Source organism: Oncorhynchus kisutch, linkage group LG3 (assembly GCF_002021735.2).
Source record: "Oncorhynchus kisutch isolate 150728-3 linkage group LG3, Okis_V2, whole genome shotgun sequence".
NCBI classification, from domain to species: Eukaryota; Metazoa; Chordata; class Actinopteri; order Salmoniformes; family Salmonidae; genus Oncorhynchus; species Oncorhynchus kisutch.
In genome coordinates, this window is record NC_034176.2 from 36,989,214 (window position 1) to 37,061,302 (window position 72,089).

The following is a 72,089-nucleotide window of genomic DNA, read 5'->3' on the forward strand; positions in this document are numbered from 1 at the left end:
CCGGTAGTTGTATCACAAAAACTGTTTCGTTGAATAGCAAATTTGCCTATTCTGGTCTTGGCACGTGTGCACTAGACAAGAGCTCACCAATACAGTGAAGGTACGCTATGCTGGTAGACTAGTCTACATGATGAGATTATTATAGATAAGAGAATATTTTTATTTGTCAAATTGCAGTCAAGCATCGATCATCATGTCACCAGAAAAGGACCCTTGATACCAGGCAGTGTCAGAGGAAGGCCCTAAAATTTGTCAAAGACCCCAGCCACCCTAGTCATAGACTGTTCTCTCTGCTACCGCACGGCAAGCGGTACCGGAGCGCCAAGTCTAGGTCCAAGAGGCTTCTAAACAGCTTCTACCTCGAAGCTATAAGACTCCTGAACATCTAGTCAAATGGTTACCCAGACTATTTGTATTGCCCCCCTCCCCTCTCCACACCACTGCCACTCTCTGTTGTAATCTATGCATAGTCACTTTAATAACTCTACCTACATGTACAGTTGAAGTCGGAAGTTTACATACACTTAGGTTGGAGTCATTAAAACTCGTTTTTCAACCACTCCAAAAATGTACTTTGTGCATGACAAGTTATTTTTCCAGCAATTGTTTACAGACAGATTATTTCACTTAGAATTCACTGTATCACAATTCCAGTGGGTCAGAAGTTTACATACACTAAGTTGTGACTGTGCCTTTAAACAAGCTTGGAAAATTCCAGAAAAGTATGTCAAAGCTTTAGAAGCTTCTGATAGGCTAATTGGCATCATTTGAGTCAATTGGAGGTGTACCTGTGGATGTATTTCAAGGCCTACCTTCAAACTCAGTGCCTCTTTGCTTGACATCATGGGAAAATCAAAAGAAATCAGCCAAGACATCAGAAAATAATTGTAGACTTCCACAAGTCTGGTTCATCCTTGGGAGACATTTCCAAACACCTGAAGGTACCACGTTCATCTGTACAAACAACAGTACGCAAGTATAAACACCATGGGACCACGCAGCCGTCATACCGCTCAGGAAGGATACGTGTTCTGTCTCCTAGAGATGAACATACTTTGGTGCGAAAAGTGCAATCAATCCCAGAACAACAGCAAAGGACCTTGTGAAAATGCTGGAGGAAACAGGTACAAAAGTTTTATATCCACAGTGAAACGAGTCCTATATCTACATAACCTGAAAGGCCGCTCAGCAAGGAAGAAGCCACTGCTCCAAAACTGCCATAAAAAAGCCAGACTACGGTTTGCAACTGGGGACAAAGATCGTACTTTTTGAAGAAATGTCCTCTGGTCTGATGAAACAAAAATAGAACTGTTTGGCCATAATGACCATTGTATGTTTGGAGGAAAGGGGGGGGGCTTGGAAGCCGAAGAACACCATCCAAACCGTGAAGCACGGGGGTGGCAGCATTATGTTGTGGGGGTGCTTTGCTGCAAGACGGACTGGTGCACTTCACAAAATAGACGGCATCACGACTAAAGAAAATTATGTTTATATATTGAAGCAACTTCTCAAGACATCAGTCAGGAAATTAAAGCTTGGTCGCAAATGGGTCTTCCAAATGGATAATGACCCCAAGTATACTTCCACAGTTGTGGCAAAATGGCTTAAGGGCAACAAAGTCAAGGTTTTGGAGTGGCCATTAGAAAGCCCTGACCTCAATCCTATAGGAAATTTATGGGTAGAACTGAAAAAGCGTGTGCAAGCAGGGAGGCCTACAAACCTGACTCAGTCACACCAGCTCTGTCAGGAGGAATGGGCCAAAATTCACCCCACTTATTGTGGGAAGCTTGCGGAAGGCTACCTGAAACGTTTGACCCAAGTTAAACAATTTAAAGGCAATGCTACCAAATACTAATTGAGTGTATGTAAACTTCTGACCCACTGGGAATGTGACGAATGAAATAAAAGCTGAAATAAATTATTCTCTCAACTATTATTCTGACATTTCACATTCTTAAAGTAAAGTGGTGAACCTAACTTTCCTAAGACAGGGGCTTTTTACTAGGATTAAATGTCAGGAATTGTGAAAAAGTGAGTTTAAATGTACTTGGCTAAGGTGTATGTAAACTTCTGACTTCAACTGTACATACTACCTCAACTAACCGGTGCTCAACTAAGATCCCACCATGTCGAACGAACAAATGATCTGTCGGCATTTACAAAATTGTACTGAAACTACCCGTTTCTATCACAGCTTTCGTGATTTTTTATATATTTTTTACGGTATGACTTTATTTGCATAAAAACTGTTGATGGAAACGTGGTTATTAATGCTATTTTAATGTTGTTTGACTTGGTTTGCGTATTACCAAATTTGCTTGAGATGATTTTAATGCAACACCGCATCCAAGTTACTTGACATAAACATTTCAAAAAGCTGTCAGTCAAGGCGAAGCCATGAGTATAAGCTCCCCGCCCACTCAGCCTGTCTTTTCAAACTTACTGGTAGTTAGCCACGAGAGAAAAAGTACCTAAATAACAATATATATATATATAGCATTTCCATCCAAACACATATTGTGGGTGATATTTTAGACACTCAAAAGGCTATTTTACATGGGAATCAGAATGACTGTTTGGGACATTTAGTGTATTTGAATTATATTACCAATATTACAGGTGCAGAAGAGGTTTGGCGCATGTACACTTGGTCAAAAACAATACTTAGGTTTTTTCCAGACAATAAAACAAAGATATATATATATATATTTCACCTTTAACTTTCCAGACAATGCATTTTAAATCAGTTGCATATGTGACTTTTTATTTAGACCTTTTTAGGAAGTACATAGGCCTACTGGCTGTAACGGCAGTAATGACGATAGTTGTTCAGCGAAACGACATCCTTTTCTAATTACCGAATGTATTATGACAGTATTCAGCTTGAAAAGCTGGTGAATCTTCACATTCAATGTCTCCTGAGTCCAGTGGAGGCTGCTGAGGGGAGAACGGCTAATACTAATGGCTGGAACTGAGTAAATGGAATGGCATCAAACACATGGAAACATCAAACACATGGAAACCATGTGTTTGATACCATTCCAGTTATTCCACTCCAGCCATTACCACGAGCCAGTCCTCCCAAATTAATGTGCCACCAACCTCCTGTGCTGTAAACCCAGATCCTGGTTCAAGCTTACCGATGCATGGAATAATGCCATATAAAGAACAGCGCATCAAATAAAAGTAGGCACGCGATAACCTCCCCAATGAGCAGGCTGCATGATGGCGCGAGTTCGGGAAATCTTGGAATCCTAACTCTTTGATAAAGCGCGGTGGCTGGGAGAACAGTTGTCAGGTATTTCATAAAAATCCTCCAACAGCAGCCAACCCATCGCTGCAAACACAACAGCAACGGTTCAGCGGTCCTCGAGATCCTGTAGAGATTTATCCGTGGCCAGAAACATCCCAGCGCTTCAAAGGCTAGAAAAGGTGCGCAGAGGAGAAGGTGGATGAGGAAAGCGAAGCATGCGGGCAGGAAAGGTGACGTGAGGAACTCCCGTTGTGCTCGCAGATCATCCCACAGCGGCTGGAGCAACAGTCCATCTGTGTTCCCATGTTTTAGAAAATTACTAATATTCATAATACCAGCATACGAAGGGTTATTTTTTAATCAAACAAAAAATGACCATCATGAAGTGTTCTCCGCATTTATCCAAGTGTGTTGGCTACTACTTTGTAATAACGTAGTCCATGATGTAGTTTCTTCAATTCACTCTCTCCAGCTGACAGTACGCATTTAGTTTATGCTCGAGTGTCTAATTAAATACTTATTTTCTCTTCCACAATGGTTGACAGAACACGATTGGCTGTCGTTTGGTGGGAGGGTAAAATAGAGCCACAGAAGCAGTAAATGTTTTAAAAAAATCACATTCCAATTTCCAAGTCATTCCAAGTCAACAGCACAGCCTGGTCTCATAGACTATAGGTAACATAGTAAATGTAAATCTGTACCCTCCATTTAGTATGATACAGTATGTTACATTTCATATGGCATGCATTAATTTGTGGATCTCCATCATCCATTTTGTATGATAGTTAGGGGTAGGTAACATAGTAAATCTACCTCCCTCCATTTAGTGTGATATGTTACGAATTCCATTTTTTATGGCTAACGTTAGCTAGGTGGCTAACATTAGCTAGGCTAGGGGTTAAGGTTAGCTAACATGCTAAGTAGTTGCAAAGTAGCTAAACGGTAGTAAGTCATTGCTAATTAATAAAAATGCTAATGTGGTCCGTGATTCAAACATGCAACTGTTGGTTTGATGGACGTTCAGGTTACATGCCTATTCATCTCCCTTGACCAACTACCCTCCTTTAGTTTTTGCCTTATTAAGTAACCTTCTGTTTTATGTAACCATACCAAACGTAGCATATACTCATTTCAGTGTCCTGTATTTTCATTTACTATGTTACGTCTAGTGTATGATACCATGCTGGAGTCAGATGGTTTCACATAAGCATCTTGCGTGGGGCCCCTCTCTGGAACAGGGAAATCTGAGTCTAGTCAATGCGTTCCATTCAAACTCAAAGCCAGTGATAATTTTATGGGAGTAAAGCAATTCATGTCATAGACCTGACTTCAGATAAAGATTTTTAGCTTGTCATTATATTGTTTATTTTAAAATCATCTTATTTTATAATTTTATATGACCACATGGAGGGCCAGAGATAATTACAGACACCTGTGATAATCTGATGTACCCAATAAGTCCACTAGATTTCATGTGATAATTTTTTTTTTTACTTGAAAGTTACCAAGTTCTGGTAGTTTACCAGTAGCTTCAGAAGTTACCAGTAATATACCCTCCCTTTGCAATCCTAGACATGTCTCATGCTTGAAATGACCTCTACAAGCCTGAATCTGAAGCAGGGATATTGGCACCTTGGGTCCTGCCTACGCAGTCGCAGACTTCTGATTGCACATCCGGCATACCTGTTTGGGAATCTAGGGGGTTTCTCACAGGGGATAACAGGTGATTGAACTTTCAGCACTTGACAGTGTACACCAGGTTATCAAGTCATCTTGAGGCTGCAGGTAGACTAGTGGTTAGCGCCTTGGGCCAGTCGTTCTGCCTCTGAACAAGGCAGTTAATCCACTGTTCCTAGACTGTCATTGTAAATAAGAATGTGTTTTTACTGACTTGCCTAGCTGATTTTTTTTTTTTTAAATCATAGTGCTACATTATGAAATACTATACTTTCTATAAGATGTTACTGACTTCTTCTCCTGGACTTCATTCCCTTCATAATTTCCTCCCCTTTATGTAACTCCCTTATGTTTTCTCACCAGGTGGTATTGTTCTTGTTTACCGGTGTGTAGCCTTAAGGAATTGTCTCGTTACTGGTTTTGTTGTTTTATTAAACATTTCACCTGCACCTGAAATTGGGTAACTTCTCTTCTCCATAACGTCTGAAATCCAGTCCACATGGTGTGCAATAGTCTGAATGTCAGTCAAGATGTGAATCTATCATAGTTGAAATAACATAAGCAGATAAATATAATTTTTTAATAGACTGTGTGGTATGTAACTGTCTACCCCTACTAAATTGCAAAATCAAGATTCAGTCTCTTGTTTGAGAGATGTGAAAAGGGCAATGTAAGAAAAAGGCAATAAAAACAGACTACATTTCAAGACAAAGTACCTCGTTATCAAAGAAAAACATTTAATCGTGTAAATCACAAAATGATGGATTTCTGATTCACAATTTAACATCAGTGAGCGAGTGCAAAAGAGTCTCCTTCAAGTCATAATCAGTCAAGTCAACCTGAGAGAGTCTAACAAACAGTTTACACAGCCAGAACAAACCAGTGTTACTTTGAGAGAACAGTTGGATGGATACAACCCAAGTGCCTCTCAAACAAGTCATTGCTTTAGTCAAAGCGTTGGGGAAAAACATACAAATGATTCACCCCAAATGAACTCAGTCCAACACTACACCGAGGGCACCAGTGTGTGAAATAGTCAAAAAGCTGCAGTTGCATCTTTCATGAAAACCCCATTACATGTTTATACCATTGACTCATCCTTCCAATATGAATGACTAAGACAAGTCAGCTTTTGTTTGCTTTTATGTTAATACATCACTTTAATAAGAAAAAAAAACACTATTGTTTTTTTCTTTCCACCATTCCTGTCCATGTAAGATGACACAGAGATTTTATTTGGAAAATAACAAGAGGCCTGGTCCAATATTCAGTGAACATGCGTCACAATGACGAATATATATGGACATGATCTGTCATGAACCGCAGACGAGACGCAGGCGATAAAATGTACTGTTAAAACACACACCTGTAATGCTCTTAGTATCCAATGTCAGGAAAAAAAAGTTTCCATGTAGAGCCTGTATGAAATGCCTAGCAGATAACGACAAAAGTTGCTTTTTTTTTTCATTTTTTTCTCGAATACTGAACTGGGAGTGGTTGGACAGGGCATCAGACTGTTAAATAGCGCTCTCTGGCCGGCTTCCACCCGGTTACTCAACCCTGCACCTTACGGGGCTGCTGCCCTATGTACATAGACATGGAGTCACTGGTCACTTATAATGTTTACATACTGCTTTACTAATTTCATATGTATATACTGTATTCTATTTAGTCAATGTCACTCCGACATTGGTCATCCTAATATTTATTTATTTATTAATTCCATTCTTTTAGATGTGTGTATTGTTGTGAATTGTTAAGATACTACTACACTGTTGGAGCTAGGAACACAAGCATTTCACTACACCCGCAATAACATCTGCTAAATGTGTATGTTACCAATAAAATTGGATTTGGTTGGCATCACCCCTTCACCAAATCATGGAGATAGGCAATAGCAGAGGGTTAAGATGGTTCGTCAATGAGTGTGAGGCTTGTATTGCATGTAGAACTTTTTGTATAATGTACAATTAGATAAATGTCACAAATCCAAATTCCCAGGAAGATTTGATGCTGAAGATAATTTATAATACTTTTATAGTGAGTCCCGAACCCTTTTCTAATGTCACCCCTCTTCCCTTTCCTTCCCAAGCAAAACCAGGAGAGTTTCAGCCCAAAATCTGCCTCGGTTTCAGAAAAGGTATCCATCTGTGTAGTTAATAACATTCCTACAACATTTGTAGTCAATACCAGAAAATAAAATGTGATGGTTTAAAACGAGTGGCAAAGCACGAGACCAACCGTCAAACACCACTAGTAGAACATGCTTTGAGTGTAGTGTGGTTTGTCAAGTTGTCGTTATCAGAGTTGTTCATCTGTATCCCTCATACTATGACTACTACTGACAGAGAAGCCATTGCTCTCTCTGTTCCAGCATGGGACACTGTTCCCACTCAAGGAGAAGCTGGTTTCTCAACATCTCAATTCTAACAGATACTCTCTGTTGTGTCTAGGACACTCTCTCAAGAGCAGACATGAATATAATGGCCTTTTGCCCAGCATAATTACAGATAATTGAGAGAAAACAAGTCAACCTGGACTTTTCTTGAGTCAAAAAAACAATTGAACATCAATGCTCACTCTCTGAAACGGAGGTAAAGTCATGTTCATTCAGTGGGCTAGTTAAGATCTGTTACATCTGCTATTGTGAGACGATCCGGGTGAGATAAGGTGAAGACACTCAGCCAATTCATATGGGAGAGGGATCTGTATGAAGAAACAAGGTATTCCAAACAATGTATTGTGTATGATTAAGTAAATGAATCATTAATAATGTAGTTAATCATACACAACTATATATCTGCACACATCTCTCACACACTTACTGTATTATGAGCTATGCAACACATAGAAAAGACATGAAAGTGCTACCTATTAAATGAAGTTACAAAACATACATCATACACTTGAAAAAGTTCAATTAATGTTTCAAATGTCCCAAACCACACTGTTGCATTCAATAGATCATTGTTTCGCCTACGGTCTGTTGTAGGGCTAGTAAAACCTCCGGTCCAGGGTAGTATCCCAAAAGGCACCCTATTCCCTATATAGTGTACTATTTTTGACCAGAGCCTTATGGGTAGTAGTGCACTTATGGGTAGGGGTTCTACTAAGCTGACCTGGAATTGGTCAAACCATGGATCAGTTAGCTATTTGAGTTCGAATTTTAGGCCCCTGTAGGTATCAAAAAAATATATAAAAAAATTTGATTAAATATTTAATTTGGGCTTTAGAAATGCCATGAATAACACATCCATAAATGGAGAAAAAAGACGGGAAATCATAAGGAATAAGGGTTTGAAGTGTCTGTCCTATATCTAGGAAATATAAGAAAGTTCAGGAAATATTTAGTTTTTTTTGGACACATATTTAACCCCTTTTTTTGTAGGCACAAAACCACCTCCATACTTCCATTCATTTTTTAAACCGGTCCCGGGTTACCTGCTAATGGGCAGGTATGTCTCACTGTCTGGGTGTTCTGCAGTAGGATTGGATAGAGGCAATCACCGCAGCTGTAACCCTGTGTTAGTGGCCAAGTGAGCATTGTTGAAATCAAAACCCAATCCTCAAGTAAGTCATGAAGAACTCACTAAACTCAGTTTTGGACAAGACTGACTTTATGAACAAAATTATCCTATTTACACTTTGTAGTACATTTTGACACTAGAATAAATGTTTGACTAATATAGATGCCACATATGCCATTTTCTAATCCGAGAAGTTGTTTGCCTTCAGTTGCGCTTTAAAAAGGCAATCAGCGGTATAATTCTTTTTTGTTATGTTTGGTAAAAAGATGAGGGATGGGGCTGGAAGAATGTAACCACTAAAATGAATAAACAGAGCTATGGGTCATGTTGAGGCTATATAGTGTTTGTTTACATTTACTTTGTTAACAAACACTGGAGTAAAACAAGCATATATTTGGGGTTCTGATGGGGTACGGCAGCTGACCTAAGCTCATGAGGCATTTATAAGTTATATTCTTCAATAAGGTACATATCATTAATGTATAACTCCAAAAATGAATGTATCAACTGCTGATTGCCTCTTTAAAGTATCTGTGGACCAGACTTCTATGAAATATGACCTATAATTAATAACGCGAGTGAAATAGTTTTCCTTCCCAAAAAATGGCAATTAAGTAGGTTAGAAAGCAGCTTTCCTGTGTTTGAATGGTGTGGGCATAACCCAACAGAATGGTGTGGCCGTATACTGGTCATAAAAAATATTCACGCTAGTAGACCGCTCATTGGCCAGCTCAGCCAATAAGCCAACATGACATCATGTTTTGAGGAAATAGCAAGCATTTTTTTTTTTTAAACAGACTGTTTGAGGTGGGGTTTTTGAAGTGTTTTTTTACATTTTTAAATGTATAAAGGTCTTCGGCCACAAATATGAATAAGACAAGTCAAAAACATTTTGGTATGAGTTAACAGAATATTAACTTTTAAAACTAAGATTTTCACTGGCCAGATACTTCAAAAATAGTAGTGCACTATATAGGGAAAAGGGTGCCATTTGGGACACATAACCCAAGGCTCATCTTTCACCCCACCTTGTGGCTAGCATGGGCCCAGCTCCATAGCTCCAGCCCTGGGATGGGTCTCTTCTCTTCTCCTTTCCATCAGTCTAGGTCCAGGATCTGTTCAGTTAGGTCGTCCATGGCATCAGAGGCCTTAGTGGAGGAGGGGCCAGAGTCAACAAACATCTGGGGGATCTTACTCCCAAAGTAGATCTTACTGTTAGCTGCTATGGCCTGGAACTTCATAAGCTGCAGATACTCTGGCGTCAGCTTCAACTGGGAGTGGAGAGAGAGAGGGGGGAGAGAAAGGAAGGTGGGAGTGGAGATAGAAATGGAGGGAGAGAGGAGAGAGAGAGAAGGCAGAAGCTAGTGATGAATGCCTGGATGTCCTGTGATACTGTTAGATTGTAGCCTGAGGAGGGAGTGTGTTCTCTCTCACTCTTCCAGCCAGTCTGAATTCACTCCCTACCACCTCGCCTTGGCTCTAACCCTTGGATATTTGTAGATCTGCATGGAGGAAGCAACATGGAGGGAGCTGAGAGATCTTTCACCACCCTGATTATACAGATCTTTCAGATCTGCAAACGTGGAAGGGTTAGGGCCAAGGAGGACCGGCGGTTCCTCTCAGTATGGTCCTCTCACCTTATTGGCCTCGGCCGCTCTCTCTGCTGTGTAGAACTCTGCATCGGCCCTGGCCTTCATCTTAGCCAAGAATGCTCCGTCTGCAACCCAGGGGTAAGACGTCAAATTGTGTTGACGTCATCTAAAATATTATCAGCTGGCGGGTAGAATGAAAACATTATTTCAACCGGTGGGTTAGTTCACGGTTCAGAATTACATTTGTGGGTCGGAAACATTTTAAAATCAAGATAATACTTTTAAAAACCCAGGAGCTTGTTGTGATACGAATTCCATTCTGTGAGTGGAGAGGCAGACACAAGGCTACCAGCCATGCATTGAGAGTGTGTCGAACCGGGAACTGTCCCTTATTTGTGTTGTGCTAAAACATTCCAATTTGTCTACGCCAGAGCTTATGTTCCCTCTCCCCACGTGAGAATACGACAACTTTACTTTCCATGGATAGCCTAGCACATGCCGAAAATGTCTAACGTAGGCCTAGACGGAGAAACAAAAACATGTTTTTAGGCTACAACACCATCGTGGTCTGAAGACAGGAGGGAGCAGTGACGGGGTATGTCTAAATGTATAGCTTTGAGCTCCCATAGTCAATCCTCAGGAGACTACTCTTTCTACCATCATGACCCACAGGGAAAAGGACAAAAATGTAGAGCATCTTAAAAGCCCCGTTATGCCAGCATGCCATTTCACTGACCAGTGGCCTAATGACAATTATAAACTGGGTGGTTGGAGCCATGAATGCTGATTGGCTGAAAGCCGTGATATATCATACCGTATACCATGGGTATGACAAAATCATGTATTTTTACTGCTCTAATTACATTGGTAACCAGTTTATAATAGCAATAAGGCACCCCTGGGGTTTGCGGTATATTGCCAATATACCACAGCTCTGTATCCAGGCACAGGCACTCCGTGTTGCAAAGAACAGCCCTTAGCCGTGGTATATTGGCCATATATCATACCCCCTCTGGCCTTATTGCTTAAGTATACAGTCTTATTGTTTTGCCAAACACACATACACACCTTCAATTTCAGAGATCCTTTTCTCTGTTTCTTTCTCCATGACTTTCTGGCTAAACTTGATTTCAGCCACTTGAGCTAACTTCTCTGCCTCTGTAGAGCAGCACAGGGAGGAGACAGGAAATGAGCCTTACATTCTGGGATTTAATGAGAAAACGGGCAGAATTCCTCTTAAAAATTTATTCAAGAAAACAGACTTACAGTTATTTGTTTATAAATGTCATGTATTATTATAAAATGTCAGTTTAATATTTTTTCTGTGAAAATGTAAAGGTCATAGTGCGTTAGTGTCTGACCAATCACATGACTGACCGATCACAGCCCTCTTCCGCTCTGTCTCCGCTTCCTTCTCCACCACCTTCTGAGTCTGAGCAGAAATCAGAAGCTTTGTCTTCTCAGCCTCCCTAAACACACACACACACACATTAAAGGTGCGTGCTAAAAGTTGGTTAATATCTTTCTCCAGTCCCACAGCATGTGTCCCATCCCTCACGAGAACATCCTAAAACAACAGCCAGCATGTTAACATGGAAAAAAATACCATCATCAGTCCATTACTAAAGCCCTCCAGATGGAAGTGGTGAGTGTCCCAAATAGCATACTATTCCCTATGTAGTGCACTTGTCAAAGATCATGCACTATAGAGGGAATAGGGTGCCATTTGGATACAACCGGGTTTGAGGAGAATGAATACAGGACGGAAGGGGGTTGGGGGTTTTGGGAATATGGAGCATTGCAGTGTTCTAGAATGTTTCAGTGTTACACAGCCAACTGTTCTACTCACATCATCTCGTAGTTCCTCCGAATGCTCTCAGGAATGTTGGGCTTTGTGACTCGGACTGCCTATGGTCAAGATTGCCAAACCACAGCCATGAAAAAGAAGGGTGACGGAGAGATGACCGAGATCATATTGAACATTTGTTTTACTGTGGAACTGCAAGTCATTACATGGCAATAAAAGGCATTCCATCACCAGGGAATCATCTAGGCTAAATGCCAAACGACACACTATTCCCTTTGTAGTGCACTACCTCTGATCCAGCCCCATAGGGCTCTGGTCATGGGAATAGGGTGCCTTTTGAGCACAAAAGAACCAACGCAATCTTACTCCTCCCCAAACTCTTTCTGAAGTGAACTGTAGTGTTATTCGTTCCTGGCAGAACCCACAGCTGTTATTGTAGTTTCTTCTAGAGGATTAATGAGGACAAAAAGCTAAGTGTTTAAACCTAGAGGGGCCTTAAAACTGTAGAGGAATGAGCGGGGGTGGGGTCGGGGAGGAAATTATTATTATTATTTGAGTCTGACAGAATCTGTCATCGTTTTCCAGTCCAGATATTGCAACATGGGATCTGTTCTGTCTTTCATTAAGTTTTAGCTAGTAACTGAAGTCCATCCAGGACAGCTTAGCAGCCCACTCATCGCCTGGCATTCATTATCACAATATGGAGCCTCATAAAGTTGAGGAACAGTATTCTACTTTAACCTTACACATTACTTTAAATTTAACCCCGTTTCCTGTCTGCCATTCAACCCCCTGTGTGTGTGTGGCTCTACCTGGATCACACAAGGATAAGTGGATTATCAACCCGAATCAGAAATCAATACGAGGTAATCCTTGTATATAAATAAACAGTTATGAAACAGTACTCACATAACATGGGCAGTTTCAATATTCAAACTGCTCATGATATTGTTAAATGAGTATTCACCATCAATAATATATTTATATGCAAGGATTCTCTACAATTCCATCCTCTCATCGCTCTTCCTCTCCCAGTCACACAAGGATAAGTGGAGTATCAAGTAAATCAAATCAAATCATCGGAATTCCTTGCCTATAAACCTTTAATAAACATTTATACTGGTATGCAAGGATTCTCTAAGATTGGTTTGTTGTCTCTTCCTCCTTCCATGTCTCCTTCCCAGTACCTGTATGATGAGTCCAGGAGCCATGCAGGTCAGATCCTCCTGTAAGGTCAGCTTCAGGTTTTCATCTATCTGGTCTGAGGAGGGAAACCAACACGCGCACGCGCGCACACCACACACACACACACACACACACACACACACAATGGAGACAGAGGCTGCATCCCACACACCACCCTATTCACTATACAGTATAGTACTTTTGCAGTTGTAGTGCACTATGTAGGGAATTGGATGCCATTTGGGACCACCCAGAGACAACACTAGGCCTTTAAAACCCTTTGAATATTGATTAGTTACCGAACAAGCCGATGTAGACCTCCTGTAGAGAGTGGACGCTGCAGAACTGGTTGAGCTCATGGTGAACCTTGTTGAATATCAGGGCCTTGTCATAATCCGCTGTGAAGTTCCTCACTATATCATACACTGTAGAAGAGAGGCGAAAGAGTTGCTGTGAAGTTGCTCACTATACCATACACTGTAGAAGAGAGGAGACAGAGTTGCTGTGAAGTTCCTCACTATACCATACACTGTAGAAGAGAGGAGACAGAGTTGCTGTGAAGTTCCTCACTATACCATACACTGTAGAAGAGAGGAGACAGAGTTGCTATGAAGTTCCTCACTATACCATACACTGTAGAAGAGAGGAGACAGTGTTGCTGTGAAGTTCCTCACTATACCATACACTGTAGAAGAGAGGAGACAGAATTGCTGTGAAGTTCCTCACTATACCATACACTGTAGAAGAGAGGAGACAGAATTGCTGTGAAGTTCCTCACTATACCATACACTGTAGAAGAGAGGAGACAGAGTTGCTGTGAAGTTCCTCACTATACCATACACTGTAGAAGAGAGGAGACAGAGTTGCTGTGAAGTTCCTCACTATACCATACACTGTAGAAGAGAGGCGAAAGAGTTGCTGTGAAGTTGCTCACTATACCATACACTGTAGAAGAGAGGAGACAGAGTTGCTGTGAAGTTCCTCACTATACCATACACTGTAGAAGAGAGGAGACAGAGTTGCTGTGAAGTTCCTCACTATACCATACACTGTAGAAGAGAGGAGACAGAGTTGCTGTGAAGTTCCTCACTATACCATACACTGTAGAAGAGAGGAGACAGTGTTGCTGTGAAGTTCCTCACTATACCATACACTGTAGAAGAGAGGAGACAGAATTGCTGTGAAGTTCCTCACTATACCATACACTGTAGAAGAGAGGAGACAGAATTGCTGTGAAGTTCCTCACTATACCATACACTGTAGAAGAGAGGAGACAGAGTTGCTGTGAAGTTCCTCACTATACCATACACTGTAGAAGAGAGGAGACAGAGTTGCTGTGAAGTTCCTCACTATACCATACACTGTAGAAGAGAGGAGACAGAGTTGCTGTGAAGTTCCTCACTATACCATACACTGTAGAAGAGAGGAGACAGAGTTGCTGTGAAGTTCCTCACTATACCATACACTGTAGAAGAGAGGAGACAGAGTTGCTGTGAAGTTCCTCACTATACCATACACTGTAGAAGAGAGGAGACAGAGTTGCTGTGAAGTTCCTCACTATATCATACAGAGAAAGGACAAAGAAGAATGGCTACAGCACAGGAGGTTGGTGGCACCTTAATTGGGGAGAACGGGTTCGTGGCAATGACTGGAGCGGAATTGGTGGAATGGTATCAAATACATCAAACACATGGTTTCCAGGTGTTTGATGCCATTCCATTTGCGCCGCTCCGGACATTATTACAAGCCGTTCTCCCCTCCTGTGGGCTACAGTAATATCCCTTTCACACAAAAACGTTTTTCCGCCAACTTTACCATACCTCCAATTTTTTCCCTATCTTTTCTTTATATCTGAAAGTTAATCAATATTACATTTGCTTTTTGATATAGTACCGTAAATCCTATGTGAAAGCAGCATAAAGTAAGTAAGTAGTAGTGGCTACAGTAAATACGGAGCTTGGTCCGAGCCTGAACGGTCCATAAGGCAGAAGCCTCCTGTCTCCTGTTTCTTAGCATCGGGCAGCTTGATGTAACACCCCTTGGAGCGGAAGCTAGTCTATCGCAGGGTTACAGTAAGCTGTGTTCAAAATGGTTGCCGAGTACTAGTGTTGTGTTCTAGACCACCTGAAGCGAGACTGATTCAAGACCGGAACAAATAGAGTCAAGATCAAGACTGGAGGGGGATTATAATTGTGTCAAATTGGCAGCATAAGAGTTCAAAGTGTTCAGTATTTCTGTGTTCATATTTTACAACAATATATCAATTCTTTAGAAATTCAGAATGGTGAGAAGAAAAAAAAAGACCGGTCTCACTTACTACAACACTGTTAAGTACACAACCATCCCACACCAGGCTGCCCCCCCCCACCCCTTACATCTGTCATAACAAAAGAGACTTGGAGCACACTTTGAGAGTTAACACAGTATTTAAAATGTGTCCAGACGCCTTTCACTAACAGAACCGGGAACTTACTAAACAGTTGTTTTATTTTTACTCAAAACACAGGTTGGAAAATGAGTCTCCCCATGAAATGATGGTGCAGAGGACAACACACTGTTACAATACATGTGTTACACTGGTTTTGAAACAATATAGCATATATACTAAGGAAGGATTTGAACATCAGGCATGTTATGTCACAAGTAAGATCAGTTTTTAGTTTTGTGTTGAGAGATAAAACTCGAGCACCTTGTCAAAATTGCTCCAACGTTTGATGTTTTGGCTTATGACTTTACCTGCTGAGGGCACCAGGTAGTTCACCACTTCTATCCGGTCAAAGTAAATCATCACTCCCCCACTGAACAAATAAAACAGAATGGAACTAGACATACATGCAATACATCCTCAAGAATGGAGATAAAAGTAGCTGGTAAGCTTTCCATCCATGAAGTTTATTTCGGGCATTGACGACATACAACCCTACCTTGTGCCACATGGTACATTCTTCACTTCATCTGTTTGTAGAGTGGTCTACAAAGAACAGAAAGAGAAGGCGTTAAACACTCGATAAATCCATCATTTCTGCAGGGCTCAATTCAATAAAACCTACATTGTAGTATTTACACAGTAGTTATTTTCCCTCATGGTCCAAAAACTCTTCTGACAGGTCTTTGGGCGGCAGGTAGCCGAGCGGTTAGAGCGTTGGGCCAGTAACCGAAAGATAGCTGGTTTAAATACCCGAGTCGACGAGGTGAAAAATCGTAGCTAGGCACATAACCCTAATCTACCCCAGGGGTGCCTTACTACTATGGCTGACCCTGTAAAACAACACATTTCACTGTATGAAAACCTGCAAACCTACCAGGGGTGTATTCATTAGTAGCACACTCGTAGCTAAATGTTCTGTAACAGAAACCGTAACCTAGATTTACTATTAGACAAATATAGGCAGGTTCCTCCCCGTTTGGTTCCTAGTGAATAGACTCCCATCATAGATTTGCTGTCACTTTTCAGAATAAGAAGTGTGCGGGCACAGGGTGACTTTAAAAAAAAAGGAAACTGCAGTTTGATTGAAGTCCAGCCTCAGCCTTTGCCCTACTACATTTCACCTCAGACACCTCTGAGACCAGTCAGGTTTCAGTTCCTCTCATTGTTCAACTACATTTCAGCCTAAACCCCAGCCAGACCAGTCATGCCCAGGGCCTAAGACATCATTCTTACCTGCACAGACTTGAAGTTAGTGATGAAAGGCATCATGAGGTGGAACCCAGGGTTACTGGTGGTGGTCAGGAGAGCTCCTCCCCTGTGGAACACACAAGTCAAGGACACATTTAGGTGGGAGCAACATAACAAATGTTGCAGATAGATCTGCCACAAATAGAGATGATATGATTCCTTACTCTGCATGCATGTTGAAGGGACATGTCTGTGCTACATAATAATAGATACATTTACATGAAGACATAACATAAATCTGACCTGTAGTAAACTCCAGTGTGTCCCTCCTCAATCTTGTGAACAGAGGCGAAGAGAGCAGCGCCACCAATCGCACAGATTATTGAGGCAATGGCACCCAACTGTGCCATCCTGGGAAGAAGAGGAAGAATAAACCATTTGTTTTTAAAGGATTGGCATGCACAATGTTGGACATAGAGGATGGATGAATTAAATAAGCAAGCTTACAGTGCATTCGGAAAGTATTCAGACCCCTTGACTTTTTCCACATTTGGCTATGTTATAGCCTTATTCTAAAATGCATTAAATCGTTTTTTTCCCCCTCATCCATTTACTGAACAACACCCCATAATAACAAAGCAAAAACATGTATTTCTTTGCAAATGTATAAAAAATATATTAAAAAAATATATCAAATTTAAGTATTCAGACCCTTCACTCAGTACTTTGTTGAAGCACCATTAGCAGCGATTACAGCCTCGAGTCTTCTTGGGTATGATGCTATAAGCTTGGCACACCTGTGTATGGGGAGTTTCTCCCATTCTTCTCTGCAGATCCTCTCAAGCTCTGTCAGGTTGGATTGGGAGCATTGCTGCACAGCTATTTTCAGGTTCAAGTCCGGGCTCAGGTTCGATCGGGTTCAAGTCCGGGCTCTGGCTGGGCCACTCAAGGACATTCAGAGACCTTCGACCCAGTCTGAGGTCCTGAGCAGGATTTCATCAAGGATCTCTTTGTACTTTACACCGATCATCTTCCCCTCAATCCTAACTTGTCTCTCAGTCCATGCCACTGAAAAACATCCCCGCAGAATGATGCTGCCACCACCATGTGTCACCATAGGGATGGTGCCAGGTTTCCTCCAGAATTGCCGCTTGGCATTCAGGCCAGAGTTCAATCTTGGTTTCATCAGACCAGAGAATCTTGTTTCTCATGGTCTGAGAGTTCTTTAGGTGCCTTTTGGCAAACTCCAAGCGGGCTGTTGTGTGCCTTTTACTAAGGAGTGGCTTCCGTCTGGCCACTCTACTATGAAGACCTGATTGGTGGAGTGCTGCAGAGATTGTTGTCCTTCTGGAAGGTTCTCCCATCTCCACAGAGGAACTCTGGAGCTCTCTCAGAGTGACCATTGGGTTCTTGGTCACCTCCCTGACCAAGGCCCTTCTCCCCCGATTCCTCAGTTTGAGGAATCAAATGATGATCAAATTAAAATAGGATGCACCTGAGCTCAATTACAGATTCTCATAGCAAAGGGTCTTAACACTTAAGGTATTTCTGTTTTTAAATTTTTAATAGATTTGCAGACATTTATATTTTTTTACTTTGTCATTATGGGGTACTGTGTGTAGATTGATGAGATTATTTTATTTAATGCATTTTAGAATAAGGCTATAACGTAACAAAATGTGGAAAAGCGAAGGGGTCTGAATACTTTCCGAATGCACTGTTGATACCTTTCACTGAAGAGTTGAAGTCTAATCTAATACATAACCTTACAAATATTCTACCGCTTTTACAAAAATGTTGTTTTAGTGTAGCAAATAGTAATCTTGGAAGTTCTGGATGTTAGGACAGTTGATTAGAATATAATCAGCTGCATGTAGTTTAAAACAACATCTGAGCAGAGCATTCTATTTGTAAATAGAAGGCTCTGGATGTGAGATCATTCAGCTGGTAAAAAACACAATGTTGTAAAACATTACTAAAACGTTCTGTGCCAGCTAGGCATGCTGCCGTCAAGGGTAACTCCTATTAGTCAGGAAGAAGAAGCTTAGCTGAGACATCAGCAGGGACTGACCTTACAACATTATAAGAGGATTGACCAAGAAAGGCATGGAAACTTCTCGCCTGCCTCACCTCACTCCGAAAACATCAACAACTGAAGCCTGCCACAAGTTTAGTCTGTGCACAGCTACAACAAGAATCATATTAAGATACTATAGTGATCTTGTCTAGACAACTACAAGTCAGTCAATCAATCAATGACAGCATGCAGTCTTTTCATACCAGGTCGTGAAACTTGAGCTCGCACGTGAAGGTTCAGTCATCTTTGGTTCAGTATCTTTGGTTCCACTTTCTAAGTCTAACATGGAGAAGTTGTTTCACTTTCAGTTGACAGAATGCTGACAGCTAAACATGAATTACCTAGCTAAGCGCCCAGTGTTGGATTTACTCATACACCCCTCCCAGTAACGCAAAACAAGATAAGCCAACTACGTAACAGGCATTGTGCAACAGTTTAACGTTAGTTTGTTAAGCTATCTTTAGTTCCTACAGAGGATGGTATCTAACCTACATTGACTAAATATTTCACAAACATTGTTGTTGCATGTAACGTTAGATACTTGAAAGGCCATTGATAAATGTGTACTCGAAACCCGTATTATTACCTGTATTATTACACGAGGTGCCTCCTCCACGGTAAAAAAATAAATAAATACAAAACATATACGCTAACAACATTTGCTAACACCTACTGCAAAGTTCACTTCCTCATTTTGCGTCATGCGTCATCAGTTGGGCGTTCTTCAGTGCCTTTAGAGGAAATATCCTTCAAAACCGGTAGAGGGCAACAAAGACTATATCAAAGAAAGCTAAATATTCTGACTGTTATGTAGAAGTTGTTTCTGTGATAAAAAAAAAAATCATATATCTAGGTTTATGAGTTTTCTATTAATTGTGGCATTTATATTATGCATTAATACAAGTGTACTGATAAGTAAATTGCTACACTGTTTGCTGTGATACAATAGGGCAGAGTTGCTTTTATATTACTGTAACAAGGTAGGAACCATAGTTTTGATCAGTGCTTCACAGAGGATCATAATTAGTGGGGAACATGTAATGGTATAAAACCACCCCTGGTAATATAGACTGTCCAGTGAGGGGATTTGAGTAATGCACCGGGCCAGTGTTGATTGTATTCGTTTTGGAACCGGGCTGCCTCCCAGGCATGAGCTCTGTGCCCCGTTTTGTCCGAAGTGATGTAAAAGTGATGTAGATTAAGCACGTGGGGTAATGAGTAGGATTCTGTGCTTCATATGCAAAAGTGATTGTTTTTGATTAAAAAAAAGGCTTTTATCTGCCTTCCCAAAATAACTATTTTGAAAATTCAAATAGACACTACCATTCAAAAGTTTGAGGTCACTTAGAAATGTCCTTGTTTTTGAAAGAAAAGCAATTTTTTTGTCCATTAAAATACATAAAATTGATGAAAAGCGTTATCTCTGTCCAGTGTCTGTGTTCTTTTGCCCATCTTAATCTTTTCTTTTTATTGGACAGTCTTGAGATGTGGCTTTTTCTTTGCAACTCTGCCTAGAAGGCCAGCATCCGGGAGTCGCCTCTTCACTGTTGACGTTGAGACTTTCAAAAACAAGGACATTTCCAAGTGATCCCAAACTTTTGAACAGCAGTGTATATTTTATGAAAAAGAGATGTGTGTATCTAAACGAAGCATCATGCTGCCTTGTTGGCAACATGACCGAGCGGCGCAGATCATCGTTCAATTTGAGAAGGGTGATCCTCCCTCACCACTTTTGCCCATTCACATCATAGGCCATAGCCCGGTTCACTTGATCAAACTCCCTCATTGCCATTTGTTTGAGAGCCATTTGAGGACCAATGTTGTCTTGAACATTTTGGGAATGTCCAAATATTTATATAAAGTTATGCCACGGTAGCCTAATATTTTCAAATAGTTTCAGTTGATTATAAGGAGTTCCGAGCCAACTTGGCTATTATGTGATTCTTCTGGCGTTTATCTTTATCGCGACAGTACCTCTTCCCCCTACGGAGGTTGAAAAGATTTGGCATGGACCCTCAAAAGTCCTCAAATGTTCTACAGCTACACCATGTACTGACTGCGTCAATGCTTGGTATGGCAACTGCACCGCTCTTGATGAGAGGGCGCTACAGAGGGTGATGCGAATAGCCCAGTACATCACTGGGCCTGAGCTCCCTGCCATCCAGGACTTCTATATCAGGCAGTGTGAAAGGAAGGCCCGGAAAATTGTGAAAGACTCCAGCCACCCAAGCAATATACTGTTGTCTCTGCTTCCGCATGGCAAGCGGTACCGGAGCATCAACTCTGACACCAACATGCTCCTGAACAGCTTCTATCCCCAAGCCATAAGTCTGCTAAATAGCTATCCAAAAGGTTACACGGACTATCTGCATTGACCCTTCTATTTTATTTATATTTTTGGACTCTATGCACATTCTACACACTGACACTCCAACACACACAAACACACACTATTTGCTCACACACGCATACCACGCACACACATTCATACTGACTCTTGACACACGCACACACAAACTCACATACAATCACCATATACGCTGCTGCTACTCTGTTTATCACACATCCTGGTGCCTAGTCACCTTACCCCTATACATATCTAACCCTACCACTCCAGTGTCCCTGCACATTGTAAATATGGTATTGGCACTGACCCTGGAACTGACCCTGGAATGAACTGACCCTGTATATAGCTTACTTATCTTCTTGTGTTCTATTTATTTATATTTCTTGTGTTTTTGCTCGACTTAAATATATATATATTTTTACATTTTATTTATTTATTTATATGTATTTTTTTAATAGTACTACTGCATTGTTGGGAAAGAGCTAGAATGTGACAATAAAAACTTGAAAACTGATTCCATGTGCTGGACTGCCTAAATTAGCTGATGATGGTGCTCCGGTCCTGCTCCCTGTGGAAGCAGAGAGAACAGGCGGCAGCGTAGCCTAGTGGTTTGAGTGTTGGACTAGTAACTGAAAGGTTGCAGGGTCAAATCCCTGAGCTGACAAGGTACAAATCTGTCGTTCTGCCTCTGAACCCACTGTTCCTAGGCTGTCATTGAAAATAAGAATTTGTTCTTAACTGACTTGCCTAGTTAAATAAAGGTAAAACCTAAAAAAATGTAATGGTGAGACTAGTGGTGGACTGCAGCAACGGCAGAACTCACAGTGAGTACAAACCATTATTTAAGATGATCTAGCTACATTATAGTTAGGATACATTTGACTATTTATTGTGCAGCTCACAAGGTAGAGCGATAACACCTCATCAAGCTTGAAAGGCATCTGCTTCCTCACTTCCTAAACGAGCCTTTTATAACCCTCTGCCTGTTTTTTTTAGACATAGGAAAAGCCAGCCCTAACCCCTAGGTGCCGCAGTGCATGGCAGATCTGTGCTGTGCATTTTAAATGGGGGAAAGAAAAAAAAGGAACAACAGAGCGAGGGGAAAATAAGTTTGTCAGAGTTCATTAAGTATCAAGGGAACATTGCTGGAACTGGCAATGTAAGCCGCACCGGGGCCCTACCATTAATCACGACTGACAAGGAACCAGGGGCCAGGGGAGGAGGGGGGAGGGAAGGAGGGAAGCGCACGGGTGCTGCTGCCAGAGACTCTGGTAGTGATTATAGCATGGGGTCTACACACAGAGCGAAGGTGTTGAAGGTAGAACAGACGAGACCACTGAGCTAAAACTCATAGTTCAGGTATGTTTCCACCGTCTGAACAACAAGGAGCCCACCATAGTGATATTATCACCGTTTCTTCCTGTACTGTTTCCTTAACGTTACTCTTTTTTAGAAGATTATGTAAATCACACCACGCCCGTGTAACATGAATAATATACAGTGTGTAGCAGCAGTAAAGGGTGGCATGGTGCTCAGAGTTTTTCTTGCGGCTGTTGTGTGAAGTCCGACTTAATAGTGTGCGTGAGGTAGTGAAGAGTGTAAATGAAAGAGAGCATCCTCCGTATATCTCTGTCTGCTTTGCCCTGCCTTTTTCTCTCAGTACCCCAGCAGGGCTCTCATGGCTGCTAGCCCTCTCCATACTGCCACTCCAGAAGAGAAAATACATGGGAGAGAGAGGAGAAGGACCCTGTGACTCGTGAAGATGGAGGCCTCTGTTAAGTGCTGTTCTTGAAAGCACGTCTGGCCTCATTAGCTGTCAGTTGTAACAATACTGAACTGGCAGCGAAGACTGCTCTGAATCTAGCAACCATAAATCACAGCCTGACAGCCCTCTGACAGGCTGGGAACCAGCACACATGCAAGCCTTGCTCCTGCTCCTGCACACACACAAACGTACACCGCACAGCACATCTACAGACAGCCCAACCCACACACTCCAACACACACCCTCACTAACTAACACACATGCCCACTGCAGCACTGTCTTACCTTCCAGAACAGGAGAGGTTGAGAAGCGAAGTTTGGACTGAATTATCCCTGGAGCTTTGTATCTTGTGTGTGTGTGTGTCTGTGTGTGTGTGTGTGTATGTGTGTGTGTGTGAGCACACGCACATACATGTGTGTATGTCCATGTGTAGTACCTAGTAACCTCCAGTCTATTGCTGTGGCCTAGTGGGGGTTGCTCGAGTATCAATCTGCCGGCGTCCATTAGGTTGACGCGTGACGGTGAGTGTGACATGGCTGGAAAGAAAGGAAGCAGCAGAAACAAGGCCTGTGGGTCATTAATCATAGGGCCCTGACACACACATACCAGGAGGCCAGGGGCACTGTCGGTGAGCTCACAGCTGGGACAAACTCAACAAATACAGGCTCTCTCAGACACACACATAGGTATACAGGCACACACATAGGTATACAGGCACACATATACACTCTCAGACAGCCAAGGAGGACATGGCACCATGAGTGAGCTTACAGCTGGGCAAGACACCACTCAACTCACAAGACATGCTGGCCAACTACTCATACTCATACCCTGCATTCCCCCTCTCCCTCCCTCTCTCCCTGCCTTTCTCCCTCCCAGATTCCAAGCTCTCTCCACCCCCCCCCCCCCCCCACCCCCCCTTTAGGATAAATCACCATAGCCTCACAATGGCTAAGACACCTGACACAAAGTTAAGCAGGAAGGAAATAAGTCAAGATATTACTTTTAGCTTTGGGAAACTGATGTTCTGCTACCTTTCCTCTCTACTCCATTTCGGTGCCATTTAATATCATTACTGTTTGTGCTCCATGTCTTGGATGTCCTCCTCTCCTCTCTGCTGCCAGAAGTGGTCCCAGTGCAGAGTAACACAAGCTTGACCTATCTCTCTCTCTCTTTCTCTCCTTCTCCCCCCCTATGTCCCTCTCTATACCCCCCCCCTCTCTCTCTCTCTCTCTCTCTCTCTCTCTCTCTCTCTCTCTCTCTCTCTCTCTCTCTCTCTCTCTCCAGCAACACATTAATCTTCTCCTCGTTGCTGAGATCTCCATTTAACACCTTCCTCTTCATCTGAAGAGTTATGAGAGGGCTCAGTGTATGTGTACAGTGTGTGTGCATGGGCGGGGTAAAATGGTCCTGTGAATGTGCCTAAGTATATTTCTGGTACATAGAGACACAGTGTGTGCGGTGCTGTGGGGGTGTGGGAAAGGCTCTCCGAAGGCTTCAGCGGGGCATTGGAAGAATGAGAACATTCCTGATAGACATCCCCTGCATCTGCTGGAGGAACTAGATAGAGGCTGTAAGGCTAACAGCTGCTAGTCATCTATCTGGCCTCGCTGGAAGGAAAAGGGTGGTCTGCAGGGACTCATCAATAGGCAATGGGGAGTTTGTAGGGTAAACCAGTGGCCCACAGGACTGGTCAAAAGTATTACACTATTATAGGGAATAGGGTGCCATTTGGGATTGGGACATGTTCTAGAACCTTTGGATAAACCAGTTGGTGGTTTTGATGAATGCATTGTTGGATTTTTATTATGGTCTTAGTCATGTTGGCAGGGTAGCCTAGTGGTTAGAGTGGTGGACTAGTAACTGGAAGGTTACAAGTTCAAATCCCTGAGCTGACAAATCTGTCATTCTGCACCTGAACAGGCAGTTAACCCTCTGTTCCTAGGCCATCATTGAAAATAAGAATTTGTTCTTAACTGACTTTCCTAGTTAAATAAAATGTCCATTGAGACTTGTACTGTTGAGGTATTACACTTTTGACAGTGCATATCCCATGTCTTAGGAAACATGTTGTACATGTATGCACAGTTATTACATGAAGTCTCAACCTGATTAATGGAAAAAGAAATGGTTTTGTGTCCCTTTCTCACTTAAAGGGGAGTTATAGTATAATCCATTGCTTTGAGTGCAGGTCTATTAATTCATTCATTCAAAACAAGGCAGCTTGACAGGTTTGTTGATTTATTGCTTTTGGGTGATTTATTGAGATTGAAAATGTGACAGCATTTTTCTTTAACACCAAAAATATGAAAGTCGAACTGGAAATCCTACTCTTGACATGTTGCGTTCTAAAACCAAGGGGCCAAAGTTTGTCAGAGTCACAGTATTTACTTGGCTGTTTCTGCCTCCCACCCCTCCACCCCTCCCTTCCTCTCCTTTATCCCTCCCTAACTCTCTACCTCCTGTGCCCTAATGCTCCCTCACCACAAATCCCTTTCCTCGCTCCTCACCATCCTGCCTCTCCCCTCCTCCCCCTCCCTCCCCCAGCGCTCCCCTAACCCCACTATGGCCTCACACACCAGGCCTGCCATAAATCAATGGGTAGGATCGTGTCTGCCAGTTAGACTAAACAAGAGCATTTGTGAGGATTTTGCTCTACCCCATTAATCATCTTGACAGTTTGAAAAACACATTTCCCCTTTAATGACTGTATTTGGATAATCAGCTCTGTTTCCCCTCCTGGCTTTTCCAGCCCCTCCCCTCTTATCCCCTCCCTCTTTTTCTTTCCGCCCCAAGCAACATCACAGGCAGCTGGGTTGACTTATTACAGGACAGAGGGTGCGTCCCAAATGGCACCCTATTCCCTGTGAAGTGCATGACTTTTTCCCAGGGCCCATAGGGCTCTGTGCACTATATAGTAACTAGGGTGCCATTTGGGATGCACATGGAGAGGAGGGGTGAAGAAGGAGTGAGGGGAGTGGTCTCTCTCAGGCTTCTAAAAGGGGCTCGAGTAAAATAGTGAAAATAATTACAGCTAGGGCCTCTGGAGGGAATTCGTTTTTTTCACCCTCACTCAAGAAACCGCTATGACTCTTCTAATGTAAAGTCCCATATGTGAACACAATCTCACAGTCCTGCTGAATTAAAATACACACAACACATGGATGGGCATGAGATGTCAACACCAGACAACTCTGTAATGTAGTGCTATAGGGGCAACAAGAGCTATGGAGACTCGTGGGACAATATATCTATCCACTAGCTAAATACAAGGGCTCATTAGAGTCACTGTGATGGAATCAGGCCATAGTGTCAGTTTGGACCAACTGTGTTCACTGTGTCTTACTCAGAGCTGTCACTGCCTAAGGGAGACATGCAAGCTGAAGCTTAGGTATGGGAGTGAGAAGGGGAACTCTCGCTGTGTGTGTGTGTGTGTGTGTGTGTGTGTGTGTGTGTGTGTGTGTGTGTGTGTGTGTGTGTGTGTGTGTGTGTGTGTGTGTGTGTGTGTGTGTGTGTGTGTGTGTGTGTGTGTGTGTGCTTGCGTACATTTGTGTGTGGTGAGGTGGGGGGGCACCGGCAGTGTGTTGACACCTGGAATTATGTCTCTGTTTGAACAGTTGCGAGACGACAATACCATCCCCTGAATACACTCTCTACAGATGAGTGAACATGGCACACAGAGACACACAACACTGTTTGCTCTAGAGGCAGCGCTCATACAATACAGTCAACCAATCATTCATTCTCGTTACCTACAGTCTGAAGAAGTTCAGTCCTCACATATTGGTATTCCTATAGAGACTGACTGTGTAATTGATGAATAGATGGTTACTCATCAAGAGGGTTCACATCCTTTTATTTCAACATGTGGTTTCAATCTCACATGTCAGATAAGTTCACCCTAGGCCCAAATATAAGTGTATAAGATAACCTTGATTTTGCCTCTGATAAGAATACGAATTTGGGATTGATTAGACTTTGAAGTTCATGACTTTGCGAAATTCAGACCAGCTGCATTGAAAGTATGATCTAAATAACTTCTCTCTAGCTAGACATTTTGACTGAAGAGTGCATCTGGTTTTAGACAGACTCTTTGATTTGAGACAGACAGCAGAGGCAGAAACCATAAGGGTTTTCCCACCAATTTGTAACCTTTTGAGAAGTGTAACTTGGTCAAAAAAAAACATTTGATTTCACCTCATTTTAACATTCTGTCATAAAGAGCACATGTTCAATTTATTTAAAAAAAACACGTCTTCCCATCTCAAGAAGTTAAATAAAAAAATGACATGAATCATTAATCACATGAAAGAAATAATAATCTTCAGAAATGACTAAAGCAGCAACATAACTAGGGCTTTACAATAATGGGGAAACCTGGAGATGATGGGGAAACCTGGAGATGATGGGGAAACTTGGAGATGATGGGGGAACTTGGAGATGATGGGGAAACCTGGAGATGATGGGGAAACCTGGAGATGATGGGGGAACTTGGAGATGATGGGGAAACCTGGAGATGATGGGGAAACCTGGAGATGATGGGGAAACCTGGAGATGATGGGGAAACTTGGAGATGATGGGGAAACCTGGAGATGATGGGGAAACCTGGAGATGATGGGGAAAGCTGGAGATGATGGGGAAACCTGGAGATGATGGGGAAACCTGGAGATGATGGGGAAACCTAGAGATGATGGGGAAACCTGGAGATGATGGGGAAACCTGGAGATGATGGGGAAACTTGGAGATGATGGGGAAACCTGGAGATGGTGGGGAAACTTGGAGATGATGGGGGAACTTGGAGATGATGGGGAAACCTGGAGATGATGTGGAAACTTGGAGATGATGGGGAAACCTGGAGAAGATGGGGAAACTTGGAGATGATGGGGAAACCTGGAGATGATGGGGAAACCTGGAGATGATGGGGAAACCTGGAGATGATGGGGGAACTTGGAGATGATGGGGAAACCTGGAGATGATGGGGAAACCTGGAGATGATGGGGGAACTTGGAGATGATGGGGAAACCTGGAGATGATGGGGAAACTTGGAGATGATGGGGAAACCTGGAGATGATGGGGAAACTTGGAGATGATGGGGAAACTTGGAGATGATGGGGAAACCTGGAGATGATGGGGAAACTTGGAGATGATGGGGAAACTTGAATACTATTTTTGATTAAGTGGGTTGAAATCTTCCTAGAAGTGACACAGGGTTGACATAGGGACATGCTGAATTTTGCCACTTTAGCAATCCTATATAAAAAAAATCTGAATAATGGAATTTTCCATGTGTTCTACAAAATACCACTTCACTCAATATAACAGGCATTTAAAATCCAAAATTGGTGCACAACTTCTACTTAAAATATCAAAGGGACGCAAAAGGACTATTTTTTAAGTGAAGGGGGAAACATTTGCATACAAGGCCAATAATGACAAGTAGCAGGGCCAACGCTCATTCCTTGCCAAGGCACCTTCTCCTGTGCAACACCGTGATTGTGACATCCCTACCAAGCTCTCCCAGCGCACAAACAAATGGAAACCAGCTGCAATAGCGGTATGCGCGTTATTAGCGGTGCGACATAATTGCGATGTACTTTTCTGCTCCGGGGTTACCGGGTGTATGTTAATTAACCGCGCACACGCATGCAATAGGACAAACGAGTTTGGCCTCCCCTGGGGCGCCATGTGCTTTATATCTTTGTTATTGTTTTAAAGACTGGCATTATGCTGTGCTTAAATTCCGGTGTGAATGAGATGAGAGGTTGATTTGAAGCATGTAGAGAGAGGCATTCCTCGTGTTTTTATTTGGAAATAAAGCAGGAGTTGTGTGATTGGCCCAGATGAAGGATGTGTTTTACCATCTGGTTTGCTTTACAGTGTGGTCACTGTTGGAAAGAGTAGAGCTCTGCATTGTGTCCTGTTCTGAATGAAGCTCAACATTTTTTTTTTTTTTAACTAGGCAAGTCAGTTAAGAACAAATTCTTATTTTTCAATGATGGCCTAGGAACAGTGGGTTAACTGCCTTGTTCAGGGGCAGATTTCTACCTTGTCAGCTTGGAGATTTGAACTTTCAACCTTTCGGTGGCTAGTTCAACGCTCTAACCACTAGGCTATGCTGCCGCCCCGTAGAGGTCAGAGTCATGGAAGTTGAAGTTAACATTTGGTTATGTTTGACTGTTTGTTTGTGTTTATGAGAGAAGAGTGTGTAAGTGAGAGAAAGAGAGAAATAGACTCTCCCCCCCCCCCCCCCTCTCTCTCTCTCTCTCATCCCTGTGTCTCCTAGGACAACATCTTGAATGGTAAGCCAGTGTGGACTTGGCGTCTAATTGAGGAGCAGCTCCACACCCTGTCATTAATCACTGGGGCTGTCTGCCCAGGACCCCACAGTGACATGCAGGCAGGCAGGCAAGCAGGCAGGCAGGCAACACAGCTCTCTTTCAGCCTGAGAGAGAGGCTACAATCTCCCTTGCTGTGTCCCAAATGGCACTCGACTCCCTTTCTAGAGCACTACTTTTGACCAGGGTCCAAACCCAGGAAGTAGGGACAGGACAGGGAGATCAATCTATCTCAGGTGTGGGCCCTCCTGGGAGGACAGCAGCTGGAGACTTTATGAACTGCCCTCCTCACCCCTCACCCCTCCTCCTCACCCAGCCAGCCTGCAGAGCAGAGGCGACAGAAATGGAGAATCTGGGTGTTGACTCAGCTGGAGCAGTGAGAGAGGAGAAAGATAGATGGAGAGTGAGATTGATGAGAGTACTTGGATAGAAAGAATAGTGAGGCATTTGATGAACGAGTGTAAATAGCGACAGCGGAATTAATTCCTCCCCGTGGACAAGATTGAAAGTTTTGCCCTCAGTTTGACCTCTGGTTCTAGGCCCCTCTCTAATACACTAGCGTGAGGCTGATCTGTCACAAGTATTTTAAGGGCCAGTGCCAGCCTCACCCAGGACATTAACTTCATATTTAAACTCTTACTACTACATTTACACAGGGACCCAGATATACAAAGTCAATAGCCATGTACAGCATGGCAAAGAGTAATACATAGTACAGTACTCAGTCAAATATATAATCCTTACTTCTACAACAGACCCATAGGTGGCAACACAAACCAGGATATGACCAAATACAGTGGACCGCTTTTAACAGTTTAACATATCTTCAATATAAAAGTTATTCTTATTTACAGTACAACCTCAAAATAACAATTCCTCTGTCCTAGTTTTGATTCCAACCTCTGATCCAACCCTGAAAACAGGTAGAGAACCCAGATAAACCATATGTGTGGCAGACACTCCCCATCCCCGTCTGCTGTGGGCCTTAGCTTGTTCCTGGGGATGAAAAATGTGTCCGCTGGGCATCCCTCCTGATGACTTCCTGTGCTCAGCTCTCAGGGCAGAGTGATCTTGCTGGTCTGGAGCTGGCCAGCCCGCCATGGTTTGGGAGGGTGATCTATTTTGTTAATGGCCCTGTCAAGTGACACCTGTGCTCGCCTCTCTCTCTCTCTCTCTCTCCCTTGTCTGGAGTGCTAATGAACCGAGAGTGCTTCTCTTGCTAGGGGAGTCTGGGTCAATAGCCGCCCCTGAGACAGACTCCTATCCCCTTTACTCCTGGATAAACCTCCTGTACGATACAATGTCAGACAGTTAAAGGCTGGAGAAATAAACCATTATTTAACCAAGATCCAAAAAACTGGAATTGCTGAACTGTGGTGTTGTTGTTACCTAGGCTTGCTAGGTCTTTCCTGAATATTAGTATCTAACAAATACTAAAAACAGAGAAATCTGACCTCAGATTATACACAACACAGTATTGTATTTATTAACCTACAAAATGCTTTCCTCCACCAGGAGAAAGACATAGAATGCATCCCAAATGGCACCCTATTCCCATAGAGCTCTGTAGTAGTGTCCTAGAATAGGGTGCTATTTGGGACGCACATGGCCTTTTTGTTTGCGCTGCCTGGTTTAAAGGCTGTACTCCTCTCTGGGGAGGACAAAATGTCAAGAGCTTTGATTAATATTTCTCTATTTACCGCTTGCATTGTCAGTCCTGGCCTTTGTGCAGCAGGGCCATCCATCAGACAGGGAGGGGAGCCAGTGTTGGCATCCCTCTCTCTAGTCATTATTGAAATCCCACTGACCCAGCAGCCATTCAGAGACAGCTAGCAAGCCACAGTGCTGCTGAGACGGCAATTCTGGCACGCTAACAAACAAGCATCAGCAATTAAACCCTGCACTCCCAACAGCCAACATTATGGTGGCGGTAGAGGGAGAAGGGGAGGAACGAGGGATAGTTGTCTTTAGAAAGAAGCTAACTGGCTAAATGTGAGTTGACCTGATCTGCCTTCTCTGAGACACTAAAATCCTGTCAACTGCTATTATTTATTCTGAATTATAAACTGGGTAGTTTGGGTCCTAGATGATGATTGTCTGAAAGCCGTGGTATATCAGACAATATACCACGGGTATAGGCTGTCCAGGCTGTATCCCAACCGGCCATGATTGGGAGTCCCATAGGGCAGCGCACAATTGGCCCAGTGTCATCCGGGTTTGTCCCGTGTAGGCCTTCATTGTAAATAAGAAGTTGTTCTTAACTGACTTGCCTAGTTATATAAAGGTTACGCATGACGCAAAAATACTTGTTTGTGATATATGGCCAATGTGCCATGGCTAAGGGCTGTCTCCAGGCACTCGTTGCGTCATGCTTAAGAACAGCCTTCAGACGTGGTATATTGGCCATATACCACACCACCTCGGGCCTTATTGCTTAAATATAACACATAGCCATATAGCTGTTATCACTAAATCATTACTATACTGGTCCATAGAGACAACTGCAGTACAACAGCAGTGCAACAGCTAAATGTAATTACATTTAACAGATAAATGACCCTCTTATACCCGTGATGAAAACTAATTTTACGTTAAGGGCAGTATATAAACATTTAATTAAGACAAAACAACTTCCAATGCAATCAAGTATCATTTATTAAAGAAAATAAGAGCACTGCCATCGTTTGTATGTATTTTGTTTGATTTAATCCCGTCCTCTTTCAATGACAGTCAGCAACCCCAATGGGCTCACACAATAACACTTGAAAAAATATGACATCTCTGCTTACAAATAGAAAATAAATGGCAATTTATCAAGAAGACTTTCACCGTCAGGACATGCGATACTCCCTCAGAGTGTGAATAGCAGATGGGGAAAAGAACAGCGGAAATGGAAAGATACAGAAGAAATGTTAAAAAAGTAGGCTTATTCCTCCAGAAAAAAAACATCAGTCCATCTTTGCCATGGTGCAAAACTTTATTTAAAGAGTGTACGATAGACATAATGCTATGATTCAAATCTTTTTTTCTATTCGAATATTTATGAACAATTCATTTGGATAGTAAACTTCCCCCATTTTGAATGCCAAGCGCTCAAGTGAAAAATAAATACACGTTTTCATTCCTAGGAGGGAGCGGGAAAAAAAAATCATAATCTAAAATCAAAAAAACAATCTAAATTCCACCATCTCATCCAATCAAATTCAAGCTCCTTTCTGTTCCCAGGCAGGTGTCTGGCCCACACACCAATGTCTCTGGGCCTGTACTGCTGGCCAGCCATCACCACTGGGTCTCTTGCCATTGCAATGCCATTCAGAATCCTGTGGCAACAGGTGGTATTCCAGGCAGGCAGGGTGAGGCCCCCTTGTTGTAGTGACTGGCAAAGACCCCTCCTGTCCAGAGGGGGCCTGGTTCATCCATCCACTGTGCATGTCTGAGGTGCCTGTTCTGTTGTCTCTGTGTCCTCAGACATCACTGGTAGCCCAGGGCAGAGGCTGAGCCCAGTCTCTGGCTGTAGAGGGCATAGGGGGAGTAGTAGGGCGAGGAGGCCTGTAGAGAATGCATGGACAGGCCTGGGGCTCCGGGCAGGTGGGCCTTGGTGTAGGGGTGGTAGCGGGCCAGGCCTAAGCCAGGTGACCCCCGCAGAGAGAAGGAGCTGGGCATGGTGCCAGGGCTGCCGGGCTGGGGAAGGTGGAGGTGGCAGGAGGCGGCTGAGGAGACAGAGGAGGGGTAGGCAGAGAGGAGCTTACTGTCCAGCCCACCAGAGAGAGCTGTGTGAGTACGCAGGTGGGCCAGCAGCTCCTCTGACGTGGAGAAACGTTTGTCACACGGCCCTCCTACTGACACCCAGTTACAGGCGTGTGGCTGGGGCTCGTTCTGCAGCATGTAGCCGTAGGTGTAGAGCGGGTGGGACAGGGTGGGGGTGGTGGAGGATAGAGAGCTGGGGTGGAGGGAGTGGAGGTGGTGAGACGGATACATGATTTGGAAACCTGATTTTAGGGAGGAGGGGTCGTGGACACACGTATTGCAGTTGCTGCCCCCTAGATGGGGGTGGTTGGGATAGGTCAGACAGTATGGGTCCCTGCATAGACCCTGCATGAGGGACGGAGGTGATGTCCCGGTGAGGGGGCTGGAGCCAGGGTGCTTCCCTGGGATCCCCATCCCTAGACTAGACTTGGTATGATCCAGGAACTGAGCGGGGTAGCCTGCATAGGCGCCTACTATGGAGCCATGGTAGCCCATGGAGGCGGGGGGCATGGGGAAGACGGAGTGTCCTGGTTTGAAGGGGGAGACAGGGGCGATGTGTCCGGAGCCTAGCCCAGGCTGAGAGGACTGTGGGTCAGCCTTGCTATCCGGCCGCGGGCTGCTAGCGGAGCTGGCATTGCTGGAGTTGGCACTAGCTCGCATGTGACTGGAGTTAGCTAGCTGGGCCCCATCCAGCCTCTCCTTGCTGTGATCAGAGTCTTTCTTCCCTGTGCTGCTGTTGCTGTCTGAGCTGGCCTGGTCTGAGCTCACAGGCTTTTTGTCCATGTGCAGGGCCTGAGAGTGTGATGTCTGCTGCTGTGTGGAGGGGGACTGGGTCTGTCTGTGGGACTGGCCCTGGGAGTGCAGGGGAGGGGAGCTGGAGCTAGGAGAGGTGGAGTGTGGGGGGAAGGAAGGGCAAGAGCCGCCGCTCCCGGATCCACCACTGGGCACTCTGAAGCCAGCTTTGTCTGTAGCACCCTTGGTCAACAGCCCATCCTTGCGGCATTCCCCTCCGGCCTTGTTGTAAGGCTTGAAGCTAGACTTATCCTCCAGAGACTGATGCTGGTCTCCAGACTTGTGGCCGGAGCTGGAGGAGCGTCCGGATGGGTCCTTGTCACTGAGGCTGCCGGAGGAGAGGGAGCCCAGTTTGGACGAGGACGGGGGGTCTGGTTTGCCAATCTGAGAGCAGGTCTGAGCCAGCAGGGCCAGGGGACTCTTCTTAGCATCCAGCTGAGGGGGCGACACACACAGAGACAGGATGAGAGCACTGCCATGTTAAAAACACTCTATATTCACACTATACTAGACTTACATTGGATGGTAATTTGGTTAGTATTGGGGTAATTCTGTAATTATTTGGTTACTATTCTGTAACTATTTGGTTACTATTCTGTAACTATTTGGTTACTATTCTGTAACTATTTGGTTACTAATCTGTAACTATTTGGTTACTATTCTGTAATATTTGTGCTGCGTGTAGTATTTCCACTAGAAATATATTTCAGCCACTATCATTTAATAGGCCAAATAAAATACATGGATGTGATTTCCATCCAATAAATGTCATCACAACGAGGTGCAGTAAAATGTGTTATAAATGTTAGTCATAAATTAGCCCATGAGTCATATATCCGCAGAGGGAAGGAAACATAATTCTGCTCGAGAGTTGTATGTCCCTGTGTATTCAGTATGAAAATCCCCAATAGAAAGATTTATGACTGCAATGTTGGCACGTGGTAAACAGCATCTGTTCTATTTGGAGAAAGCTAAGGAAACGATTGAACTATTTCTGTTTCCTTCTTTTACAGACAATTACGCACAATATCTGAGAGTATCAAGACACTGGCTTATTTATGTCATCTAAAAAAGTCGACTCAATAATAGGCTACTAATTTGAGAGATTAATTCAGTGTAATTCGTTGGCCCATGTTTGTATTATCTAAGAACAAAACTTAAAAGGGAAAAAAATATAAACAGCACTGTAATGTAAACTGTTGACGCATTAGCGACAATTTGATGCGTAATTTGATGCGTAATTCATGATTAATCTCGTAAACTACATGGGATATTTGTAAATATATGTAGATATTTCCAAACATTAACACGGTAGATGATGATTGAACAATTAGACAGTTGTAGAAGATATGCTTCGCTTACCTCAATGCTCACTGGCGCGGACGTCAGGGGTTGGAGATATTCCGGGTGTAGCAAGTGGCTGCTGTGTGCGCTCAACATCTTTAGAATCCGAATGGGCAGCCTTTTAGCCTGGCGTGTTGGATCTGAGGGAGAAGGTACGGAAACCAGCGGTCTTTTCGCTCCTCTCTGGGGTGAATTACCGCTGTTGTTACCGGTGCGCTCGGGGGACGGACTGCGTAAATGCGCTTCAGATCCGTGGGGAGAACCGTTCATCTGGATCGAGGCGGCGCAGAGTTCAGGCGAGGGCAGCGAACGTGTAGGTGCAAGTCGAAATACATTTATGTACACACCGTATTATGCGCAAATCAATAATCAATGATTAGTACCCGGTTTGTTTAATCCAAATATACCAACGCTAGCATGGGTTCCCTGAATCAGATCAAATGATTGTCTTTAAAGAGGAAGATTTATCTCAAATGTCATCATTCCTTGATCCGCTCTTCTGTCCCTTCAAAATACTTTCCTTGGAATGGAGCAGAAAGATCATCAGTAGTCAGTTATCACAAGAACAGAATAAAAAAGAAGGACTAAATCGAATATCGCCGTAGAGGATATGGTCAGGCTGCTCCGTCGATGTCCCACTGTCTCTCTCCGTTCACACAACAGCTAGTACCATGCTCATTTCACATACTAAAGATCTAAGGACGAGGAATTTCAAAGCAAGAAGCCGCCGCCCAATAGCGAGTTCCCGCATTCAATAAGGGGGAAGACTCTCTCCATGTAGAGGCGTGGCCTGCCTATGCCCACACCCTTACACTCTCTGTAGCAATGTTGTGAAGTATGGCCTATGTTCTTGTTTTGTTGTAATTTTATTTAACCTTTATTTAACTAGGCAAGCCAGTTAAGAACAAATTAAAATTCTTATCTACAATGACAGCCTACCCCAGCCAAACCCGGATGACGCTGGGCCAAGTGTGTGCCGCCCTATGCAACTCCCAATCACGGCCAGATGTGATACAGCCTGGATTCGAACCAGGGGCTGTAGTGACACCTCTTGCACTGAGATGCAGTGCCTTAGACCGCTGCTCAACCCGGGAGCCCAAGACATATAGACATATTTTTATGATAACTGACATTAAGTCGTTTTTTATTGACATAAATAGCGCATAGCCAAACAACAAGCTGAAGGTTTCCTGAAGAGGTCATTTTTTTATATAGCCTATCCATTCCCCTTGTAAATAAATTAAGTGCATTCGAAATAACAGCCCTATGTTCATGTCTGGGTACAATTCTGGAATGTTAATGACTTCATTGCATTGCTGCTAGCTGAATCGCCAATTAGGTAATTTAACTAATCTAATTGCGCAATGAATTGGTTGTATTATTGGAAAATTAGTCCTGACAGATGCTATTAAGCTCGGGCTGAAATAAATCAACTTTGATGCTCAGGGTACTCTGCTCCTCCAATGGTCATAAATTGTGTCTGGCATGATAGTTCTCATTTCTCTCCCAAGTAACTACATGATGCCACATCACCTCTTGTTATATCGGCCGTATAAGACACGTCATTGTCTCCACTGAGGTTATACATTAGAATGGCACGCTTGTGTCTAGAGATGCCTGTCATGACAAGACAACAGCAACAAAATGAGTCACTATTCAACAGATATTATCCAACAGAACTATGCATCAGGTTATGTTACAACAATCAACATATCAAGTTATTAAAAAATATGGATTTCTTCCCCCTTATTCAGTAATACAAGTCGAAACATTTTGCTTCTCAGGCCAGTTGAGATGAGCAACAAGTCAACCCATCTGTAGCAAATGTATGTGTTCTACAGTATCTTCCTAAGCAACAGATGTGTCTACTGTGCATACGGAAATGATTCAGACCCTTTTCTTTTTTCACATTCTGTTACGTTTCAGCCTTCTTCTAAAATGGATTAAATGAATCAATCTACACACACACAATCTACACACAAACCCAATAATGTCAAAGCATAACTTATTTACATGAGTTTTCAGACCCTTTGTTAAAACTTCTTATGGCTGCAGGGGCAGTATTGAGTAGCTTGGCTGAAAGGTGCCCAGAGGTGCCCAGAGTAAACGGCCTGCTCCTCAGTCCCAGTTGCTAATATATGCACATTATTAGTAGTATTGGATAGAAAACACTCTGAAGTTTCTAAAACTGAATGATGTCTGTGAGTATAACAGAACTAATATGGCAGGCAAAAACCTGAGAAGAAATCCAAACAGGAAATGGGAAATCTGAGGTTGGTCGATTTTCAACCCAGCTCCTATTGAATACACAGTGTTCTTTTGTTTATTCTTTTATTTATTGTTTATGTTGCACTGCCTAAGGCTTCCACTAGATGTCTACCGTCTTTAGAAATATGAATGAGGCTTCTACTGTGATGTGGGGCCGGATGGGATCTGTTTGAGTCACTGGTCTGGCAGAGAGCCAGGTACTGGTCTCACACATTTCACATGATAGCGACCTGCGTTCCATGGCTTTTCTACAGACAATGGAATTCTCTGGTTGGAACGTTGTTGAAGATTTATGATAACAACATCCTAAAGATTGATTGTATACTTAGTTTGACAAGTTTCTTCGACCTGTAATATAACTTTTTGAAGTTTTTGTCCAACGTTCGGCTGGACCTGCACGAGCGTTTGGATTTGTGTACTAAATGGCCTAACAAAAGTAGCTACTTGGACATAAATAATGGACATTATCGAACAAATCTAGCATTTATTGTGGAACTGCGATTCCTGGGAGTGCATTCTGATGAAGATCGTCAAAGGTAAGGGAATATTTATAATGTTATATTTCTGTTGACTCCAACATGACGGATATTTTTTTTTATTTTTCTGATCGTTTGTGGTGCTTTCGTTGTAAAGCCTATTTGAAATCGGACACTGTGGTTGGATTAACAACAAGACTACCTTTAAAACGGTATAAGATACATGTATGTTTGAGAAATTTTAATTATGAGATTTATGTTGCTTTGAATTTGGCGCCCTGCACTTTCACTGGCCGTTGTCATATCGATCCCGTTAACGGGATTGCAGCACTAGGAAGAGACTCGAAATTGAGCTCAGGTGCATCTTGTTTCCATCCTTGAGATGTTTCTACAACTTGATTGGAGTCCTCCTGTGGTCAATTAAATTAATTGGACAATATTTGGAAAGGCACACATCTGTCTATACAGTGAGGGGAAAAGGTATTTGATCCCCTGTTGATTTTGTACTTTTGCCCACTGACAAAGAAATTATCCGTCTATAATTTTAATGGTAGGTGTAAGGGATTTCCTCCTCTTCTTCTGAAGAGGAGAGGCGAAAAGGATCAGAGGACCAATATGCGGCGTGGTAAGTGTCCATGGTTTCTTTTAATGCGAAAATGAACACATGAACAACTGAATTACCAAAAACAATAAACGTGGAATGAACGAAACCCAAAACAGTACCGTGTGGTGAAAAACACAGACACGGAAACAAACACCCACAAACACACAGTGAAACCCAGGCTACCTAAGCATGATTCTCAATCAGAGACAACTAATGACACCTGCCTCTGATTGAGAACCATACTAGGCCGAAACATAGAAATACCCAAATCATAGAAAAACAAACATAGACTGCCCACCCCAACTCACGCCCTGACCATACTAAATAATGACAAAACAAAGGAAATAAAGGTCAGAACGTGACAGTAGGTTTATTTGAACAGTGAGAGACAGAATACAACAGCAAAAATCCAGAAAAATGCATGTCAAAAATGTTATGAATTGATTCGCATTTTAATGAGGGAAATAAGTATTTGATACCCTCTCAATCAGAAAGATTTCTGGGCCCCAGGAGTCTTTTATACAGATACCGAGCTGAGATTATGAGTACACTCTTAAAGGGAGTGCTCCTAATCTCAGTTTGTTACCTGTATAAAAGACACTTGTCCACAGAAGCAATCAATCAATCAGTGTCCAAACTCTCCACCATGGCCAAGACCAAAGAGCTCTCCAAGGATGTCAGGGACAAGATTGTAGACCTACACAAGGCTGGAATGGGCTACTAAATTATAGACGGATCATTTCTTTGCCAGTGGGCAAATGTACAACATCAGCAGGGGATCAAATACTTTTTTCCCTCACTGTATAAGGTCCCACAGTTGACAGTGCATGTCAGAGCAAAAACCAAGCCATGAGGTCGAAGGAATTGTCCATAGAGCCCTGAGACAGGATTGTGTTGAGGCACAGATCTGGGGAAGGGTACCAAAACATTTCTGCAGCATTGACAGTCCCCATAACAACGTCCTCCATAATTCCTAAATGGAAGAGGTTTGGAACCACCAAGACTCTTCCTAAAGCTGCCCACCTGGCCAAACTGAGCAATAAGGGGAGAAGGGCCTTGGTCAGGGAGGTGATCAAGAACCCAATAGTCACCCAGAAAGAGCTCCAGAGTTCCTCTGTGGAGATGGGAGAACCTTTCAGAAGGACAACCATCTCTGCAGCACTCCACCAAATCAGGCCTTTATGGTAGAATGGCCAGACGGAAGCCACTCCTCAGTAAAAGGCACATGACAGCCCGCTCGGAGTTTGCCAAATGGAACCTAAAGACTCTCAGACCATGAGAAACAAGATTCTCTGGTCTGATGAAACCAATAAACCAACTCTTTGGCCTGAATGCCAAGCATCACGTCTGGAGGAAACCTGGCACCATCTCTACGGTGAAGCATGGCGGTGGCAGCTTCATGCTGTGGGGATGTTTTTCAGCGGCAGGGACTGGAAGACTAGTCAGAATTGAGGGAAGGATTAACAGATCAATGTACAGAGAGATCCTTGATTAAAACCTGCTCCAGAGCGCTCAAGACCTCAGACTGGGGCAAAGGTTCACCTTCCAACAGGACAACAACCCTAAGCACACAGCCAAGACAATGCAGGAGTGGCTTTGGGACAAGTCTCTGAATGTCCTTGAGTGGCCCAGCCAGAGCCTGGACTTAAACCCGATCAAACATCTCTGGAGAGACCTGAAAATAGCTGTGCAGCAATGCTCCGATTTAATACATTTTAGAATAAGGCTGTAATGTAACAAAATGTGGAAATAATCAAGGGGTCTGAATACTTTCCAAATGCACTGTACATGCCTGTTTGGTTCTAAACAACACCATGCTGTTCATTCAACCTTGTTAAACTGAGAACACTGACAGACTCAATGACTCAAGAGAACAATAAATAAGGGATTTTCCTGTGCTGCTTTAAAAAAAAATCATAGGACGTAGAAAGTCTATGACTGTGCTTATCAAGTGTTGTCAGCAGTGGAGTCCTTGACTAGAATGACTATTGCCATTTATCTGCAGTTAAGAGGAAAGGGAGTGGGAAGCTGGCTGGCTGAATGGCTGGCTGGGGGTGGATAGATGAAGTCACTTCTTCTGCCTCACTCAACAGGATCACTGTCTGACTTGTCATCGTTAGCCTTGAGCCATCACTTCTCACCTACACACTGCAGCTAACACTCAAATAACCTGCCGAGACCCAAGAACATGTGTATGCAAATGTACTCAGTGTTAAGTGTGATGTGATCTTCCTTTTGAATGTGTCTGTCTGTCTGTCTGTCTGTCTGTCTGTCTGTCTGTCTGTCTGTCTGTCTGTCTGTCTGTCTGTCTGTCTGTCTGTCTGTCTGTCTGTCTGTTTGTTTTACTCTGTCTCCACTCTGTCTGGGATGTAAGACGTATAAACAGATGACGCATGCGCGGGTTGGTTATTCTGTTCACAAGCCAATTCAAGAGTAGGCCAGGCTATGAGGCAGGCAAAAAATGGAATGAGCTTCAAATATATATATTTTTTACTCCGTGTCTACTTCTGATCTAAAGATTTGAAAAATGTCACAAGGAAATGTGCCGGGCTTAAAACTCAAGTCATTCCCTGACATAACTCATTTCTCCATTTGTAAGGGGTTCGGTGGGTTGAGAGAGAGGATAAGTGTGGGTGGGGCGGGTTAAAGAAGGAGGGGGTTGAAAGGAGCCCTGGAGGAGGACAAGAGAGGAAAAAGACAAAGAGCGAGAGAAAGGAACAAGGGGAGTAGTTCCTTTCATGTCTTGCATTGAAGTGGGGCTTGTAACAGCTGTTGTGGCGTGTTGGTGACTGATGGCCACTTCCTGTTGTTGATATTTAAGGGGCAGGTTTTCCGTCAAGAGGGTGCTCAGGAGTAGAAATTCCTTTGGCCCTGGAGGCATTTGCCTTTGCATGGCCATATCAAAGCAAGAGGTCTTTACTAGAACAGCAGCCTAACAAAACGCCCTGTCCTGTGGCTATATGGAGCTGGGGCTACATGGGTAGGTAACTGAGAGTAGAGGACCCCACAGACATGCCCCTCTGTCTGTAATCCTGTGATTTATAGACCCACTGAGGCCTGTAATGGATGCCTAGCTTCATGGCAGGCCTTATTCAATTTAAGTGGTGAAAGGCTGGTGTTTGACTCAGTTGAGAGTAGAGTGTAATGGTACAGTTGAAGTCGGAAGTTTACATACACATCAGCCAAATACATTTAAACTCAGTTTCTCACAATTCCTGACATTTAATCCTGGTAAGCATTCCCTGTCTTAAGTCAGTTAGGATCACCACTTTATTTTAAGAATGTGAAATGTCAGAATAATAGTTGAGAGAATGATTTATTTCAGCTTTTATTCCTTTCATCACATTCCCAGTGGGTCAGAAGTTTACATACACTCAATTAGTATTTGGTAGCATTGCCTTTAAATTGTTTAACTTGGGTCAAACTTTTCGGGTAGCCTTCCACAAGCTTCCCACAATAAGTTGGGTGAATTGTGGCCCATTCCTCCCGACAGAGCTGGTGTAACTGAATCAGGTTTGTAGGCCTCCTTGCTCGCACACACTTAAAAAAATCTATAGGATTGAGGTCAGGGCTTTGTGATGGCCACTCCAATACCTTGACTTTGTTGTCTTTAAGCCATTTTGCCACAACTTTGGAAGTATGCTTGGGGTCATTGTCCATTTGGAAGACCCATTTGCGGCCAGGATTTAACTTCCTGACCTTCTTGAGATGTTGCTTCAATATATGAACATAATTTTCCTTCATGATGCCATCTATTTTGTGAAGTGCACCAGTCCCTCCTGCAGCAAAGCACCCCCACAACATGATGCTGTCACCCCCTCGCTTCATAGTTGGGATGGAGTTCTTCGGCTTGCAAGCCTCTCCCTTTTTCCTCCAAACCTACAATGGCCATTATGGCCAAACAGTTCTATTTTTGTTTCATCAGACCAGAGGACATTTCTCCAATAAGTATGATCTTTGTCCCCATGTGCAGTTGCAAACCGTAGTCTGGCTTTTTTATGCTGGTTTTGGAGCAGTGGCTTCTTCCTTGCTGAGCGGCCTTTCAGGTTATGTCAATATGTCAATATAGGACTCGTTTTTACTGTGGATATAGATACTTTTATACCTGTTTCCTCCAGCATATTCATCAGGTCCTTTGCTGTTGTTCTGGGATTTATTTGCACTTTTCGCACCAAAGTACGTTCATCTCTAGGAGACAGAACGCATCTCCTTCATGAGCGGTATGACGGCTGCGTGGTCCCATGGTCTTTATACTTGTGTACTACTGCTTGTACAGGTGAACGTGGCACCTTCAGGTGTTTGGAAATTGCTTCCAAGGATGAACCAAACTTGTGGAGATCTACAAGTTTGGCTGATTTCTTTTGATTTTCCCATGATGTTAAGCAAAGAGGCACTGAGTTTGAAGGTAGGCCTTGAAATACATCCACAGGCACACCTCCAATTGACTCAAATTATGTCACTTAGCCTATCAGAAGATTCTGAAGCCAAGACATAATTTTCTGTAATTTTAAAGTACCTGTCATGCACAAAGTAGATGTCCTAAACGACTTGCCAAAACTATAGACTTGCCAAAACAAGAAATGTGAGGAGTGGTTGAAAAATGAGTTTTAATTACTAAGTGTATGTAAACTTCCGATTTCAACTGTATATATATATATATCAGCTGAATATTTTAAACTACAGTGGATGGATTGCTCATCCTGTCAATTGTATAATTACTTCTTGTAAGAGTAAAATAAAAGTTTGAGGCACACGTGAGGATGTTGACTTGTGAATTGGTTGAGTTCATATTTCAAGGGGCTTTCAGGTTGTTTTCAGACCATGTCCGTGTCTATAGCCTTCTGATTGTATCAATGAAGCGTAAACGGAGAGAAACTACTGACTGATTGAGTGTAGTGTAATACTGACTGCATCCCAAATGGCACCCTATTCCCTATATGGTGCACTTCTCTTGAGCATATCCCCATTGGCCATGGTCAAAGCAGTGCAATTAATGGGGAATAGGGAGCCATTTGGTACGCATCTACTGTATGCTGCAGGCACAGAGAGGATAAGGATAAAGGGTCTGAGGGGCAGAGGAGAAGAAATGAATGTAAATAACTCCTATTTACTTATCTGTGACTGATTTATGGGGTGTGTGGAATGGGAATACAGGCCTGAGGCTGGGGCTCTGCTGATTTAGCCCTGTCTGTGGGTTCTCCAAAAATAATACAACCAAAGGCTGTTTCATGGGGTGTAGCAGACATGCCATTTAGGCTTCAAACACTTACAAGAGGACAACCATAGTAGCTAACATTCCATCCTGGACAAATAGTTTAAAATATGGATTTCCCTTGGTTCTGGTGTTAAACATTCACAAAGAAAGCCTCTACATACAGGGTTCTCTCTTTAAAATAATGATCTCTCTCTCTCTCTCTCTCTCTCTCTCTCTCTCTCTCTCTCTCTCTCTCTCTCTCTCTCTCTCTCTCTCTCTCTCTCGCACACATGCACACGTGCACACACATACGATAAGATCTAAGAAGTGGGATATTTACATATTTCTGTTACATTGTAATGTATCTGTGTGTCAGTACCACCGCTGTGGCTGATATACTTATCTCTCCAGTTTAGGGGTTTAGATTGTCTCTGTTGTCAGCTCAGTCTGTCTCTCCAACACAGCTCTCCTCTTATCTACCCTGCCTGCCTACCTGTCATCTATCTGTCTGCTCTGCCTGATCATCACACCAGGATAATGGGTTCTGTCCCAAATGGCACGATTCCCTGTATGGTGCACTACTTTTGACCAGGGCTGATAGTAGTGCTCTGTTCAAAAGTAGTGCACTTTAAAGGGAATAGGGTGCCATTTGGTATGCAGATATGGACTTTCCTCATAGCGTTAATGGTGGATTGCCACTTTTATTTCCTAGGAAAATTGATCCTCGTATGATCCTCAGTTCCACTTTTAACATACACCTGTACAAAAGCACAGACACAGATGCACACAAGCATGACAGACACCCACACGCGTGCAATCTCAAATTCTTCCCCGCTAGATACGAAACAAAAGGAGCTATTGTTCTCCACATGGAGAAGTTATCAGGAATAGTGGGTGTGGGTGGGGGAATGCCCAGGAAGAAAAGACAGACTGACTCAATGCCCGACCACATCTGACTCAAATCAGATTGTCCTACATTGTTGTGTGAAATTTCAGCTGACATCAAAAGGTGTTTTTCCATTGGTCCAGAGAGGGCATTTTATAGCAGTACAATCGAGGCATTCACAGGACCCATGACAGGTTCCAGGGCAGTGAACGCTTGGGGTTTGCATCCCAAAGCACCCTATTTCCTATATAGTACACTACTTTTGACCTATGGGCCCTGATCATAAGTAGTGGACTATATAGGGAATAGGGTGCTATTTGAGACAGCCTCTGTGCAAATGAAATCTCCTGCACATTCCTCACGCTTGTTAAACTCACTGCTGCTTCCTCTCCTCACACTCACAGTCACAGGCTCACAATATCTTCATCACCCTCATCCGTTCTGTAACACCAAGGACACAAACATAACAAGCACACTCACGCGCATGCACACGCATGCACACGCATGCACACGCATGCACACGCAAAAAAATGAACATTTGATAACTCCATATGTCCTTCCACTTCATTGCAAAACAAACAAAACATTATATTATAAATGGTTATTTATCAAACCTGATTACAAAAGAACATCAGCTTCCACATCTGCACATTTGTTGGCTTCTAAAAGTGATTAAATACAGATGTTCTCTATTCCCAATAGGCCCTACATTCATGAATCAACAGCCTCACCCAGATAAAAATGATGATTGCATCTTTTAGAAAAATAAAGTAAAAATGTACTCCTACTGCAAATAGTGGTGTAAATCATGTAACCATGGTTTTGTAAGAAGAAAAGTAGTAATCAGAAAGACTTTTATTGGCATGGCCATCTAGAGGTTTTACGTTAAGGACTTCTGTTTTTGTGACAATACACTTCCCATGCTCATCTGCATGTGAGAGAGAATATTCAGTGAGAGATGTGTGAGTAACAGTCAGGTAATAGATAATTACAAAGTCTAGAAAAGAGTTACAATAATATGGTGATAGCCTGCCAATAACCTACATTTTAAAATCCCCACAAGACACTGCGAGAATCCTGTGGGCATATAGGCCAACAATCCAGACTTGCCTACAGCATCATTGTAGTCCCGCGTTTTTAAGTTTGTCTTCGCGGCGATTCCTGCATTTCCTGAATCCACGTGGTGGTGGTGGTGGGAGGAGAAGGGAAACGATTGGCTTCACAGTGGTTGGCTACCTGTCAGTCATCAAGACCCGGAGTGAGAGGGGGAAACTTGTCGGTCGCCCTCTGCCTTTGATGTGACGAAGGATGGAGCCGCTCAATTAAAAGCCTATCAATGTGTAAGTAAATCAACGCCTATCAGTCTTGTCACATCAAACAAACGGTTATTGCACTGGTCCGCCCACCCCATTAATCTCCCAGCGTGTTGCTTGCCAACCCTGGGTCATGATGCCACAACGAAATCCTGGGATGGAGTCAGAAATTGGGAAAATGCATTTCTCCATACTTTATCATTTTGGATCATTCACAAATATTGACTTTATCAAAAGATAAAGGTAGAAAATAGTTGCTATTGAACATTTTCATCTTATGTTCACCGTCTTGATATTCTAGAATGATTATTTTTGCACTTTTTGAGTCCCACATGGGAAACCAATAAACTGTAGGCTGTGTTATAGACATACATCACTCAGTGTAGCTACAGTGCACAGTTGTAATAGCCCTATTTTATAAAGGCTATATAGCCTGTCACCTTCAAAAGATGACAAATAAGTCATATGTCTACTCAGATGAGCGTGCTGAAAACATATAATTTGCTTGACAAATATATTGCCAGAACATAGACCCTCTTCCCTTCTGCTGTCCATGTGTATGAGTCTGGGAACAGATCCAGATTGACAGTCATTGATGATTCACAATGACATTTAAATCCACCACTAGTCGCCATAATTCATTTCTCACTTTTAAGGGAACCATTTGGTTGAAAAACAAAACTATAAAAAGCTGCATTCCAATCGTAGTGGAGGGACATACGATTAGTCTTGTAGCCTGGGTCCTTGTGGTAGTGACAAAGCACTCTGCCAGACCCCGGGTGTAATTCACAGGCTGGAGATGAATACATGAAAGTGAAGCAGTCCCATACATCACCGTAACTCCCCTCTACGGTCATGTGTGCCCCAGAAAGTCACATGCCTACTGCCGTTTGTCATCGGAGCGTGCATTCTCATTTGGAACTTTGTGCTAAGCGCTGTGGGCCAAGCTGACACTTATGAAATATTTCCCCTGCTGACCCCAGCTACCGCTGCAGCCCAGTCATTAATCCTTGCTCTGCAGACAGACAGCGAGAGGGGTAGCGAAGGGGGTAACGAGAGAGGGGGAGGAGGCACAGAGAGAGAGAGAAAGGGAGGGACAGAGGGAAAGTAAGAGAGAGAGAGAGAGAGAGAGGGGACTCCAACGAAAACCACACAGCCTTCATGGGAGGCCCTCACATAACATAACACCAACAGCTTTTCTATAGCAATCCATACTTCTATTGATTACTGGGAGGATTGTGTTGCTTTACAAGTTCCCCTCCTCTCATCTACTGTCTGTTTCTCTGTTGTGCTGCTTTCCCATATTTGAATCCTTTCCCACTTGATCCTTCTTTTCTTTCGTGTGCTTTTCCTTTGATCTCTACATTTTCATCCAGTTGATTTGTTTCGTCCTCCCTTTCCCTGGCCCGAGTGCATGTGTGCAGCACCCCAATAACTAAGTTTGGGCCTTATAAAGGTTATTTAGTTGCCAGGAGAAAGAGCAAGCTGCTTCTGCATGGCCTGCCAGAAGGTTACACTCCTGGTGCATCGTAAATTACACACGACAGGCAACAACAGGGGAGCAGAGAGGAAGAGAGAGGGGTTGTGAAGTGAAGACGTAAGTGCAGTTTTCTTTCTGGTCTGACTTGATGAATGAGTTTGAGAACAAGGCAGAAAATACATCATATCACCTTTAATGGGTACAGATTTCTGCAGTAATAACTCAACCTTAAAAATGGAGGGGGAAAAAAGGTGAAATATGGCTTCGCTTATTCCTCCCAATGACACTTTTACGAGCCCTCCCTGCAGTATAAAGGCATTGATTGCTATTTCAAAGTACTGTGTTGGACCCAATACTGAGTACAAACAGCTGTCACAGTGGAGGTAGTGGTAGGGAGAGGGAGGGAGGGAGGGATGCTGAGAGGACTTATGGCTCTCGCAAATTTAGGGCCTCTTTTCACAGAGTCGTTCACAGCTGTAAATTTACAGTGTTTGTGCTAACTGTTATTAAAACCAAATCCATGGCCTGGCCAATGTCATCCACTTTAGGAGAGCAGTTGAGGAGAATTCTTGTGCTGACGGCCTGTCCCTATGGTGAAGGTGACAAAGAGCCCATATAATAAAATGAAAAGGTAACGTGTGTGTGTGTGTGTGTGTGTGTGTGTGTGTGTGTTTGTGCGTGCATATGGAGAGATTAACTATCTCTGCTTGTCTTTATGTGTACGTCAACATTATGTCTTGTCCAGACCAGTCATCTTCTCCATCTTGCTCTGAGAAACTCTGTTCTTCTCTCCTTCTCTCCCTCTCTCTCCTGTTTTCCATGCTGTGTACTTCGTTACTTTTACGAGAGCTCTGACCTTATGAAGTATGCTATAACTATTTGTGCTTACACTGTGTGACCTAAGCCAGTCCTGCTATAAACCAGGCGTAAGTAACATGTGTGTCTCTCTCTGTGAGCCCGGAGATGTCAGCGGCTAGGGGGATTTCATTACTGTTGAGTACACTAGACATGATGGGAAACACAGGGAGCACAGACCATTACTCTCTGCTTATGGAGTTCGGTCAGTGTCCTTGGTGGTTTTTTCATTATCAATTGTAAGTCAAGGCTCCCTGGATTCAATTAGAGAACTTTATGAATATCTCTACCTTTTGTCAAACTAAGATGAGGTGAGGAGGCTTCATGTTCTCTTTGTTCTCCTCTCTCTCTCTCTCTCTCTCTCTCTCTCTCTCTCTCTCTCTCTCTCTCTCTCTCTCTCTCACAGCCCAGTCTATTAAAACCTATTCTGGACTCTTGCCACCTGCACATCATTTATTTTAGCTGAGGCCAAGAAGAATTATTGATGTGTAAATCCTAAAGCCTTTTAGGAAATCAAAGTTCCAAGACATAAATCACATTTCCTTGCAAATCCAATAGTCTCACTCACTCACTCACTCACTCACTCACTCACTCACTCACTCACTCACTCACTCACTCACTCACTCACTCACTCACTCACTCATCCTAACACAGACAGAGGGTGAGGGAGTCTCTGGACTCCTTCCTAACTATCCCCCGCTTCTTTCTTCAGGCTCATGAGGGAAAGTTCAGGCCTCATCCTTTCCTCCCTCTGTCTAGCTGTCTCATCCCTCTTTTCTCTGTTTGTACTTTACACCTCCACATTTGACTCTGCTCTCAATCACCCCAACACAGTACCACATATGCTCACTGTTCTCTTATTCCTCTGCTAAACTTCTGATCTCTCTTTTATTTTACAGCTTTCATTTGTCATTTCTATCCCTTTCTCACATATCCACTTTATGGCTCTCTCTCTCTCTCTCTCTCTCTCTCTCTCTCTCTCTCATCCCTGTGTCTCCTAGGACAACATCTTGACACATTGAAAAGGAGCCGGGGAGGGTGCTGTGGTGGAAATGTATCTCATCAGGCTGGCAGGCTGAAACGACTGGTTTTGTAAAGAGAGATTTACTGCCTGTTTGAAATGGAGGCATGACATGATTGAGTCCCAAATGGCACCCTACTCCCTATATAGTGGATTACTTTTGACCAGAGCCCTATGGTCCCTGGTCAAAAGTAGTGGACTAAATAGGGAATACCGTGCCATTTGAGTTGGAGACATGTTGTGCAGGTGTTGGGATGACTTCTCCTGGTGGCTGACTGCGCCTTTATTGAGCACTAAATAAAACAAGAGGACGATTTAACTCTTCATCAGACCAAGTTGCAGAAGTAGAGAAAAGAGAAAGCACTGTAAACAATGTTAAGGGAAAGTGTGAGGGGTTTTCGCTCAATTCCTCTTCCTCTCCTTATTACAGGTAAAAGACGGTAAAGCTAGAACAGCCGGCAGAACTGTCATTTCACAATGTGTGGGCCAGGCCTACTTCGGAACATGATAGGTTGGGGACTTTCTCATCGATTTCCATGTCATTCTTTCAAATCACTGCTCTTCACTTTGCCATGAAAACCACACAATGGTGAAAATAGAATCAATATTGTCCTGTAGAGCTGGAGCACACTGAGCCACCATAACACAGTGGAGTGCTACATGTAATGGTGACATCCCTATACGGCGCGTTGGTGGGGAGCCTCTGTGATCCACCAGGGTTGGCTTGCACTGGCTGGCAGATTGTATCAGCAAACGAGGCAGGCATATGTGCAGGAAGACAAAATAATACAAAAAGGGGGGGGGGGTTAGTGATAAAACTGTGAAGGATTATCTGCCATTTGCCCGGCCCAGTGATTTGCTGTCAAAACGGATTTTGTAGAGATGGAATGACAGAAAGGAAGATGATGGAAGGGAGGGAGGGAGGGGGGGGGGGTGTCATAAAGGGAAGATTTTGTTTTTTGTTTCATTTCTTGTCTTCCTCACCTGACACCCTCTTCCCATGCATTGTGTGTCACTCACATCTGAACTTGCCGAGCAAATTCTGTGGAATGATTGGAGCTGTCACTCAAATGTAATTTGTTGGGTGCCGAGAGAGAGAGAGAGAGAGAGAGAGAGAGAGAGAGAGAGAGAGAGATGTAGAGACTAGGACAGGTGTAGTCTGTCTATAGTAACTCACTCTGTTCATGCTTCAGATCACAGATGATAACTTTAAAGGCGACAAGATAAGTGTCTGTAAACGCAGGTGGTCTCACTACACAAACATCACCTATGTCATCCAGAACTGAAGGGATATTACAGCTTGACTGTTCTCAAACACTCCAGCTCCAGAGGGCAAACCAAGGGCACGATAGAATAGTGTTCTATTTCAGCTGCTCCATACTCAGATACAATACATTGTTTTGTGTCCAGGCTTGTCTCTAAGTTCATCTGGCAATCATGTGTTTTATGAAGATTGTCGTTGAATCAAGATCATTTGAATGGAGAGAAACCACATTATTTCAGACACATACAACTTTTTTCTTCTCAGTAATAATGTGTTTGGTGGCAGTCTAAACTATTCAGTCGGTACCGAGGCAACGACAGCATAATTGACTCACTTGATTCTCTTTAACCTGACCAAAATATTCTCTCCGGCCAAATGCCCCGTTGTGCTAAAGTTGCCACCCTGGTGACAATCCCAATTCCTGACAGCTGAGTGGTAGTCTCGGGGAGTTTAAAAAGAGAGGTGTGACTTGAGCCACTGTGGCTCATCAAAGTCATTACACACATTTCTTAAGCTGCCACTTTCAGCGCGCTGGGTTATTGAGCTCTTGAGATGATTTTACAGCACTCAGCTGGCTACTGCCTATTCAAGGAGTTGACACCGGGGTTAGAAAAATACCCCCTCGGAGTGAGCTTGGGGTCCAGGGGTCTCACCTGTTGACTGTCAATGGATGGTGTAGTAGAGACGTAGCAACTGTTGTGGGATGTGGCGGAGGCGTGTGGTGGATGCAGCTTATGTACAAGGGACAGTTAGAGTCCCAGAGTTCCAGAGAACCTGCTGGTTTTTAATGTAACGTTAGTGTACCTACCTGTCTTTTTCCTACCTGTCTGTGGGCTCTCTGTTACAAGAACAGACAGAATAGCTCCCAAGCTCTGGGCTTCCTTTGCACAGTGAAACACTCTAAAAGAGAGAGAGGGAGGGAGGAAAATAGGGAGGGGTGTAGAGGTGTAATTATTGTTTCACAAAACCTATATTTCCCCTCAGGGCCATACACATTCTCCATCTCGCCCAACCTTTCTTGCTTTCTCTTTTCACCAAATTCAATGATACTTTTTTCTCGGTCACTCTGGTCTCTAAACTTTGAGGATTAGGGTGTAAGAGGTGGGGAGGGAGGGCTGGCATGTTGTGGCTGTGGCTGCAGGCCTCTGCAAGGGAGATATCCTCAGGTTTCGCTGATAGATACTCTGTGTGTCTGTCTGTCACCCCGAGGCGACAGGGAGATGTCATCATGTGTCAGAGCCTATCTGTCATCTCAGTCCTGTCAGCGCGGCTCTGCCGCGTTCCATCACGGCTCTGTCACTCTGAGTTTCCTCCACGACTGTGATCTGAGAGGCCCAGACAATGCAACTACCTGCTCTGCACTCCCCTCTCTGCACTCCCCTCTCAGCTCAGCTCACCTCTACTGATCTGCTCCCCTCTTAGTGCGGTGAAACCTACCGCTTACATGACACAACAGATGCAAGGTCAAGGTGTCTGTTGAGTTTCTGTTTTCTCTCAGGTGTGTTGCTGCGGTTGCCAATGCATGGAAGCCAATGAGGAGTGTGAGTGTGTCAGTGTGCGAGCGAGGCGAGGCAGGCGTTGTGTGTTTGAGTGACAGTGTGAGTGAGGTGCAGCCAGGCGGCGGCTCTTTGTAAGAAGTGCTGCCTACCTTCTCTTCTCACAAGTCCCTCCCGGCAACAAACTGTCATGGCTGACAGCTTCCACAAAGGAGGAGATGGAGGGAGAGGCAGGGGGTACAGGGATTTTAAAAAAGTTGAAGAGATGAAATTAAAGCAAAGAAGGAACCTGACAGCACCTTGAGAAGAGAGGTATTGTCTGTGGGGGAAATGTATCTGTGAGAACAGGCTTTGATCACTGGAGGATGAGAAAGGGAAGTGCTTGTAAAGACGGCTCCCTAAGCTCATTGAAAAGAATGGAGGAAAGAAACCAGACCTGCAATTACTCCTCTCTCAGTGACTCAGGCAGGCCAGAGGAAACCACAACACTAAGGGGTAATGGTTCTACAAAACACAACCTGGAAGGTCAAGGTTGAGACGTACTTGACCCTGCCGGTTGTGCAGCGGGCCGTGTTGAATGGTGACGGTTGTAGTACTGTTCGTCGAGGGTGTGTTTCGTCTACTTCTCTTCCCTGTTATTCAATGTGTTGCAAAAACTGCTGAGGTTGCACTATTCACAAGACTCAGTAAATGCAAAAAGACAGATGAAACGTAGCTACAGCATTGAAGTAAAAAGACAAAAACCCTTTCCCAAGAGGAAAACAAAAAGACAAAGGATTGTAGGAAAAGAAGCTTCACTTCAAAGGGGGAAGATTTTAATACATGAAGGAGAATGAACTCTGAGAGAGAGAAAGGAGGGAGAGGCAGTTGGAGGTGGACGGAGCAGGGGGGTGGAGCAGTGGGGATAATCACCTTTATTTGGTGATTTGGAGGAGAGGCCAGGGCACCGCCCCAGCTCCATGTATATGGGAAGAGGAGTGCAGCTCCACTGCCCCACTATGCCCCACTATGTCCCAACAGCACTTTGATAGACAAAGCAGCCCAGTGAAGGGGAACTTCATGCTGGCAGGATCTGAGGAGACTGTTTACAGAAGAGCTTGTCTGATGTAGGCCCTGTTCCCGCCCTTGTATGGAAAGCAGTGTAGGGAGCCCAGCTTTGATGTCTCTCTCTTTCTGTTTCTCTATGTTCTGTTTCCCTAACATGTAGTAATAAAAGTAATAATAAATACACAATGAGTAATGATAACTTGGCTATATACATGGGGTACCAGTACCGAGTTGATGTGCAGTGGTACGAGGTAATTGAGGTAGTTACAGTGCATTCGGACAGTATTCAGACCCCTTGACCTTTTCCACATTTTGTTACGTTAAAGCCTTATTCTAAAATGTATTTTAAAAATGTTTTCCCTCATCAATCTACACACAAAGATTTCTCATTATGGGGCATTGTGTGTAGATTGATGAGGGAAAATGTATTTAATGAATTTTAGAATGAGGGTGTAACGTAACAAAATGTGGAACACTTTAATTTTTGCACAAGTATTCAGACCCTTTATTCAGTACTGTGTTGAATCACCTTTGGCAGTGATTACAGCCTTGAGTCTTCTTGGGTATGACGCTACAAGCTTGGCACATCTGTATTTGGGGAGTTTCTTCCATTCTTCTCTGCAGATCTTCTCAAGTTCTGTCAGGTTGGATGGGGAGCATCACTGCACAGCTATTTTCAGGTCTCTCCAGAGATGTTCGATCAGGTTCAAGTCCGGGCTCTGGCTGGGCCACTCAAGGACATTCAGAGACTTGTTCCGAAGTCACTCCTGCGTTGTCTTGGCTGTGTGCATAGGGTCGTTGAAGTCCTGAGCGCTCTATAGCAGGTTTTCATCAAGGATCTCTGTACTTTGCTCTGTTAATCTTTCCCTCGATCCTGATTAGTCTCACAGTCCCTGCCGCTGAAAAACATCCCCACAGCATGATGCTGCCACCACCATGCTTCACCATAGAGATGGTGCCATGTTGCCTCCAGACCTGAGGTTTCATCAGACCAGAGAAATTTGTTTCTCATGGTCTGAGAGTCCTTTAGGTGCCTTTTGGCAAACTCTAAGCGGGCTGTCATGTGCCTTTCACTCAGGAGTTGCTTCCGTCTGGCCACTCTACCATAAAGTCCTGATTGGTGGAGTGCTGCGGAGATGGTTGTCCTTCTGGAAGGTTCTCCCATCTCCACAGAAGAACTCTGGAGCTCTGTCAGAGTGACTATTGAGTTCCTTGTCACCTCCCTGACCAAGGCCTTTCTCCCCCGATAGCTCAGTTTGGCCAGGCAGCTAGGTCTAGGAAGAGTCTTGGTGGTTCCAAACTTCTTCCATTTAAGAATGATGGTGGCCACTGTGCTCTTGGGGACCTTCAATACTGCAGACTGTGCCTCGACACAATCCTGTTTCTGAGCTCTACAGACAATTCCTTTGACCTCTTGGCTTGGTGTTTCCTCTGATATGCACTGTCAACTGTGGGACCTTCTATAGACAGGTGTGTGCCTTTCCAAATCATGTCCAATCAATTGAATTTACCACAGATGGACACCAATCAAGTTGCAGAAACATCTCAAGGATGATCAATGGAAACAGGATGCACCTGAGCTCAATTTTGAGTCTCATAGCAAAGGGTCAGAATACTTATGTTAATAAGCTGTTTCAGTTTTTTTTATTTATGCATTTGCAGAAATGTAAAAAGACCTGTTTTGCTTGGTATTTATGGGGTATTGTGTGTAGATTAATGAGGAAAAACATGTATTTAATAAATAAAAAGAAATGCTGTAACATAACAAAATGTGGAAAAAGGGAAGGGGTCTGAAAACTTTCTGAATGTACTGTATATACAGATGAAGTCAGAAGTTTACATACACCTTAGCCAAATAGATTTAAACTCAGTTTTTCACAATTCCTGACATTTAATCCCGTAAAAATTCCCTGTTTTAGGTCAGTTAGGATCACCACTTTATTTTAAGAATGTGAAATGTCAGAATAATTGTAGAGATAATGATTTATTTCAGTTTTTCTTTCTTTCATCACATTCCCAGTGGGTCAGAAGTTTACATACACTCAATTAGTATTTGGTAGCATTGCCTTTAAATTGTTTAACTTGGGTCAAACGTTACGGGTAGCCTTCCACAAGCTTCCCACAATAAGTTGGGGGATTTTTGGCCCATTCCTCCTGACAGAGCTGGTGTAACTGAGTCAGGTTTGTAGGCCTCCTTGCTCGCACACACTCAGTTCAGCCCACAAATATTCTATGGGATTGAGGTCAGGGCTTTGTAATGGCCACTCCAATACCTTGACTATGTAGTCCTTAAGCCGTTTTGCCACAACTTTGGAAGTATGCTTGGGGTCATTGTCAATTTGGAAGACCCATTTGTGACCAAGCTTTAACTTCCTGACTGATGTTGCTTCAAAATAACCACATAATTTTCTTTCCTCATGCTGCCATCTATTTTGTGAAGTGCACCAGTCCCTCCTGCAGCAAAGCACCCCCACAACATGATGCTACCACCCCCACAACATGATGCTACCACCCCCGTGCTTCACGGTTGGGATGGTGTTCTTCGTCTTGCAAGCGTCCCCCTTTTTCCTCCAAACATAACGATGGTCATTATGGACAAACAGTTCTATTTTTGTTTCATCAAACCAGAGGGCATTTCTCCATTAAGTATGATTTTTGTCCCCATGTGCAGTTGCAAACCGTAGTCTGGCTTTTTTATGGTGGTTTTGGAGCAGTGGCTTCTTTCTTGATGAGTGGCCTTTCAGGTTATGTCGATATAGGACTCTATGGATATAGATACTTTTCTACCTCTTTCGTCCAGCATCATCACAATGTCCTTTGCTGTTGTTCTGGGATTGATTTGCACTTTCCGCACCAAAGTATGTTCATCTCTAGGAGCCAGAACGCGTCTCCTCCCTGAGCGGTATGACGGCTGCATGGTCCCCTGGTGTTCATGCTTGCGTACTATTGTTTGTACAGATGAACGTGGTACCTTCAGGCATTTGGAAATTGCTCCCAAGGATGAACCAGACTTGTGGAGGTCTACAATAATTTTCTGAGGTCTTGGCTGATTTTGTTTGATTTTCCAATGATGTCAAGCAAAGAGGCACTGAGTTTGAAGGTAGGCCATGAAATACATCCACAGGTACACCTCCAATTGACTCAAATGATGTCAATTAGCGTATCAGAAGCTTCTGAAGTCATGACATAATTTTCTGGAATTTTCCAAGCTGTTTAAAGACACAGTCAACTTAATGTATGTAACTTCTGAAACACTGGAATTGTGATACAGTGAATTATTAGTGAAATCATCTGTCTGTAAACAATTGTTGGAAAAATGACTTGTGTTATGCACAAAGTAGATGTCCTAACCGACTTGCCAAAACTATAGTTTGTTAACAAGAAATTTGTGGAGTGGTTGAAAAATTTGTTTTAATGACTCCAACCTAGTATATGTAAACTTCCGACTTCAACTGTACATATAGCTAGAAATATAGTGACTTGTCAACAGGACGGATATTAAACAGTAGTAGCAGCAAATGTGATATATGTGAGTAAAAAAAAGTTTTTGCAGAAATGGTCAGCGCAGATAGTCCGGGTAACTATTTGGTGAACTATTTAGCAGTCTTATGGCTTGGGAGTAGAAGCTGTTCAGGGTCATGTTGGTTCCAGATTGGTACCGCTTGTTGTGCAGTAGCAGCGAGAATAGTCTTTGACTTGGCTGACTGGAGTCTTTGACACTTTTTAGGGTCTTCCTCTGATATTGCCTGGTATAGAGGTCCTGGATGGCTGGGAACTCAGCCTCAGTGATGTACTGGGTCGTACGTACTACCACTGTAGCGCCTTGCCAAGCAGTTGCCATACCAAGCAGTGATGCAGCCAGTTAAGATGTTCTCAGTGGGATCTGAGGGCCCTTGCCAAATCTTTTCAGCCTCCTGCCCTGTTGCTGTGTGTGGACCATGATAGATCTTTAGTGATGTGGACACTGAGAAAATGGAAGCTCTCGACCCGTTCCAATTCAGCCCCGTTGATGTGAATGGGGGCGTGCTTGGCCCTCCGTTTCCTGTAGTCCATGATCAGCTCCTTTGTTTTGCTGACATTTAGGGAGAGGTTGTTGTCCTGGCACGACACTGGCAGGTCTCTGACGTCCTCCCTATAGAGTGTCTCATCATCATCGGTGATCAGGCCTACACCGTTGTGTCATCAGCAAACTTAATGTTGGAGAGGGAATTGTGTGCAGGCATGCAGTCGTGGGTGAAATAGGGAGTACAGGAGGGAACTAAGCACTCACCCCTGAGGGGCCCTTGTGTTGATGGTCAGCGTGGCAAATGTGTTGTTGCCTACCCTATCCACCTGGGGGCGGCCCATCAGGAAGTCCAGGATCCAGTTGCAGAGGGAGGTGTTCAGTCTCTGGGTCCTTAGTTTAGTGATGTGCTTAGAGGCTCACTATGGTGTTGAACACTGGGCTGTAGTCAATGAAGAGCATTCTCACGTAAGTGTTCTGCTTGACCAGGTGGGAAAAGGCAGTGTGGAGTGCAATAGAGATTGCGTCATCTGTGGATCTGTTGGAGCGGTTTGCGAATTGGAGTGTGTCCAGGGTGTCTGGGATGATGGTATTGATGTGAACCATGACCAGACTCTCAAAGCATTTCATAGCTACAGATGTGAGTGCTACGGGGCGATAGTCATTCAGACAACCATTTCCTGCAGTCGAATGACCAAAGCGGGTGGAATGTTATTAATATTTTTCATAATTTCATTGATAATAAACGTTTATTTTTTATTATGCCGAAATTCTGGTGTTTCAATGTCAAACGGTTTTATTGTATTTCAGTCTTCTGTAATGTGCAGTACCAGTCAAATGTTTGGACACACCTACTCATTCCAGGGTTTTTCTTTATTTTTACAATTTTCTACATTGTAGAATAATAGTGAAGACATCAAATCTATGAAATAACACATATGGAATCATGTGGTAAACAAAAGAATGTTAAACAAATCAAAATATATTTTATATTTGAGAATCTTTGCCTTGATGACAGCTTTGCGCATCCAACCCGGAAACGGGCCGCACCAATGTGTCGGAGGAAACACCGTGCACCTGGCAACCTTGGTTAGCGCGCACTGCGCCCGGCCTGCCACAGGAGTCGCTGGTGCGCGATGAGACAAGGACATCCCTACCGGTCGACTCACTGACCTCCCGGTCGCGGCCGATTACGACAGAGCCTGGGCGCGAACCCATAGTCTCTGATGGCACTGCGCCACCCGGGAGGTCCGCTTTGCACACTCTTGGCATTCTCTCAACCAGCTTCTTGAGGTAGTCACCTGGAATGCATTTCAATTAACAGGTGTGCCTTGTTAAAAGTACATTTGTGGAATTTCTTTCCTTCTTAATGTGTTTGAGCCAATCAGTTGTGTTGTGACAAGGTAGAAGTGGTATCCAGAAGATAGCCCTATTTGGTAAAAGACCAAGTCCATATTATGGCAAGAACAGCTCAAATAAGCAAAGAGAAACGACAGTCCATCATTACTTTAAGACAAGAAGGTCAGTCAATACTTACCATTTCAAGAACTTTGAACGTTTCTTCAAGTGCAGTCGCAAAAACCATCAAGCGCTATGATGAAACTGGCACTCAGGAGGACCGCCACAGGAAAGGAAGACCCAGACTTACCTCTGCTGCAGAGGATAAGTTCATTAGAGTTAGCTACACCTTAGATTGCAGCCCAAATAAATACTTCACAGATTTCAAATAACAGACATCAACTGTTCAGAGGAGACTGCGTGAATCAGGCCTTCATGGTCAAATTGCTTGCAACGAAGAGACTTGCTTGGGCCAAGAACTTTGAGCAATGGACATCAGTCCGGAGGAAATGTGTAATTTGGTCTGATGAGTCCAAATTTGAGATTTTTGGTTCCAACCTCTTTGTCTTTGTGAGACACAGACTAGGTGAACGGAGGATCTCTGCATGTGTGGTTCCCACCGTGAAGCATGGAGGAGGAGGTGTGATGGTGTGGGGGTGCTTTGCTGGTGATTTATGTCAAATAAAGGCACACTTAACCAGCATGGCTACCACAACATTCTACAACGATACGCCATCCCATCTGGTTTGCACTTAGTGGGACTATCATTTGTTTTTCAACAGGATAATGACCCAACACAACTCCAGGCTGTGTAAGGGTTATTTGACCAAGAAGGAGAGTGATGGAGTGCTGCGTCAGATGACCTGGCCTCCACAATCACCTGACCTCAACCCAATTGAGATGGTTTGGGATGAGTTGGACTGCAGAGTGAAGGAAAAGCAGCAAACAAGTGCTCAACATATGTGGGAACTCCTTCAAGACTGTTGGAAAAGCATTCCAGGTGAAGCTGGTTGAGAGAATGCCAAGGGTGTGCAAAACTGCCAGCAAGGCAAATGTTGGCTACTTTGAAGAATCTAAAATCCTTTTTTGGTTACTGCATGATTCCATATGTGTTATTTCATAGTTTAGATGCCTTCACTACTCTTCTACAATGGAGACATTTTTTGAAAAGAAAGAAAAACCCTTGAATGAGTAGGTGTGTCCAAATCTTTTGACTGGTGCTGTATATAAAGAGTAATATTGGAATGCAAATTCAACATTGAATACATTTAAACTCTAAGTCTGACATAGTAAAGGTGTCTTCTTTTTTTAGCCCATAATTATGTGTGTGAGGTCTAATCTTTTGTTTAAAAGTAGATTTGTTTTAGAATACCAAGAAACACTCTCTGTGACCATGATTTCGCCCACTGCCGTAAAAGGTTAACTTGAAATTTTTAGGCTCAGGGACTATGCAGGTCTGCTTGAAAGATGTAGGTATTACAGACTGGGTCAGGGAGAGGTTGAAAATGTCAGTGAAGACAATTGCCAGCTAGTCAGCGCATGCTCGGAGTACGAGTCCTGGTAATCGGTCTGGCCCTGCGGCCTTGTGAATGTTAACCTGTTTAAAAGTCTTACTCTCATCGGCTACGACGAGCATGATCCTACAAGTGGGTGCATGCGCATATGCGCACGTGCGTGCGCATATGCGCACGTGCGTGCGTGTGCTCGGATAGAGTCAAATAGGTCCTGTCAACAGCATGGCTGCTTTAATGTGACATAATAATGTGGCCTGCCAGTGCCAATAACTCACCACAAGCAGCACATTTGTGCATATTTATAAGAGTCCATAATTTCAGCCCCCTCATAAAAAATTAAATCTCTACTTGTGCTGGTGAGTGTGTTCATAAACCATCGAGCAAGCTTTTCATTCACTACCTGGGGAAGATTTGTGTGTATGGCCGGGAGAGGAGATGATAGAGAACATATTTATCAATGATCTAGCTGAAACAAATGTACAGTTGAAGTCAGAAGTTTACATACACCTTAGCCAAATAGATTTAAACTCAGTTTTTCACAATTCCTGACATTTAATCAGAGTAAAAATTCCCTGTCCTAGGTCAGTTAGGATCACCACATTATTTTAAGAATGTGAAATGTCAGAATAATAGTTGAGAGAATGATTTATTTCAGCTTTTATTTCTTTCATCACATTCCCAGTGGGTCAGAAGTTTACATACACTCAATTAGTATTTGGTAGCATTGTTTAACTTGGGTCAAAAGTTTCAGGTAGCCTTCCACAAGCCTCCCACAATAAGTTGGGTGAATTTTGGCCCATTCCTCCTGACGGAGCTGGTGTAACTGAGTCAGGTTTGTAGGCCTCCCTTTTCGCACACACTTTTTCAGTTCTGCCCACAATTTTTTTAATAGGATTGCGCTTTGTGATGGCCACTCCAATACCTTGACTATGTTGTCCTTAAGCCATTTTGCCACAACTTTGGAAGTATGCTTGGGGTCATTGTCCATTTGGAAGACCCATTTGCGACCAAGCTTTAACTTCCTGACTGATGTCTTGAGATGTTGCTTCAATAATATCCACATCATTTTCTTTCCTCATGATTCCATCTATTTTGTGAAGTGCACCAGTCCCTCCTGCAGAAAAGCACCCCCACAACATGATGCTGCCACCCACATGCTTCACGGTTGGGATGGTGTTCTTCGACTTGCAAGCCTCCCCCTTTTTCCTCCAAACATAACGATGGTCATTATGGCCAAATAGTTATATTTTTGTTTCATCAGACCGGAGGACATTTCTCCAATAAGTACAATCTTTGTCCATATGTGTAGTTGCAAACCGTAGTCTGGCTTTTTTATGGCGGTTTTGGAGCAGTGGCTTCTTCCTTGCTGAGCACCCTTTCAGGTTATGTTGATATAGAACTCATTTTACTGTTTTGTACCTGTTTCCTCCAGCATCTTCACAAGGTCCTTTGCTGTTGTTCTGGAATTTATTTGCACTTTTCGCACCAAAGTACTTTCATCTCTAGGAGACAGAACGCGTCTCCTCCCTGAGCGGTATGACGGCTGCGTTGGCCCATGTTTATACTTGTGTACTATTGTTTGTACAGATGAACGTGGTACCTTCAGGCGTTTGGAAATTGCTCCCAAGGATGAACCAGGCTTGTGGAGGTCTACAATTTATTTTCTGAGGTCTTAGCTGATTTCTTTACATCCACAGGTACACCTCCAATTGCCTCAAATTATGTCAATTAGCCTATCAGAATCTTCTAAAGCCATGACATCATTTTCTGGAATTTTCCAAGCTGTTTAAAGGCACAGTCAACTTAGTGTATGTAAACTTCTTACCAACTGGAATTGTGATACAGTGAATTATAAGTGAAATAATCTGTCTGTAAACAATTGTTGGATTTTTTTTGTGTCATGCACAGTAGATGTCCTAACTGACTTGACAAAACTATAGTTTGTTAACAAGAAATTTGTGGGGTGGTTGAAAAACAAGTTTTAATGACTACAACCTAGGTGTATGTAAACTTCCGACTTTAACTGTAGCACATTCATAATACTGTGACTGATTCTGTGTCAAATTATCTCTTATTGTCTCTTATTGTGCCAGCTGTGCCACCAGAGACTCTGGGTTCGCGCTCAGGCTCTGTCGTAACCGGCCGCGACCGGGAGGTCCGTGGGGCAACGCACAATTGGCCCAGTGTCGTCCAGGTTAGGGAGGGTTTGGCTGGTAGGGATGTCCTTGTCTCATCGCGCACCAGCAACTCCTGTGGCGGGCCGAGCGCACTAACCAAGGTTGCCAGGTGCGCGGTGTTTCCTCCGACACATTGGTGCGGCTGGCTTCTGGGTTGGATGCGCGCTGTGTTAAGAAGCAGTGCGGCTTGGTTGGGTTGTGTATCGGAGGATGCATGACTTTCAACCTTCGTCTCTCCCGAGCTCGTACGGGAGTTGTAGCGATGAGACAAGATAGCAGCTACTAAAAACAATTGGATACCATGAAATTGGGGAGAAAGAAAGAAAGAAATAATAATAATAATTTATCTCTTATTTTCCTTTAATCTATGTGTTCCAAAATGGCACCCTATCTCCTATATAGTGCACCACATTTGACAAGAGTCCTATAGGTCCTGGTCAGAAATAGTGCACTATATAGGGAGTAGGGTGCCATTTGGGATGAACACTACTTTATCTATAGAGGATTTATTGTGTTTCTCCTACGAGCTGCTGAATATAAATGAAAGGTGAAAAATGTATCCATAAGTGAATTATTCTATACACAGTACTAAAATGTTGCAGCATAATAAAATGTGCTTGCTCTAATTGCTATTCTTTTTACCTCTGTACCTCCTATGGCGGCTTTAGTCACAAGGTGCAATCAGGTTTTTCCTTTATAGTTTCTCTCTCTACACACAGCATGTCACAGTATTATCTGCACGTCGCAGCATTATCTGCATGTCACCACATTATCCGTATGTCGCAACATTATCTGCATGTCACAGCATTATCCGCATGTCGCCGCATTATCTGCATGTCACAGCATTATCCGTATGTTGCAGTATTATCTGCACGTCGCAGCATTATCTGCATGTCGCCGCATGACCTGCATATCACAGCTTTATCTACATGTCACAGCATTATCTGAATGTCACAGCATTATCTGCACACCACAACATTATCTGCATGTCACAACATTATCCGCATGCCACAGCATTATCAGTATGTCACAGCATTATCTGCATGTCATAGCATTATCTGCATTCCGCAGCATTATCTGCACTCCCTATCCCGTATAGGGTGCACTACTACTGACCAGGGCCCATTCTGGTAAACCATTGTTACGTTGGACCATTGTAACATTTGTTCCTGCTTTATCCGCCAGCATGGCATGTCAGTGAAAAGAAAATAACTCTGATACTGGGTTGCTTACCCTTCTGGTCTAGGCTTGTTGATATGCCTGGAGGAATGTATTGGAGCTGGGAGGTGGAAGCTGGCTCAGGTGTGGGCCGGGGGACAGGCCTCTGGCACTCAATGCCATTCAGCATTCACAGCTTAGAAGAGATTTAGATAAAAAGGCATTAAAAATGACAGCAATCGGCACACAGATTTCCTGCTGGAAATATCCAGCTTTTGGCCATAACTGAGGGCCTCTGTCTGTCTGTCTCTTTAGAGAGCAGCAGAGACTGAAACTGTAGCCTTGTCTGGATGGCTGAGAGCCTGAGGCCTTAGCAGCTTTTTGGGTATTATCATCACATTGTGATCTATTGGACAGAGATAGAAGAGAGAGAAACGTGAGGGGTGGGGAGAGTGAGCGAGGGGGGAGGGGGGGGGGGTAGCTCATCCACAGGCTGCTCTGGGGAAGTGTGATATGAATGGCTACAAAAACAGGCCCTTCAGTTAGGAAAAACAGAGGGTTTAAACTCTCACTCTCTCAAATGATTCATTTCTAAACAAAAGAGCTCCAACTCCTACCAATTCCTCTGAGTCATTCCACTCAGTTGGAGTACAATTGATTTTGACTGCTCAAGTGTAATGGGCCTACACTTTCCCCCTCCTCCTTCTTGTCTTTTCATATCTCCTCAGTTTACTCTGCCCAAGGCATAGAAGCATAGAGCGACTGGCTGCATACACTTTTCCAGTGAACTGAACTAAATGCAGAGCTTTTATCCCCGAAATGGTTTCCTTACAGAGTGTGACAGATTGGTAGACATGTGACAGGGGTTCAAATAGAAGACAAGAGAGAGATTAGACCTGTGACTCGGTATGAAGAGGGTCACAAGTGCTGGCTGTTCCCCATCCTTGCCCCCTCCACCCCCCACCTCCATCTCCCTCACCAACACTAATTGTAAACATATGATCACCGCTGCAGATGCAGAGTGCCTCCACTCCTGCTTTACGCCCAGTTCCAGTCTGTGTCCCAAATTGCATATTATTCCCTGTATAGTGCACCATTTTTTGCCAAAACCCTATGGGCCCTGGTCAAAAGTAGTGCACTGTTTAGGGAATAGATTGCCAAGGAATAGATTGCCATTTGGGATGCAGGCCCAGTGACTTGATGCTATCTATCCCCAATCAAAATAGAAATGTGAAGTAAAGGCCCGTCTAGAGCCCTACAGTGGGGTGGCTCAAATTGAAAGTGACAGGTTGACACATACATAATATGGCACCCGTAATGTGATTAGGCCAGCTGCATGGTGCTCCTTTCTCTAAACCCAGAGAATGGTTGGAGGGAAGTGAGTCCCAAATGACACCCTATTCCCTATGTAGTGCACTACTTCTGACTAGACTCGTATAGGCCTTGGTGCACTATATTTAGGGAGTAGGGTGCCATTTGGGACGCAAACAGACTTGTGTCCAGCAATGCCAAACACACTTAAACTCTTACCACTAAAAGGCAAAAGGGTTAGTCCCCCCCACACTTTAGTTGGTCTTGTGATTCTTCATGCTTTGAGACGAAATGAGATGATGCTGTAGTTGAATCATAACTCCTATAGGGGAATTACAAACACATGTGGATGGAGGAGGAGGGGGGGGGGGGGGGGTTGGGTCTGACTGGGTTTAGTACATTGCGAGCCATCAACAGAGAGAGAGAGAGAGAGAGAGAGAGAGAGAGAGAGGGAAGGTAGGGTACGACGGGAAAAGGATTAGGTCAGGCATGATCAGGAGTTGTGCTGGCCCAAGTGAGCGTGTCATGCAGTGCCTTTGATGTGAATGAGAAATGACATGACAATTAATGATATCACAGGTGTAAAATGGAGCTTATCTTACGTCTCATAAAGTTGAGTCTCATTGGTATGATATAGATATTATTTGATTTCTAAAAGTTTCTAGGTGAGGATAGGAAAATCAAATGGAAATTAATGCAGGGAGGAAGGTTTGAAGGGAGCCTAGGGAGTGACCATTGCAAAAATATAGTAACTAAGAGAGTTTCGAGTTTTAATGTCACAAGTACAGTGAAATGCCTTTCTTGCAAACTCAAAACCCAACAATGCAATAATCAATAACAATGTAATACTAGGAGAAAAAAAAACACACGAGAAATAAGAAAAATATGAAGAGCACAATAAGTAAGTAAGTAAGTATACTATATATAGAGTCCAAATGTACAAATGTACAATGTGAAGGGATACTGGAGTGATGGAGGTAGATATGTATAAGGGTATGGTGACTAAGCATCAGGATATAAGATAAACAGAGTAAACAGAGCTTGTATGTGAGGGGGTGTGTGTAGAGTCAGGGTAAATGTATGTGCATGTTATGTGTGAGTGAGCAGATGATGGAGTGAGTGTGTGTGTGTGTGTGTGTGTGTGTGTGTGTGTGTGTGTGTGTGTGTGTGTGTGTGTGTGTGTGTGTGTGTGTGTGAGTGTGTAGGTCCCAGTGAGTGTGTGTGTGTGAGTGTGTAGGTCCCAGTGAGTGTGTGTGTGTGTGTGTGTGTGTATGTGTAGGTCCCAGTGAGTGTGTGTGTGTGTGTGTATGTGTGTGGGGGGGGGGGGGTCCCAGTGAGTGTGCACAGAGACTGCAAAAATGAAAGGTCAATGAGGAGCCAAGTTTAACACAGATAGTCGCTGTAGCTATTATGAAACTGTTGGAATCAGACTTGATGCGCCGGTACCGCTTGCCGTGCGGAAGCAGAGAGAATAGTCTATGGCTTGGGTGGTTGAAGTCTTTAATGATTGTCCGGGCCTTCCCACCACACTTCCTGATATAGATGTCCTGGATGGCAGGGAGGTCAGCCCCAGTGATGTACTGGGCTGTCCGCACCACCCTCTGTAGTCCCATGCGATCGCCGGCGGTGCTATTGGCATACCAGGCAAAGATGCGGCCAGTCAAAATGCTCTCAATGGTGCAGCTGTATAACTTTTGGAGGGTTTGAAGGCCGTGCCAAACTTTTTCAACCTCCTGGCTGTGTGCATGTGCTTGGACAGAATGAACCGTGGAGCTGGGTCCAGCAGGAAATTCAATCAAAACTCCTCAAAAGTCTGAGGCTGACCGTGAAAAATAGCCAAATTATAAAATTGAGCTGGAGAAATGAAAATAATTATTGCAGTTGGCACGCACAAGGGGAGCCGGAGCCCAGGGCCACATTTCCAAATGAGCCATTGGTGTGGAAGGAGAGCACATCAGTACTCCTCTTACCTTCACAGTTACGTTTCTTTTTCCCAGGGAAATCCCTTGACTGTCAATCTAGCGATGACAAGATGAAAGATGGAGAGAGAGGGACTGAAGAAATGGAGCATGGACTTGCCTGGGCTAGGAAATGAAGAGATGGTAGACAGCAGTATGAGAGGGTATTGGGACTGCATTGCCAAACACAGTCAAATTGAAATGCCTTGGGTTTCCAGAATTAGGGTAATTCTTCAACTGTGTTTAAAAATGTGTCAACGAGCAGGGAGATGGGAGTAACATTTCCAGCTCTTCTTGACTTCTGCCCCTTTTATACACCTCCCTCTAACTCCAACCTGAAATGTAAACACATCTTTGTTTTGATTATTGCGCTGCGCCGGACGCCAAAGCCTACAACGTGGGAATCATCATAAAAGTCAAATGAATGTTATCCATCATTCTCCAACCCCACTAAGTAGACCTAAAGACGGACTCCATCTCCACTCTGTCTCCTCTATCTCCCTCTTTCTTCGCTGGGCCTTTTGAGTTGAAGAAAAGCCTGTCAAGGGGAATTAAGTCCAGCCAAAGACATCGTTGAGCGTATGTGACAGGCTGAAAGCAGCTAAAATGGCCTTATAATGATACTAATAATGGGGTGGGTAAGCATCATTTACCAGCACTGGACCGGGAGGTAGGAGGGATGGAGGGAGGGAACCAGGCTGCAGTAGTGATGATGATGCAGATCTGTCCTCATTTACAGTGGCATGGTGGCTGTGTTCCAAATGCATCCCAAATGGCACCCTATTCCCAATTAAATGCACTACTTTTGTGCCCAGTGCCCATACACTATGGGAATAGGGTGCCATTTGGGATGCAGGTGACGGGATGGAACAGAAGGAAAGGTGGAGCAGCTCCAAGCCCACCAGTATCTCTGTGGGCCAGCCCCAGCCGTTGCCTCTATCCAGCCCTGTCCCTGTGCTGCTCCATGCGAGGAAGCCTGCTAGTCAGAGCGCACTGGACTGGAAAATCAGAGCTGACTGGTTTTATTCCAGGGTTTGCAGCCGCAGTCTCCTTTGAAACGGGGATCTGGGTGACCTCACGCTGCCGCGGGAGCACATGTTAACCATTCCCCTCTCTCCTGGGGGACCAGGGAGGGTGGGGGAGGCTATGACAGGCAGTCATCAAGGGCCGCTCCCACAGGGTCACACGCACACAAACACACACAGGCAGAGAGAGAGAGAGAGAGAGACACACACACACACGTCCTCGCCTTTATCCATGTAGTGTGACATGGTGCTGGTGATAGTAAGGGTGGTTGGTTACCTCAGCCCTCAGATCTCTCACTGGCCCCCGAGGCAGCTTGGTCACAGGCAGACTGTGGCCTGGTTGTTACTGACCTCTATTCTCCTTCATCTCTGTGTCCTTCACTGTGAATGTCACGGTTCTCATTATAGCATGGACAGTACCAGGACATCAGTGCGCACACACGCATTAGACCCACTCATCTGTGTAAATTGAAATAGTTGTGTATTTGCGAGAAGGGGAAATATGCGTTTCCCCCTCTCACCAAAACAATGATGCTAACCCCTTAGATTGTGTTTGTGGATGTGTGCGCCCAAGTGTGTATGTCTCTGGATGGCCAACAGGGGAGGAAACAGAGCATAGTGTTAGGGAGACAGCCGTCAGGACCAACAACGTGTCAGGACAGAGGCAGGTAGATGTGTGGGCTCTGTGCCTTGGCTGCCGTCCACCTCGTCAAAGCCACTTTCCCAAACTCACAGTGACGCATCCTTGCCCCGGGCCGCATGGCTTATGTTACAGTACCAGTCAAAGAGATAATGACTTCATATTTGGCGTTTAAGATAACATCTAGCTAACTTAACCTGTGCCCCTTTCCCTCTCTCTCTGAGTTCAGAGCCCCCCCCCCCCCCCCCCCCCCCCCTCTCTCTCTCTCTCTCTTATATGCAGGGCACAGTGTGTTGTCCCAGTGTGTTTGCTAGTTTAAGTGTGTCTGATGGTTAAACTAAGAAGACAGCCTGCTGACAGGCCTTATGCCAGGGCTACGTATGCCAAAAGGCTGGGAAATGAATGAAAATATGCTGTGTGTCATTTCTCCTAAAAACCTAACTTGTCATGAAGGTTGTGTGTGTGTGTGTGTGTGTGTGTGTGTGTGTGTGTGTGTGTGTGTGTGTGTGTGTGTGTGTGTGTGTATGTGTGTGTGTGTGTGTGTGTGTGTGTGTGTGTAAGAGAGAGAGAGAGTGACCTATGTGTGTGTCATTATAGGAAAGTCTGTAAAAGTTGGATCTAAATAGCAGAATCTGCCTACTCTGCACAGCCAATAGGGCATTTTAATCTCCCCTGCTGAAAAGAAACAGCATAGACCAGCCTAAATTTCAAACTGGTCCATGGTGGTCAGTGCTGGTCTGATGCTGGTCAAGCTGGTTAGGTTGGTTGACTAACTGGTCAAGCTGATGATGCTGGTGACCAACTCGTGCTGGTATGCTTATGCTGGTGATGCTGGTATGCTGGTGACGAAGCTGGTCCATGCTGGTTCAGTATATGCTGGTCCAGCATGGTCTAACTCAGGGTTGGGCAACTATGATGGGGGTGGGGGCCACAAAAAAATCTGAACTCATCATGAGAGGCTACAGTGGCTCGAGGATCTGCTACCCACATCCATACTCACACATGCAGTGAGAGCGGCCCTAGCCTATTGGGGGCCCTAAGTGAATTTTGCTGGGACCCCCTTGCGAGCAAAACATTTTAGAGGCCCCCCTCTTGACAGCGGAGAGAACAAATGTACCTTTTAGAGTGAGAGTGACTAACAAAATCAATGGGGGCCCACTAACAAAATCAATGGGGGCCCACTGGTCAGTAATACGACCATGATTACTTCCAGTTTAGATAGCTGGCTAGACTAATTTAGCAATATAAAAAATGTTAAGTGAGTGACTGTCAGTGATTGACATTACAAGAGAAAAACTGCTGATGCATACAGTAAGTTGAGACCCAGTCCCCCCCCCAAAAAACCTTGATAATTATTTTATTTTGGGGGGGAAAATGTATCTATCCGCGGGCCTACAAAAGAGCCACCAGCTGGTCAAGGTGGTCTGCAAAACCAAGTCCATCATTATCATATTTGTATTGCGGTTTGATTTTAAGAATTGTTTGTTTCAATATCTGTGTTTTGATTGTTTTTTCAGTGATTGATTTATCAATGGTTTAGATAGTCTCATTTATTAGTTTTTCTAACCCTGCCATTCATTCTAAATGCAGATTGTGGGTAAATAAAAGTTGGATGTCCCCAATCTGTCTGGATTCAAATAGTAATTAAACATCACTTTGCAAGCCAGCATAATGTGACCTGTTGCTGGCTTTGCTGGTGACCAGCTTATGCTAGTCACCATTATCCAAAAGCACAGCGAAGGCTGGTGACCAGCATGGCCAGCTGGTCTATGCAGTTTTTTCCGCAGTGTTAAAGCCCGTGTTGTTGATCCCACAAGTTCTTCTCGGTGAGGGTGCTCATCAAAGCTCCTCCAAATCGACTCCAATTTCATTTTGATCCCTGCCGTTGGAATGTGAAGTGAACAAGGACATTTATTGTGAAGCCAAAACGGAAACGGAAATAGCCTCAAGCCTAACACGAAACATGTTGGCTGTCAGCGCTCAGCATTCATTTAATGCCACTGTCTTTAGAGGCTCGGCAGTTGAGTTTAATCCGGTGGAGCGGTGGAAATGAGTGTTGGTGACAGGGATGTCAACAGCGGTTTGTTTCGCGGGCTGCAGGAGAACAGTACCTGCCTGTGTCTTTGTGTTATCCAACCAGCCCAGTCTTCTCCCCTTGTGTGCCCAAGTCAACCCATGTTACTCTCAATCACCGAACCCAACAGTGACACGCTTAATCACCCAATCAGTTAGCCGCACTCAGCGCTTTCTATGGCGGCATCCCAAATGGCACCCTATTCCCTATATAGTGCACTACTTTCGACCAGAGCCCCATAGCCACTATATAGGGAATAGGGTGCAATTTGGGATGTAACCTAAACCTTCGCCTGCCTGTCTGTCTGTGTATATGTATAAATAGAATTTTAACATGCCACAGTGGAAGTTTCTAAATAACTTAACTATGTTGAGATATTATGTTTTCATTTGGACGGTGTCCATCCACTCCACAGTTAAAATGGCTGCCTGACACAAAAACAGGTATGACAGCTGATTTCAATCCTGGTGCCTGAGCTGAACTGGCAGTTGGTTGCTCTGGCAGTTTGTCCAGGGTCATGTCAGCTCGTGTGACTTTACAGATGTTGAACTCTCTAACACTCTTGTGTTGTCTGACCTCATAACTTCACTCTCCCTCACCCCTCCTCATCCCCTCACCCCTATAATTCCCTCTAGCTGTCAATCACCCCCAGGGCCCAGCAGTAAAGATCTCATACAGCTTTGAGAGTGTTGTAGCAGATGCACCGCAACGAGATTTCAATGTACGTACAGTAATACACTGAGTATGCAACAGATTAAGAACACCTACTGTAGCTTTCCATGACATTGACTGACCAGGTGAATCCAGGTGAAAGCTATGATCCCTTATTGATGTCACTTATTAAATCCACTTCAATCGGTGTAGTTGAAGTGGAGGAGACCGATTAAAGATGGATTTTTTTTAGCCATGAGACAATTGAGACATGGACTGTGTATGCGTGCCATTCAGAGGGTGAATGGGCAAGACAAAAGATGTAAGTGCCTTCGAACGGGGTACGGTAGTAGGTGCCAGGCATACGGGTTTGAGTGTGTCAAGAACTGCAACGCTGCTGGGGTTTTCACGCTCAACAGATTCCTGTGTGTTTCAAGAATGATCCATCATCCAAAGGACATCCAGCCAACTTGACACAACCATGGGAAGCATTAGAGTCAACATGGGCCAGCATCCCTGTGAAACGCTTTCGACACCTTGTAGAGCACGCCCCGCCCCGAGGGCCTGTTCTGAGGGCAACTCAATATTAGGAAGGTATTCCTAATGTTTGGTATACTCAGTGCATGTACATAACCTTGTCAATTTACATTACATCCTTACCTTACCTTTCATTGTGGCTGGCAATGTGACCTTGCTCTGCAGCTCCAAAATGGCCTTAAATATCACAGTAGTCACTAGCCAGTAGGCATGCAAACTATTCAACAACGCAAGCAACTTTTCATCTGAAACATATTACACTCTTGAATAATGCAACCAAACTATATTACACTCTTGTATAATGCAACAATTCACAATTAAAGGGTTTATTTTCTTGTTACGTTTAGCTTGCAAGACAATAGCTATAGCTAGCTATACATTAAAATGGCATTATGTGAATTGTTCTATAGTAGCTGCTAGAGCATATGGCTTTTTGCCTGGACAGTGGCTCAGTGCAGCCAATGGAGGGGAAAAAAACACTGTTGAGATTCCTTTTCTTAAAGGGGAACTTCACCTGCTGATTTGTCGTCATTTCTTGCCGTGTTCCTCAAGAAAGGCTGGCGGCCATGACAGAAGCCAAACGTGAGTTGGCTTGGGGGTGTGGTTTGATGTGGCAGTTTTTTTTTTTTGAGTGTGTCCTTGCCACCACCAAGACACACCCATCTGTCAGAACCTTACCCGCAGGTATTTTCCCCCACTCAATCACAACAAACAAACCTCCTGCAGGTTGAGTAA

General features: G+C 43.8%; 3 protein-coding genes across 11 annotated transcripts in view; all 3 read right to left on the reverse strand.

The window, feature by feature from the left end:
* Positions 1-3,891, reverse strand: part of LOC109872262 (cholesterol 25-hydroxylase-like protein) — a 5,710-nt gene extending 1,819 nt beyond the window's left edge. Inside the window, exon 1 of one of the 2 annotated variants that reach the window (XM_020463443.2) lies at positions 3,141-3,891. In XM_020463443.2, coding sequence (XP_020319032.1) covers positions 3,141-3,583 — 443 coding nt within the window. In that variant the 5' untranslated portion in view covers positions 3,584-3,891. Of the gene's footprint in view, positions 208-3,140 lie in introns of those variants that run through there. The other variant, XM_031805358.1, reaches the window with a different exon arrangement.
* A 1,752-nt stretch (positions 3,892-5,643) lies between these two features.
* On the reverse strand, positions 5,644-19,439 carry LOC109882101 (erlin-2-like). Of its 8 annotated transcripts, none has more exons than XR_002253953.2 (14): positions 19,321-19,439; positions 18,938-19,013; positions 16,961-17,068; positions 16,703-16,784; positions 15,966-16,012; positions 15,778-15,839; positions 13,341-13,466; positions 13,044-13,117; positions 11,899-11,957; positions 11,427-11,518; positions 11,118-11,207; positions 10,095-10,174; positions 9,486-9,728; positions 5,660-7,636 (listed from the first exon to the last, which is right to left on the reverse strand). XR_002253953.2 is itself a non-coding variant. In XM_020474193.2 (13 exons), exons 1-13 carry the CDS (start codon positions 19,391-19,393, stop codon positions 9,555-9,557), a joined length of 1,143 nt encoding a protein of 380 aa, XP_020329782.1. In that variant the 5' UTR covers positions 19,394-19,434; the 3' UTR covers positions 5,644-9,554. The 8 variants fall into 8 exon arrangements, 2 of the variants coding, with proteins under 2 accessions (XP_020329782.1, XP_020329793.1); XR_004205588.1 differs by having other exon boundaries at positions 6,398-7,636; positions 11,118-11,251; positions 19,321-19,432; XR_004205589.1 differs by having other exon boundaries at positions 5,644-7,636; positions 10,095-10,230; positions 13,341-15,839; positions 19,321-19,434.
* A 12,379-nt stretch (positions 19,440-31,818) lies between these two features.
* LOC109882128 (zinc finger protein 703) lies at positions 31,819-35,844 on the reverse strand. Its single transcript, XM_020474222.2, has 2 exons — positions 35,083-35,844; positions 31,819-34,155 (listed from the first exon to the last, which is right to left on the reverse strand). The coding sequence occupies exons 1-2, from the start codon at positions 35,332-35,334 to the stop codon at positions 32,653-32,655; spliced, it is 1,755 nt and encodes a 584-aa protein (XP_020329811.1). The 5' UTR covers positions 35,335-35,844; the 3' UTR covers positions 31,819-32,652.
* Between the last annotated feature and the right edge of the window lie 36,245 nt (positions 35,845-72,089).

Bases quoted from the DNA above. Each gene is read 5' to 3' on its own strand.
- LOC109882101 (XM_020474193.2), bottom strand. From the start codon at position 19,393: ATGTTGTTAGCGTATATGTTTTGTATTTATTTATTTTTTTACCGTGGA. The intron at 16,013-16,702 runs GTAAGAATGATG...TGTTCTTTGTAG, and splicing joins CTAACTTCAAGTCTGTGCAG to ACCACTCTACAAACAGATGA. The intron at 11,208-11,426 runs GTCAGTCATGTG...GCTGCTCTACAG, and splicing joins GCGGAAGAGGGCTGTGATCG to AGGCAGAGAAGTTAGCTCAA.
- LOC109882128 (XM_020474222.2), bottom strand. From the start codon at position 35,334: ATGAACGGTTCTCCCCACGGATCTGAAGCGCATTTACGCAGTCCGTCC. The intron at 34,156-35,082 runs GTAAGCGAAGCA...TCGCCCCCTCAG, and splicing joins CCGCGCCAGTGAGCATTGAG to CTGGATGCTAAGAAGAGTCC.